Source organism: Notamacropus eugenii, chromosome 4, assembly GCF_028372415.1.
Source record: "Notamacropus eugenii isolate mMacEug1 chromosome 4, mMacEug1.pri_v2, whole genome shotgun sequence".
NCBI lineage: Eukaryota > Metazoa > Chordata > Mammalia > Diprotodontia > Macropodidae > Notamacropus > Notamacropus eugenii.
In genome coordinates this window covers 76,628,603-76,698,206 of record NC_092875.1, presented here as the reverse complement: position 1 = coordinate 76,698,206, position 69,604 = coordinate 76,628,603, and the positions used below count along the sequence as shown (strand labels likewise).

Genomic DNA, 69,604 nt, shown 5'->3' with positions numbered 1-69,604 from the left:
TCCGTAGAATTTCAGGTTTGGTAGGGCCCTGGGTGGCAGCAGCTGGCCTGAGTCAGTCCTGAAGAGGAATCCCCACAACAATGTACCTGACAGGTGGTCCTCCAGCCTCTGCCAGAAGCCTCCAGTGAGGGGGGTCCAGCTGCTGGGTAAGCCTGGTCTGTGGTGGGGGAGGGGAGGCACGGATTCCTGCTATCCCCAACATAAAGCCTTTTCCACCCATGTTCCCAGTTCTTTTCTCTGGGACTGGACTGAACGAGTCTAATCCTTTTTCCAGATGACGGCCCTTCAGATGCTTGAAGACAGCTATCATGTGCCCCCTGAGTCTTTTCTTCAGGCTAAACAGTCTTGGTTTCTTCAACTTAATTCTCATATGACAAGGACTCAGAGCCCTTCACTGTCTGCTTGCCCTCTTCTGGACACTCTCCTGCTTATCAATGTCCTTCCAAAATAGTGACCAGAACGAGCATGATGCTCCAGATGTGATCTGACCAGGAGAGAGTGAGAAGAGAGGGGAGGAGAGGAGGAGAAGGGAAAAGGAGGGGACAGAAGGGGAGGGGAGGAGAAGGGAGAGGAGCAGAAGAGAGAAGAAGAAAGGGAAAGGAGGAGACAGGAGGGGAAAGGAGGAGAGGAGAGTGGAGAGGAGAGGAGAGAGGGAAGAGAAAAGAGAGAGGGAGACAGACAGACACACACACAGTCATAGTAGATGAAGAGGAACAAAAATTGTCTTGACTTTATTGTGCTCAAAGAGCTTCTTCTGTCAACTTAAGAGAGTTTACTGATTGGCTCAGTAAGGAAAAAAGACCTAATTTCCCCAGCTCCTAATAATAACATTTCCACCAAAGTCCTTCTCTGATGCCTCAATTTGGCATGCAGGTGACTGACTCCTGAAGGCTTTCCCCAAGTGTGCAGACTCTAATCAGTTCTACAGAAAGGTATACCAGCTTCCAGGACCAGCCCAATGATGCCCTGTAGAACCTGCCCCTCAAGAACCAGCCTAGTGCCATTCTGAGAGCTGTATTGCCAGACTGTCAATAGAGAGATGACTTCTTTGTTCCAAAAACCAAATGGTAGAGGAGCTGGGCTATGTATCGGGGACAAGGGTCCTCTCACTCACTCCATGAAATCACAGGTCCTTGACATACAATTATAAGAATGTTTACGGTGGTTTTTTTTTTTCAAATTTTAAAATATTATTATTTAATGTTTTGAGTTCCAAATTCTATCCCTTCCTCCATTTCCTCCCCTCTCCCTGAGATGGTAAGCAATCTGATATCGCTTATACATGTGCAATTATGTAAAACATTTCCATATTAGTCATTTTGTACAAGAAGATTCTAATAAAAGGAAAAAATAAAATAAAGTGAAAAACAGCATGCTTCAGTCTATATTCAATCAATATTAGTTCTTTCTCTGGAGGTGGATAGTAGGCTTCATCAATAGTCCTTTGGAATTGTCTCGGATCATTGTATTGCTGAGAATAGCTAAGTCATTCACAGTTCTTCATCAAACAATGTTGCTGTTACAGTGTACAATGTTCTCCTAGTTCTGTTCACATTCCTATGCATCAGTTCCCAAAAGTCTTTTCAGGTTTTTCCTGGAATCATCCTGCTTGTCATTTCTTATAGCACAATAATATTCCATTACAATCAGATACCACAGCTTGTTTAGCCATTCCCCAATTGATGGGCATCCCTTTGGTTTTCAGTTCTTACCCACCACAAAACGAGCTGCTATAAATATTTTGTATTTATATTTTGCATAGTTTTATAGCCTTTTGGGCATAGTCCCAAACTGCTCTCTAGAGTGATTGGATCAGTTCACAACTCCACCAATAGTGCATTAGTGTCCCAGTTTTCTCCCATTCCCTCCCACATCCAGCATTTTCCCTTTTTTGTCATATTAGCCAATCTCTACAGTGTTTTTAGGTTTGCAGAGCACCTTTCTTCTGGAAATCTCAAGAGGTAGGTAGCACACATGTTATTAGCCAGAAGAAAGAGAAGCTGAAGAGATGAAGTGATTTACCTAAGGTCACATATCTCTCAGGTTTTGGAGTCAGTACTTAGAATGGCACCAATCAATCAACGAGCATACATTTGTGCTAGACACAGCGCTGCAGGGGATGCAAAGACAGAAATAAAAAGTCCCTACCCTAATAAGAGAAGACAATATGTACATATGGAAATAATACAAATTATATCCAAGATAATTTGGTTGGGGGGCACTAATAGCTGGGGAAATTGGGAAACACTTCAGGAAGATGATAGAGTTTGGGATAAATCTAAAGGGAATAAAGGATTCTAAGAGGTGGAGGTGAAGAGGGAGGGCATGCCAGGCACGGGGGACCACCAGAACAAAGGCACAGAGATGGGAGTTGGAATGTGGTATACCAGGAATAGCAAAAAGGCCATTCTGTCTAAAATATAGAATATGGGGGATTTGAGGGTCTGAGGGAAAGGAGTAGTAATGTAGTAATGTAATAATGCTGGAAAGGTAGCTTGGGGCCAAATGTTAAGGGTTGTGAAAACCAAATGGAGTGGGGTATATCTGAACCCCAAGGACCACAATGCACTGGATAGAGTTCTGAACTTAGAGTCAAAAAGACTTGGATTCAAAGTCCATCTGAGATATTCATTAGCTTTGTGACTGAGAAACGTTTCCTAACCTCTCTGGGCCTCAGTTTCCTCTTACGTAAAATAAGGACATTAGAAATACTTATCTTCCAGGCTTGTTGTGAGAAACAAATGAGGTAATATATGCCAAGTACTCTGCAAACCTTGAAGCTCCATATAATACCAGCTATTATTATTTTTTGCTACTTTTTGACATTAAAAAGGTCCCCATGGTATCTTGGAGTGGGGGAAGGGGAGAGATGGGAAGAAAATTTGGAACCCAAAATCTTGAAAACTAAAAATAAATTAATAAAAGGTCCCACTCTGCCTGTGCTTTGTAAGATTTTTTAACATAAATGAATGTTCTATTTCGTCAAAGGCTTTTCCTGCATCTATTGAGATAATCATGCAGTTGGATGTTTGTTTTTAAAATAATGAATTATACTGATTCTTTTCCTAATATTATTATTACTATCTAGAGTAACCTCCCTCATGGCATGGGACAATGACCTTACATTTCTGTACTTCTACTACCCTATGGCCAAGATGGAGGTGTTCTACTCTCCCTTATTCTTAATCCTTTCTATCTCCCTCCCTAGGTTCCTTATTGCCTTTCCTCTAGCGTGATGTACTAGCTGCCCAAATATGTAATATGATCCTAGGCTGCAGGAATAAAAACCCAGTATCTAGGGCTCGGGAGGAAATGTCCCATTCTACTCTGGCCTGGTCAGACCACATCTGGAGCACTGGGTTTGATCCTGGGTACTGCATTTCAAGACAGCCAAAGACAAGCTGAAGCATGTTCAGAGTAGGGCATCCAGGATGGTGAGGAGACTGTACACAAAACAAATAAAAATTGGATGAAAAATCTAGAAATAGTTAGCTTGGAGAAGAAAAGACTTGATGTGGGAGTTCAAAAGACATGTTTACAAAGCCATCAAATCAAAGACGGGTCAGATTTATACTGCTTGGTCCTGGAGGGCAAGAGCTAGGAACACAGGGAGAGATGTTGGAGATATATTTCAGTTAAATTCAGCAGATATTCATTGGGTGCATACTATGTGTTAAGGCACTGTCCTGGGTGTTGGGGACAGAGACAAAAATGAAACTATCCCTATCCTCTATGAACTTATATTCTACTCAGGGAATCCAATATTAAGCTTTAAGTACAGGGGATCCCCCAAAACTTTAATAGCTTAAAACTTTTAAAATCATTTAGGAAGACCCTGTGTAATTCAAGGAATAGAATGAATAGGACAAAAGAGAGATCAAAACTTATTTAAGAGGACGTAGAGCTGGGCTGATAGGATGATCTGGACTCATCCTGTCTAAGACACTTACTAGTTGTGTAATCCTGGGCAAATCTCATAACCTCTCTGAACCTCAATTTCTTCACCTGTAAAACGGAAATAATAACAGCACCTTCCTTGAACTGTTGTTGTGAGAATCAAATGGAATAATATATGCGAAACTTTTTTTTAACCTTAAATGATACTATACAAATTTAAATTATGATCTAAGAAGATTTGAGGGGGGGAAAGGATACTATCAAATGGATGGAGGATGGGGAAGGCTTCATAGAGTAATTGGCACTTAAGTCAAAACTTGAAGGATAAGTATTCCTAGATCAGAAAAGAGAAAAGAGTTCATTCCAGGCATGGGATACTGCTTGAACAAATACATGGAGGTCGGAGATGAAATGTTGAGTTCCCAAGATACTTGTCATTCTGTTTAACTGGAATGTAAAGTGGAACAATAGGAAATAGGACTGGAGCCAAAGGGAGAAGGGCATTAAATGCCAAACTAAGGAGCTTGTATTTTATTCTATTTTTTAATATTTTATCCTATACTATAGGGGATATTATATACATATATATTTATATGTGGATATATATATATACATACACATATACTATAGGATAAAATATAGAGACCCTAAGGTTATTAAACTGGTAGATCAGGGGAATGTGCTAGATTTACCCAGATTTTAGCCAAAGATCTGACAAAGTCTCTCCCATTGTTCTTGTGGTTCAAAGTAAGAGATGCAGGTTCTACGAGAGTGAAGCAGAACTAGGTAAGGCCTGAGACTGAAGAGTACCTGTTAGTGACTCCATATCAACTTGGAAGAAGGTCTCAAGTGGAGTGCCCCGGGGATCAATCTTTGCTTGGCCTCATGTAAGATAAATGGCACCTTTATCAAAATTAAAGATGACCCAGAGCTGGGAGTGGTGGCCAGAACCATCAATGTCAATTGGAGGATCCTCCAAAACATCTCAACAGGCTAGATAGAGCATTTCAGTTCCATTCTGCAAACATTAATGAAGCTTAAAGTCAGGAGACCTGAGTTCAAATCCAGCCTCAGATCAGACCCTTACTAGCTGTGTGACCCTGGACAAGTCACTTAATCTCTGTTTGCCTTACTACACAGAAGAAGGAAATGACAAGCCCACTTCAGTATCTTTGCCAAGACAACCCCATAGACAGAACGGTTCACAGGGTCATGAAAAACTGGACATGACTTGAAGATTGAATAGCAAGTTCTTAGGGAACTTAAATTGTACTGAGGAGACACATGTACATTAGATAAATAACAGAAAAGCCTGCTTACAGATGAGTAAAATAAGCATATGTAAAATAACTTGTGAGGGAAACACTAACCCCTGAGGAAATCAGTCCACCAATAAGCATTTATTAAACATTTACTATGTGCCAGGAACTGTGCTGGGGATACAAGTGCAAAGAATGTACCAATCGCTAATCTGAAGGAGAAGCACATTTTAATGGGGAAACAAGAAGTAATGTTTAAGTAGGTACAGAAGAAACATTATGAGCATAAATACAAGGCAGTTTGGGAAGGAAGCCATGAGCTGTTAGGAGGAAGAAACAAAGGCTGGTAGGTCCTGAACTAAGATAGTACCTCTTTGAATGAAGAGAAAGGGATGATGAGGATACAGGGTTAACTGGACTTGGTAACTGATTGACTATGGGAGCCTGAAAGGACAGTCAAAGATCAATTAATCAATCAGGAAGTATTTCTCAAGTACAAGTATATACTAGGCACTATGCTAGGCAGGGGGATACCAAGACAAAATGAAACAATCCTTGCTTTTCAGTAGTTTACATTTTATCTAGGGAGATATACAACATAAAATATAAGGTAATTTTGAAGTAGGAGGAATCAAAAAATGTCTTATGTAGGAGATGGTGCTTTAACTAAGATTTGAAGGAAGATAGACATTTGAAGAGGGAGGAGGGGAGAGAGGGAATGTATTGCAAGCCTGAGAGTGGCCTTTGCAAAGACAGGGAGACTGGAGATGCAGTGTCACATGTCAAGAACTGCAGGACAGTTTGGCTGGACCACATGTTTGTCCAGATTCTGTGTGTGTGTGTGTGTGTGTGTGTGTGTGTGTGTGTGTGTGTGTGTAAAGGCATGCTGTAGCCAGGTGTAATGTTAATGGGATTTAAAATCTTCCCTCTGCATTAATAGGCCTCACATGGAGCCCATCAAGGGAAGCTTGCTTAGGCTTTCACACCTTTTGCTTTCTAAGTAGGCACTGAGTCAAGAGGGTTGCGGATGCCTTCTGGCTCTGAGAAGTGTATGTATACTCTGAATTGGTTGAGACTCTGAGGTGATGTATGTTCAGGACCCCTGGCTATTCAGATGTAAAAGCTCTCTCAATCCAGTGGTGTATGTAAAGTATAGAGCAATGTTGCTTTGATTCTGGCAGTAGAACCCTGTATGTTGGTCTTTATTTCTCTGCTTATATTTTCTCTAAAATTCAAGGTGCTAACTTTTCCCCTGAACTAGTGAATGTAATTAAAGAAGACTGTTGACCCCTTAAAAGTTGCTTCCCTTTCAGAAAATCAGATTAAAGAACTTGTGCTAGCAGGCCATCCTGAGTGTGCCAGTGTGGTTGCCTTTACACCAGGTTCAAAAGGACTTTGAATACCAAACCAAAAGGAGTCTGAATAGTATTCTAGAGGTAATAGGGAGCCAGGGCAGCTATAGAGTCCTGAGCCTGGAATCAGGAAGATCTGAGTTCAGATCTGGCCTCAGATACTTACTAGCTGTGTGACCCTGGGCAAGTTGCTTAACCCTGTTTGCCTCATTTTCTTCATCTGTAAAATGAACTGGAGAAGGAAATGGCAAACTGCTCCAGTATCTTTGCCAAGAAAACCCCAAATGGGATCACAAAGAGTCAGACATGACTGAACAATAACAAGCAATAACAGCTGGGAGTCACTGGGGGCTCTTAAGTGGGAGAATTATATAGTCAAACCTGTGCATATCAGATTGGCAGCTGTATAGAGGATGGATCGGAAAGGAGAGAAAGTTGAAGCAGAGAGATCCATGAAGAGGTTCCTAAAATATTCCAAGCAAGAGGTGATGAGGAGCTGAACTAGGGTGGTGGCCATCTGAGTGTAGAAGAAGGAACAGATGGGAGAGATATGGTAGAGGTAGAAGGAACAAGACGTGGCAGAGGAGATGACAAATCTAGGTGATTGGAGGGATGGTGGTATCCTCAATAGAAATGAAGATGCCTGCAGTGAGCTGGTGTGTAAGTGTATGGGGAAAGATAATGTGACACAATGAGTTTGAGGTGTCAATGAGTCATCCAGGTGGAGCTGTCCAGTAAAGAGAAATGGAACTGGAAGGACAGTTAGGTCTGGATTTTGACTCAACAAAAGAAAAACTCGTAACATTTAGAGCTATCTGGAATTAGAATGAGCTGAGGTAATGAGTTCCCCATCAATTCGGATCTTTAAGCAGAAGTTGTATGACCACTTGCTGGTGATGTTTCCAAGGGACTTCCCATTCTGGGTGGTTGGATAGACCAAGAGGCCTGAGAGGCTCCTTTCAACTTTAAGGTTCTGTAATTCTAGACCCTATTTTCCCACTTCGATCTTCATTTCCCTCCCTCTCTCCTCTTTGTCTTTTTGGTTCTTCTTCTTTCTTCTGGCTCCCCCTTTTTCCTTGCTATTTCACCCTTCTCTCTCTCCTGGTCTATATCCCTTCTGCACTAACCATGGAAATGCGTAGAAACTACAGGCAGAAATTGCAATCTCTTTTCTTCTCATGTAGCTCCAAGATAAGACAGAAAAAATCCGATTTTCAGCAATTTGTTTCATTTGTGAGCTCTTCAGCACCTCCATTTCTCCCCCTGACGAGAGCTTTGCAAAATTGCATAGCTGGAGTGTATATTTTTAACCACTTAGCTGTCGAGATAGTTTTATAAAAAGTTCTCACCAAGGAAGCTGTCACTAGTCCTGGCCCCAAACATCCTGTTCCCTCCCCTCTTCCCCAGGAACACAGACACCCTTCCCACTTGTTTGCTCTAGCTCTCTACCTCCTGAGCTTACTGGATCTTGGCTCATTCTCTCCTTATCCACTCGCCCTGTTCCTTCCCCCATCTCAAGGGCCCAGATCACAGAGCCTGAGTAGAACCCAGTCTGGGTACCATGAGGCACCCTCACTTTTCCTGGTGCTGAGTGTCAGCAGTACATTCTGGATGCATCCAACTTTCCTGTTTGTTCCAGTGTGATGTTCCTTCTGGATCTGGGGAAGAGGTCACATTGTTCCTTGCTGAGGTACTGGAAATCAGAGATAATCTCTCTTCCCTAAACACTTCAGCCAAAGCTAGATTCTCCCTGAACTCCAGAGCCAGAGCCTCTTTTAGGACAGGAAAACTTTCGTGACTTGCCCTGCCATGCCCTTGTCCTCCTTTTTTCACCCCTTCTGATGTTCTGCAGCCTTTCCAAAGGAGCTGGTGTTTCCATAAAAAATAGGATCTTTCTCTGCAGCACCAGGCCTCATCCAACAAGACACAAGAAATATTGATGAGCGTCTGCTTTGTACCAAGGGCATGACTATGAGTCTACATCTGCAATTGGCATCATGGTCCCAGAATCAGAAGTTCACAGATTTAGACTTGGAGGGGACCTTAGATGCCTTTTAACCCTAAAATTATAGATTAATAGTTAGAAGCTATCTGATCCAGCCCTTTCATTATACAGATGAGGAATCCAACGTGGGAAATTCAGTGACTCTCTCAAGGTCATACAGTAAGAGTGTAACCTAAATCCTTCACTTCCAAATCCAGCCCTCTGAGTAACTTCAGACAGATCTTTTGTACTTCTAAGCTGCAGTTTCCTCATCTGTAAAATGGGCCTAATATCTATTTCACAAGGTCATTGGGAAACTCAAATGAAAGGAACCATGTAAAGGGAGTATAAGGATAGGGTCTGGACCCTAGGATTTCACCAGTGTAGGGATCTCCTCGTACCAAGGCATAGGAGCACCTTTCTCTGAAACTTATAGCCTTAAAGAATTGCCTAGGGCACTGAAAGGTTAAGTAACTAGCTCATAGTCACACAGTCAGTGTGTGTCAGAGGCAGGACCTGAATCCAGGTTTTCCTGGCCCCTCCACTGGTTCTCTATTATCACAAGGTCCATATAGATGCCTATACGTGGTAGTTGTTCTTGTTACTGAACTGAACTTTCTTTTTCAGGGTTTAGGGTGCTTTTGGGTCTACCCTCAGGGAGCTTACCATCTAGTAGGGGGAAAGCACACAGCAGTAACTATAACACACAATAGGTGGCAGCATGGAACATTGCTGGACTGCAGTCGGAGTCAGAGGACCTGGGTTCCTATACTGATTCTGCCACTTGCCTTCTTTGTGACCTCAGGTAAACCACATGCCCTCTCTCAGCCTGTTACCTCCTCTATAAAATAAGGTTGTTGAGTCGTTTTCAGTTATGTTTGACTCTTCATAACCCCATTTGGGGTTTTCTTGGCAAAGATCCTGGAGTGGTTTGTAATTTCCTTCTCCAGCTCACTTTACAGATGAGGAAACTGAGGCAAACAGGATTAAGTGATTTGCCCAGGGTCACACAGCTAGTAAGTGTCTGAGGCCACATTTGAACTCAGGTCTTCCTGACTTCAGGCCTGGCCACTTTGTTTATCCACTATGCCACCTAACTGCCCCTAAAATAAGGGGGTTGAACTAGATGAGGTCGATCGAAGACCCCTTTCCAGTTCTTAATCTTATGATCCTAATTAGTCATGGAAAAAGTGAAAAGGCTGAATCTCTATCTGCTGGGTTTTTTTTCTTTTAACCCATGTAATGATGTCCTTTCTCATGTTCTGCTCTCCACTTAGTCTTCTCTCTCCTTCTCTCTCCCTCTTCCATATCCTCCATCACTTTTCTTTTGGGGCTAAGAAGCCCCTAAACACTTGTCTCTGTGCTCAATTTCTTTGTCATTCTAGTTGGGCCAGCTCTTGATCTTCTCAGCCTTCCCCTTCCATCTACCCTTTTAATCCTAACCCTTTGCCAGGCGCCACCAAACCAGGGCAAAGCTGGGCTTGTATCCAGGCAGCCAAAGCCCCATTCTCTTCCCCTCCTTTAAATCACGGGTCTTGCCAGCGCTGCTAGTAAGCTCAGGCATCTGGTCTCCTCCATTTGCAACCCCTGGGAAGTAGAGTGAATGGATCCAGTTCTCAGCTTCAGGAATGTCTGCTTTTGAAAGGAATAGAGTGGGGGGGAGGGGAGCTGGAAACCTGAGCTTGCGGGTTTTCCTTTTTCCCCCTCCCCACCTCCCAACCCCCCACAAAAGGTATGTGCCTCCCTAGGAATGTGTTGTGATGGAAAGAGCCTTGGATTTGGAGTCAGAAGACCTGGCCATTTACTAGTCCGTAAGACCCAGCCACTTAGTAGTGGAGTTTTTCTGAGCCTCAGTTACGCAACCTGCAAAATGACAGTGTTGACCACTCATGCTGCCTCCAATGTTAAAACCCCACGAATCCATGACTCTCCAACTGAGAGTCGACCTCGGTCTCCCCAGCGCAGCCCTCCCCTGGTTCAATCAGAGGCATGCGCGTCTGTCTTCCCGGTTTCCTCTTTCCCTTTTTGGTAACTGAATTATTCAATCTCGAAGCTTTCGCCAGCGCTTGGGGGCCGCCTGCCGCGGCGTGGGTGGGGAGGGGGGCGCTGGGTCACAGCTCGCGATATTAAACCATCAATCACCCCGCCTGCGCCGACTTCCCCGCGTCGGGGGACCCGCCGTGGCTGCGCCGCCTCATTATAGCCATTCGGGGTGGAGACGGTGCGGTGCGCACGATCCGGGATCCGGGGGTAGAGCCCGGAAGGGCAGCAGGCTGCTGTGCTTGCTACGGCCCCGCGCCCCTTCGCTACACCCCATACCACACACGTATTCATCCAGAGGCATCTCTGGCCCGAAGCTGAGTAGGGTCCAGTGGTCGGGGGCAGCTCAGCCTTGACTCTCATACCGAACATACCTAGGAAGGTCATTGGGTAGTTTACACAGGACACCCGAAGTCCAGGATTCCCGAACTGTCTCCCTAGTGTAGGATTATGGCGTTGAGAGCTGGAAAGGACCTTAGAGATAACCAGTGGCAAACCCCCTTTTTATAGAAGTTGAGGAAGATGAAGACTGAGACCCAGAGAGGTGACTTCCTCAAGGTTACCCTGGTAGTAGGATGCATGGCAAAGATAACTGAAAGCGATGGTTCTTATCACCCCTCTTCCTAAAGAACCGATTTAGAGTCAGGAGACGGAGGTTCCGATCCTCGCTCTGCTGGTTACCAACTGTGTGACCTCGGATAGGTAAGTCCTTTGACTTCTCTGGGCCTTAATTTCCTTCTTCGTAAGGATAAAGTGGTTGGACCAAAGTTAGAAGATCTCGAAAATCCTTTCTGACTTAATCCCATGATCAGACCAGGGACCTTTTTTCAAACCCTTGACCCCAGTGTGCTGGACAAGAGGGGCCAGTAGAGGGCGGTGCTACCCCAGTGCTGTCAAGGACCTCAATGTCAATTAGATAGAGCTCATGGGATCCTCGCCCTTGAATGGGTAGGGGTTATGGCCTGGAGTTTCAAGGGAGTTAACAAAACACCGAGTAGCCCAAAGGCTAGAGTGCATTGGTGAGATCAGACAGCTGGGGCCTGGCCCTACTGAATTCCATTTCTGACAGTTACACACAGAGGCTCCAACTGATTATTTGTTTGGAATCTTTGTTCCTTATCTTCCTGGGCTGTTCTTGACCCTGCCTCTTACTCCCTGCATGACTTCTGTCAAGTCTTCTGTGAGCCTCAGTTTCCTCATCTGTAGTATGAAAGGATTAGAGGACTCAATGACCTCTAATATTCATTCCAACTCAAAATCCAGGACCTTAGTATAGTACTGTAAGGCCCTGGACTCCTTAGGCTCAGTCTTAAGATCTGACTTTTATAAGATAACCCTCTGTCATTGTCCTCATCCCAGTGTGCAGTCCTAAGAAGATCTGGGGCTTCTTGTGACAGGAAACTATTGGGACGTGGCATGAGTTTTCCCTGTAAATCTGTCTATATCCTCTCCCCAAGTGGCTATATTCTTTTATGTTGCCTAGACTCAGTTTTCTCATCTGTAAAATGAAGGGATTGGACTAAATGATCTCTAAGGTCCCTCGAAGATATTAATCCTATTATCCTAGCCTCTAATCCATTTCCTTCTCTGCCGCATCTCTTCAGTCACCCCTTGGTTTAGCTCACAAAACCCCAATACCTGATCTCTCTGAAGCCAGCATTTCTCTCTCCCCTTTTCCTCCAGCCGTCCAGAGCACTGTCTCTGTCTCGAGCACAGTGGCTATTTTTATTTTTCTTCTTATTAAATTTCCAACTTCTGCAAACACCCCAGCCCCTGACTCCCCCCCCTCTTCCCTCCAAGCGGATTTGATTCACTTGCGTTTTATTAACAGATTAAAAAAAAAATCTGCCGCCACCACACACCCGCTTCTCAGCTCTCCTGGCGATGTTGGGAAAACAAGGGGGAGAGAAGCGGGGGGCCAGTTGTATGGCAGGATTTCTTGTGGATTTTTATTTCTTTTCTTTTCCCTGGTGATAACATCTTGTCCATCTCATCCATCAATTGCCAAGGCCTCACAGCTCTGGGATAGGCCTGGCCCTTGGTGGGGGGGGAGGGGAGAGGAGGGGAGGAAGAATAAGCTAAGCTACTCTGTGTGTGGGGGTTGGGGGTATCTTGCGTCTGTGGGGGAGTGAATAGGGTAGCAGAAGACAGCTATCACCACTACCACCCCCAATTCCCATGGGGTTATTCTGGAAAAGGCTGGAGGAAAAAAGGGGATCATGTTTCCTAAATCTTCACTCTCCATGCTCCCTCCTGTCCCCCCAAGTTCCCTCCCCCAACAACTTTCTGTGGAGGAAAGGGGAAGAGAGCAGAGCCATATGTTCACTCTCAGAAAAGAGGGAATAAAATTAAAACCTCTGTCCCCTTTTCCCTTTCCCCTTTATAGGTTCTGTCTTCAGGAAAATAAGTGGTTAACAGCTGCCCCTGCCCATGCTTGGGGACATCCAGAGGCCTGAGAAAGGGGCAGCTGACCCTGAATAGGGGCACACACCAAGGCTGATGGAAAGCTAGGTCCAGAACAAGGAGAAGTGGCTACTGTCTAGACTTTTCTGTATTTTTCTGAGGCAAGTGGGGTTTGAGATCCACTCTACCTCCCTGGCCTGCCAGACCCCCACTCTGGCATGACAAAAACCCAGAACTGAGAGCTCACTGCTTGGTCTTGACACGCCCCCGGGGTGTCATTCCCCAAAATTCTTTGTGGCAGTTGCCATGGTAACCCAGAGCTAAGCTGCTCTTCAGTTTCCCTGGGATACAGGGAGGGTGGATGCAGAAGGGGCCCAGGTTCACGTGTGGCCCACTGCAGAGTCTCAGGGACCTTCTTCCCCTCTGGCTCCCTGACCTCTACCCCACCATGTTCTCCTTAGGTTGTGGATTCCCGAGTTCAGGCCCAAAGGCTCCCCTCCCCCCAGCTCCCTTGCAGCACAGGTGATGCATAGCCTCTTCTGTCTACTTTAGAGAGACCTAAGGCCCGGGAGGAAGGCTTTGGCGGCCTTTGGGCAAAGGAGGAAATATCCTTGGGATCGAGCATCAGATGAAGGGGCCAAGGATAGTCACCTAGATATCTCTGATGAAGTAGGAAAAACATCTAAGATGGAATCCAAGCATCCATATGGGACCACATCCTTATGCGGCTACATTCCTCCTGGATGACCTTGAGCACGTCTCTGAACTTTTCTGAATCCCCGTTGTCTCTCTGATGAACGTCTTAATTCAGGTCAAATCCCACCCTCTGTAAGAGGCCATTACTGGTTCCTCCTCCCCCCCCCCCCCTCCTGCTTGCTAGCCTCTTGCTAATCTCTCTGATTATCTCCCATTTGCACTGTATATAACCCGTATATGTTTGATGTATATATCCCATGGTGTTTGATGTTGTTTGTGAACTCCTTGAGGACAGGACTATGTTTTCTTTGTGTCTCCAGTACTTAGTACAATACCTGGCACATAGCAGGAACTTAAATGCTTACTGACTGACTGATTTACTTCTGAATCCCATGAACCTATGGGCTATCTATGTGGATGCCAGGCCTGTTCTTTATCCTGGTATATCCACTTCCAAGAGGCAGATCCCCTTCTCTCTATCCACTTTCCTGGTTCCTGGATTTATAAGGCCAGTGTAGGAGTTAGTGTCCCTTCCCCTGCCTAAGAGGACCACAGATTTAAAGCTGTAAGAGACATTAGGGGGTGATCCAGGTCAACCCCTTTATTTTAGACACGAGAAAATGAATCCCAGATGACTGGTCAAAGGGTGTATAGACAGTGGCAGAGTTATGACCTTTACTTTTCTGACTACAAATTCTTTGCTTTTTCTGTCATCTCTTTTTACTGAAAGGGTCTTTAGACATCATCTAATCAAAAAGAGAAAACTGAGACCCAAAGTGGCCAAGAAACTAAGTATTATTTCTTTTCTTTTTCTTTTTTTTGAGTAAGTGACTTGCCTAGGGTCACACAGCTGGTAAGTGTCCGAGGTTAGATTTGAACTCAGGTCCTCTTGACTTCAGAACCTATGCTCTATCCACTGTGCCACCCCTCTGAGTATTAGCTTGATGACATATCCTTTCTTGGTCACAACCCAGGGATCAATAATGGGAAAACCAGTGAGTTTAAAATCAAGTCAGGAGAAAAGCTTTCATGAATCAGACATAGAACCAAGAAGTTTCTAGGTGTGGCAACAAGGCCTGGCCTGGGAAAGTGCCCACACCAGAGTCACTCATGGAGTCACTTGAGGAGAAGCATGAACATTTGAAGATGTTTCCAAGAAGTGATGATTATTTCAGAAAGTCAAAAAAACATCAACATCTGGAAACTTCATGAGTAAATTATGAAAGTAATGAAGGAGTAACTACTTGGAAATTGAGAAGTAACTCTGTGGTAACCAACTTATTGCCCTGAAGTGGAAATAACATTTCACACTTCCTCCTCCCTTCCCCCAGAGCAGCTCGGAAGACCGAGCCAAGCTCACAACAGAGATACACCCACACTATTGTACTCAAGTAAAGACTTGGAGAAAGTGGATCACTAGATTTAAAACTGGAAGTGGCTTTAGAAGTGGACTAATACAACCTTGCCATTTAAAGGGAGGATTTTTGAGGCCCCAGGGGAAGTAATTCACCTAAGGTGATATCCATGGTGATTAGGAGAGCTTAAGTCCAGGTCCTTGGATTCCAAATCCAGGGTTCTTTCCACTCTACTCTATTGATTTCCTCTGGTTGCTTTGCTTTTCTACACAATTTCTTTTCCAGTATTGTACCCAAGAATCAAGGTTTCCGAAAGCTTCTTTAGTCTTGGGTCTACTAAGGATGGAAACCCCACCAGAAGTGTGACCTCCTCCCCAATTCTCCTCCAGTGCCCTCCCCCTTCTCTCTTCCTCTTCTCTTTCTCTCTCCTGTAGTTTCCTCCTCATTCTTCTCATTGTACCTGTCCCCTTTTCGTTCTCTTTGATATGAGTTCTGAGTTATTGTAGTTGAAGTTATGGAGAATGAAACGAGGAATTTTGAGTCCTGAACTGGACGAAGAGCCCTAGAGGAAGGCGGGATGAGGAAAACAGGTATTTGTAGTTAGGCTCGAGGGAAAACCCCACTCGTCTTGTTCTCAGTGCACTGGAATGAAGTGCTGGTCCAAAGAAATTCATCCTCAGAGAAACTATGGCAGCTTATCCCTAAGTAAAGCCTCCTAGACTGAGACTTCTTGACCTTTTGTCATTTTGTGAACTCTGTTGGAGTTTGGATACACACACACACACACACACACACACACACACACACACACACACACAAATACGCAGGATTACCAAGGAAGCCAACCAACTATGTTGAAATTTAATCATCAAAATATTAAAGCAACAACAAATTCAGAGACCTCATGTTAAGAACCGAAGCTCTATCCTTTGGGACTCGGGCCCTCCACACAATGAGGTTAAGATCCTTCTTCTCCCAATACCACAGGCTTGAGGGAGTGGGAAAGGGCAGAAACTGTAGCTTCTCATTTTCCTAGGCTCATAGGTCCAGGGCTAGAAGAGAACTAGAAAACTAAGTATTATTTCTGCTCCAACCCCTTCATTTTAACAGAGAAGGAAACCGAGGCCCCAAGAGGTTAAATCACACAGGTAACTGGATCAGAAGTGGGATTCGATCCCAGCTCCTCTGACCCTAGACCAAAGCAGGCTGGAAAGCAGATCTGGGAGTTCTGAGTCTCAGGCCCATCTGTTAGACAGCCCCTGCCGCCCCATATCCCCTGAAGCCTTTTGTGGCTAAATGGACATGTGGGTGGATCACGATACGGATTGACTTTCTGGGTGAACAAGCCTATCTGTATAACTCTCTCTAGACAGAGAGACCCTTTCTATCTCTCACTATTTTCAGCCTTCTGTAGGATGGCTGTGCATCCTTGGCCCTTTCCCTTGCTAAGCCATTTTTGATGGCCCCCCGGGTACAAACGCACACTACCACATGCCATCCCTTGTCAGCTCTCCTCCCACTGCCCTCCTTTGCTCCCTTCCTGGCCCCAGCCTCGGGCCAAGGCTCCCTTCTCTGCCTCATCCCTCGGCCCCCAGGGTGACCAGAGCCCCTCTCTCTCGGGACAGCTTTCCAGCACTTTCCCCCCTTTTTAAAAGATTGACTGCAATTTCTATAATAACATCACATTAGCTGGAAATTAATGTCCTCATTAAGACAGCAATTAGGCACATTAGAGCAGCAATAAAAGAAGAGCTTATGAAATAATTGCTGGTTCCAAAATGCCTTTAATTTAGTATTTTATATTGCACCATGTTATTAATTTTTTCCCCTCAGCAGAAGATAATAAGAGAAACATTTGAATTGTGGGGTGGGTTCCCCCCCCAAAAAAAGACATTTTGCTATGTATAAATGGACACCTTTCCCATTCTCCCAAACTTCCCGTGGGAGCCCAGGGTCAAAGGATGCTGAACAATGGTAGGAGGGGAGATTGGGGTTTGAGAAGAGGAAAGGGCCAAACATGGGCTCCTTTCTAGATGCCTGCTTCCTCCGGGCTCAGGCTCAGGCTCTTTCCCAGGCTTGCACCTGGAGCCATGGGATGAGGAGACTAGCTCTTGATGTGCTCCACTGGAGAGGAAGTAGGCTGGAGACTCTTACTAGGAAAAAACTCATCTGGGCACTGTTTGCTGCAACAAGTTGGGGAGTGATAGCTTGAAGCAAGAGAGGCCAAGGACTGGTGGGGAGGGAAGAAGAGCTATAAGCCAGGCACACAACCATGGCATCATAGACTCAGAGCTGAAAAGGACCTCTGTGAAGGTCATCGACTTGGCCACCCTCTGATACTGGCTAGTGTCCTGGAGCCAGGAAGATCTGCGTTGGAATCCTCCCATAGCCGGTTCCTGGCTACATGACCTTGGACAAGGCATAGAATGTCTCTCAATCTCTGTTTGCTCATTTGTAAAATGGGAATCATAATATTTACAGAGTAGTTGTAAGGCTAAAATAAGGCAATACGTGTGTTTTACAAACCTTAAATCACTAGAGAAATGTTAGTGATGAAAGGCACATCAGAGTCGAGATTCAAATCTGAATTCTGCATTATCTGTGAGACCTTAGAAAATTACCTAACTTTTCTAGGCCTCAGTTTCCTCATCTCTAACATAGGGGAGTTGAATTAGATAAGCCTCTGTGATCCTGTAGTCCCATTATAGTTGTAACTGCCACCGTTACGGCTGTTGTTCAATGGTTGTTCAGTTGTGTCCAACTCTTCTTGGCAAAGATAATGGAGTGGTTTTTCATTTCCTTCTCCAGCTCATTTTACAGATGTGAAAAAGAGGCAAACAGGGTGAAGTGACTTGTCCATGGTCTCACAGCTAGTAAGTGTCTGAGGCCAGATTTGAACTCAGGAAGATGATTCTTCCTGACTTCAGGCCTGTCACTTTGTCCACTTTGCCAGTTAGCTGGCCCCAATCCCATTATTACAGATGAGAAAACTAGCCTCAGAGTGGGTAAGAGACTTGGCAAGGCCACAGAGGTAGTCATGATTGTCTGATTCTCCATCCAGTGCTTTTTCTGCTGTTCTCTGAATCTAGGCCTGGACACACTCCTAGTCCTTGGATCTGAAACACCATAACAATAACAATAACTTCCATTTCTTGAGCACCTGAAAGTTTTCTTACTATGTCTTATATTCTTTCCCTTGGGACAATCAGGTGGTGCTGCAGGGGATAGAGCACCAGACCTGGTGTCAGGAAGAATCATCTTCCTGAGTTCAAATCTGGCCTCAGATACTTACTAGCTGTGTGATGCTGGGCAAGTCATTTCAACCTATATGCCTCAGTTTCCTCATCTGTAAAATGAGCTGGAGAAGGAAATGGCAAACCACTGCAGGATCTTGGCCAAGAAAATCCCAAATAGGGTCATGAAGAGTCAGACACGATTGAAATGACTGAATGACAACCACAAAATGTTTCCCTTTTTCTTCATTCCTCTGCCAGCAGCCCAGCTCAGGTCCTTATCACCTCTCACCTGAACTACTGTAATAACCCCTTAGCTAGTCTCTCCTGCTTCTAAGAGCTGGGCTCAAATCTGTGAACTTTCATCACATCTTACTCAATCCCAGGGTCCACTACTTCTTGGCTACCTCCAAGCCATGTTGCTTCATTCATATGTTTGCTGACAGACTCTTGGTTTATCTGTTCATATATATATATATATATATATATATATATATATATATATATATGTATATACACATACATGTATAATTTATATTTACAGAAAATTAATATATACAATTTATATTATATTAATACATATTACATTAATATACAATTTATATATGTGTTATATAAACATATATTTATTTGTTTTTATTTATTTATATTTGGGGTCTTCCCCATTAGAATGTGAGTTCCTTGAAAGCCCAGACTGTCCTGCTTTGCTTGTATTAGCATCCCCCCAATTCAGCACACTTCTTGGCATATAGTAGGTAATTAATAAATGCGCTTTCATTTCATTTCTCCTCTTCCCTCAAGCTCCCAGTCTCTTTGCTTCGTCAGTCTATCCTTCCATACAGCCATGATAACATGCAGCTCCGTACATCTCTTGTTTGTACATAGTTGTCTGCATGTTGTCTTTCCTATTGGAATATAAGCTTCTTGAGGGCAGCAATGATTTTTTTAAAAACTTTTCTTTGTATCTCTCAGCTCTTAGCACAGTGCTTGGCACAGTGGGTAGGTACTTAATAAAAGCATGTTGACTTGAAATGACTGAGTTCAAGGCAAATCTTTTCAAAAGGGTAGTGGTTTCCCTTTGCCAGTAAAATAAAACACAGATTCCTCAGTCTGGCACTTAGGGTTCTCCCCTATACAGTGCCAGTCTTGGCTGTCCTTTATCCGCTTCACAAAATGAATGGCTAGTTGTTCCCCAAAGGTGATATCTCCCTCCTCCTTGCATTCAAGCAGGCTCTCCTCATCTGGCAGCAACTCACCTTTTCATCCCGTTTCACACTATTTCTCTTCATGGGCTTCCTGCTTCAGTCTAACTGCGTCGTCGCTAGCTGTTCCCCGGAATTCAAAAGGCTTGTGCCCAGGACACTCCCCCCTTATCTCCACTTGTCAAAATCCTTTTCTTTCTTCAAGGTTCCTCTACACTGGGAAGCCCTCTCTGATTCTTCCAGCTGACAAAGAAATCTCCTTCTGAAAACCTTCCTAAAGCTCAATGGATCTCGCCTTTCCCCCAATTGTACTCACTTTGTATTATACATATTTCTTTGCTGGTAAACGGAAGCACCTGGAGGACAGGGACTGTGATGCTTGTCATTGTTGTGTCCCCAGTGCCTAGCAAGGACATGAAAAATATTTGTTGAATTAAATAGAAGCTCTCATAACAGCCCTGTGAGCTAGGTAGTAGAAGTATCATCGTCCCCATTCTACAGATGAGGAAACATGAATAAGTAGGTAGAATACTGAACTTGGAATAAAGACAACTTGGTTTCAGATCCCACCTCGGACACATACCAAGGTGTGAACCCACATCTATAATGTGACTTAAAGTCTGTTCCAACTCTAAATTTTAACTGACCTTATGAACTAAGGATCTGAGTGTTGACATATCTAGTGTCAGGTAGTGCAAATATTGTCATCCCCACTGTATAGATGAGCAAACTGAGATTCAAAGAGGTAGCTCAGTTGGTAAATGTCAGGTAATATGAAGATTAGTCCCTCATTTTACAGATGAGGAAATTGAGGCTTAGAGAAGTTAAATAACTTGCCCATGGTTTGAAGAGCTTCACTTTCTTATCTTAGTATGTCCCTTAGAATGTGGGGACTGTATTGTTGTAAGGGCTTGGGCAGGGGAGAGGCAGAAAAGTTGTCCTAAACTTAGCTTAGCCCTCAGCAAAGAATTGGAAAGTATTGAATGGGGGACACTGGAAACTGAATCAGAGGGGACTTTTCCACCATATTTATGTCATTGTTCATCCTTTCCCTCTTTCCCCTCTATTTTTCCTGGCCAAGCACCTGAACCAGGCAAGAATTGAGGCAGGCCAACGAGGCTGGATGACCTCTTTTTTGAGATGTTGTAGAGAGAAATTCCTGCCCAGGTATTACCCACTCAGGTATTAAACCCAGAATTGGAGTCCCCTTTCTGCACCATGGGTGATATATGGAAGGTAAAGGTTGACCTGGATGCTCTATGAGATCTGAGTTGAAAAGTGGGAGAACAGAATAGAATGGGGTCTGGGAGGGAGTGAAACAGGGCACTGGCAGAAGGACAAGGAGGTGCTGCCAATTAGACCTGAGGGTCTTGTATCGGTGTGAAATTGGATGGACTCTATATATTGTTCTGGCATAGCTAAGCAGGGCCAGAAGAAAAAGAGGGGATAGATTCCTTGGGTCTTCCCTGGCCTTGGTTTCTTCATCTGCAAAGTGGGGATCAGCAAACATAGGGATATTATGAGGGTCAATGGATATGTACCGGAGTGATCAGGGAAACCTCCTTGCTCGGCTGGATTGGGGGACATTCCACGTCCTCTTCACCCCACTGGCAGGATGTTCTAATTCATTGCAAAAGGATGTGTGCTATCAGTGATTGTCCTTAATTTGTTCTCCATGTATCCCCAGGACCAGGGGTTGTGTCAAGGATGACTGTTGACCGAGTCGGGAAGAGTTGGCTATAAAAGCTGTAGAAAAGGTCTGTCTCCCCTTCTTTTCTGTCCCACCAGGTTTGAGACACCACTCTCCCTTTGATGAGCTGGGAGATTGGGAAGGGGAGGGGGGCGAGTATATGTGAGGATTTCTCTCCTTTCCCCTCAGTAGCCATGGGTGCCTGAAACTGGACTCTAAGGCCATAACTTCCACATGGGCATGGCTAGACAGGTATGAGATTCGACCTCAAGTGCCTGGCTGCCTCTTCTGGTTTTTGTTTCTTTATTCAAACCCAAGGTAATCCAACAGTGATCCTGGGAAATGACTATTTCCAGTCTCACAGATTCAAGGAGTTTTGAGTTTCTTGTGCTGGGTAGCACAAGCACACTATACTTCTCACCCCTTGCCTGGAGTGCTCTACCCAGGGGAAGGTACACTTCCATGGCCAAAAGGTGCCTTTTTTCCTTTGGGTTTACTGGCTAGATTTCTTGCTTGGAGACCAAGCCTTAAGCCCTATTCATTCTGGAGCTCAGGTTGGACAATAGGTCCCTGCCCACCTAGCACAGAGCGCATGTAAAAACTAAATACTGTTTCTCTTTTACCCAGGAATCCTGAAGGTCTTCCCCTCCCAGCTTGATTTTTTTTTAATTAAAGGGGTCATCCCTTGAGTAACTACTTAAAGAAGCCTATTCATTGAATGGGTGTATCTCACTCAAAGTGAGAATGTGATGACCTCACCCTAAAATGGCCAAGGTCTCCCATTGCATCCTGGGCCATCTCCAGTCATCCTGATGAATATCTGGCCACTGGACCCAGAGAAAGTGAGGCTGGTGACCTTGCCCAGCCCTCCCTCACTCAAATCAAAGTCAAGTGCAAGTCATGTCCTCATCTTGATGTTATGGTCCTCTTTGAGAACAAAGAACAAGCACAACTTCTCAGAGGAGAACACCACCACAAGGAGGATTTTGTAGCCTAAGAACTAAAACCAAAGATGGTCAGCAGATGTGAACCATGTGAATAACTTGCATTAGTAGATCAGAGATGAAACTGAAGTATCTAGTCAGCAGTCTTACCAAATGACTTTACTCTTTTGGAGCAGAGAGTAGGTGTGTTAATACACCCTAATGAATCTTTTGTTTCGAGAATTCTGTGGTGAAGGAAATAGGTCTTCTAGACTTAAAATCTACTTTGTACATTTGATTCCACTTTCTAAATGGGACCCTGTTATCTAATGTAGGGGAAACCTTAGTTTCCATTTTGTTGTTGAACCTAGTTGTTCCTTGTACTGGAAGAGGATCAAAATGACATCATTACATTAGAGTCAATTTACAATGTTCCTGAGTGTGACCGATCAGGCTAATATGAGCTCAAAATGCTCTATCACAGGTTGGGTACAAATAGTCCATGTGAACATTTGGGGTGGATTCTCTAAATGTATGCATCTTGAATTTCTTTTGAGCTACTTCAATTCTGCTTTGCTCATAAAGAGCAGAGTAACCTTCTTTGATGAGAGCATGCCATGCTGGGTAGTCCTGTACCAGCCTGTCCCAGGTCATACAACCAATTCCAAAGTACCTAAACTTTATTAAAGAGACTTTCCTGGGAACTGTGGGGTCAACGAGAGAGAGAGAGAGAGAGAGAGAGAGAGAGAGAGAGAGAGAGAGAGAGAAATGTCCATTCCTCCTCACCTTTTAGGGATCTGACCACCACTTACTACCTATATGGTCTTATACAAATCACTTAACTTGCCCAGGCCTCAGCTTAGAAGATATTTCATGGGTCCTTTCCAGCTCAAATACCTTTTCCTTTTGGGGTCTTGTTTCCTCCTCTGTAAAACCAAGAGTTTAGACTAGAAGCTCTCTCAGGTTCCTGGCAGCTCATACAGCCTGTAAATCAGCTTGTGGAGGAGTGATGACGCTGTCCAGGGCTCAAGGAAGATATCGCACAAGATCCTCATAGCTGTCCCAGCACTGAGTCTTAGAGCACTGGGGTGATTGTTTCCCAGCTCTGGATGGATCTATCCACCCTCAGGAGACTGGGACATCCCAGAAGCATCTGTTCAGTTATCAGCCCCCAATACTTTCCTAGGGACGAAAGAACCCTACACTAGTTCGTAGGAGAGGAAGAACATTGGAATATCAGCTTACAGCTCAGTTCTCTTTTTTCTCTTCAGTGCCTTTCTCAAAACTGTGAAGCAGGTGATTTTTACAGGTGAGTGGACTGAGGTGCAGAGAAGGGAAGAAGCAGATCACCTAAAGTCACACTTGTAAATAATGTCAGCGACAGGATTTGAATCTGGGTCTTGGGACTCTCAAGACCAGCACTCTCAGCTCTACCCTTTTGCAGCCTCTGAAGTCCCTGAAACCCAGGGCAAGCCTCAAGGCTGTCATTGTTTGCATCTATCTAAAACTGTTTAGCTAGAACCCCCAAATCCTTGAGAGCAAGCCAGAGGACAAATCCAGGAACAATTAAGTGGGCTTGTTTGCGTGGTGTGCAGGCACACAGCAGGGAGGGCGAGATAAGGGGCTGAAGACACCTCGACAGCCGCTCTTCAAATTCCTTTCTCTGCTTAAAAGCCTTCCCCCTCTTCTCTGGGGTGCTGACAGATCACTCCAGAAAGCTCTTCCTTCCTGCTCCTTCCTTCCTGCCTCACTACTATCTCTCTCCTTCTTGTTGCACCCCACTGTGTTGAGAGATACTTTGTCCTTCTCTCTCTTTGCCTGATCCCCAGCCTCCTCCTCCCCCTCCTCTTTGGTTTTCTATCAACCTGGTTTCTTGCTTGGGTCAGCTCGGTGGGACCTGAGGAGTTACCCAGTAAATAACTCGAGAAGCCCAGTTGTACCCTGACCTTTCCTGGAAAAGGAATCCCATTCCTTCTCTCAGGTCCCAGATTTCCTGGGCCTGGGGCTATAGAACTTGGGATTTACGGGGTTAATTCATCCATGGGTATACTCATAGACTCTCCCAAGTGGAGAGGACCTTAAAGGTCAACTAATTCAACCCCTTCATTTTCCAGATGGAGGACCTGAAGCTGAAGAGGGGGAAGTGACTACTATCAATGTGACAGAAGTCACACAACTAGTTTGTGACCATGTGGGAACTGAGGCCAGAAGCTCTCTCCTCCCAACCAAAGACTCTGTGGGGTGGAGAAGCTTCCTCCCAGCACCTCACAATAACTGTCACTTTTTCAGATCTTTGGTGTTTACAGAGCACTTTCCCCACAATGGCTCATTCGTGTCAGTTGGGTCAAGTATTTCTGTTCCCATTTTACAGATGAGAAAACTGAAGCCCAGAGATGAGAGATAGAGATTTCCTTGGTCTTGGTCATGTAGCTAACCCAGGAAACAGAGCAGAGTCCAAAACCCGGCCCTGATAACACCACGTAGCACAAATTCTGAATGGCTGGGGATTGGGAGTCTCCAGTATTAGGGAGGAAGATGGAAGAGGAAAGGGCCCCACCCCACACCTTGATGAATGCTGTTCTCCTCCTAGAATGCTTTACCCCACCCCACCCCTACCCATTCTCCCTTCCATCCCATCCTGCTACATAGGATTTAGGAAAGGACCTTAGTGGTTACCTAGCTCGACACTCTAATCTTACCAGACCAGCAAAGCAATTAGGTGAGGTGACTTGCCCACTTTGGGTCCCCAGAGCTGGCATGTAGGAGAGTTAGGATATGAACCTCACGGAGGAGTGAAGTAAAAGTCAGAAAGTCTGTCCTTAAATTCCAGCTCAGCTATTTAAGCACCAGGTGACTTTGGGCAAGGTAGCCTCAGTTTCCTCACCCATAAAAGACAGGATAGGACAGAATCCCCAAGGTTTTTTTCCAGCTCTAAATTGCACAGTCCTCTGGCTCCTCAGGAGATGTGCCTTCCCAATACCACTGAAAAAGGGTCCCTTTTCATTCACTAATTCAATAAGCAGCTACTATGTCCCAGGCAATCTACTAGGTACTGGGGATACAGAAACAAAAATGAAATGGCACCCCAAGGAACCTGTATTCTATAAGGGGGAGACAACATGACTTCAGCCTGGCAAATACAACATATATCCGTAATGAATAAGATATAGGGAGGAAACCTCCCAAGTGCCAGGGACTATGCTAAGCACTTTGATCTTCACAAAAATCCTGGGAGGTTGTTGTGGTTCAGTCGTTTTCAGTCCTGTTCGACTCTTCATCATCCCATTTGGGGTTTTCTGGGCAAAGATACTGGAGTGACTTACCATTTCCTTTTCTAGATCATTTTACAGATAAAGATCCTGAAGCAAAAAGGGTTAAGTGATTCAGGATGATGAATGTTTCTGATTCCAAGCCCAGTGCCCTATCACACTGCACCACACTGGGAGGGAGGTGCTGTTATTATTCCCTTTTTACAGTTGAGAAAACTAAGGGAAACAGAGGTTAAGTGACCAGTTCAGGGTCATACCACTAGTACCTGTCTGAAGTCACATTTGAACTCAGGTCTTTCCGACTCCAGGCCCAGCACTCTATCCATTGTCTCATCCAGCTGCCCCCACTAAACTTGTGATTTTATTGGTATAGATGCCTCCCACTAAGTCACTGAGTAAATAAGCATTTTTAAAAATCATAGATAGATAATGTGGATAAACAGTCTCCACCCTCAAAGAGCTTACCTCATGGGGAGTGACAGCATGCAAACTCCTATGTACAGACAAATTGGAGATCACTTCCAAGGGAAGTCACTCAGATTGAAGAGACTTGGAGAAGGCAAAATTTTAACTATGGCTTGAAGGAAGCCAGGAAAACCTAGGAGTGGAAATGAGGCATGGGGGAGAGCCAAGTAAAGTGCTCAGAGTCATGAGATGGGCTGTTCTCATCGTGCGTAAGGAATGGCCGGAGGACGGTGTCACTGGATCACAGAGGACGTGCAGGGAAGTCAGGTAGAAGAAGACTGGAGAGGTAGCAAGGGTTATGAAGGTTATAAAGGACTTGAAAAGCCCAATAGAGAATTTTTCTATTTGAGCCTGGAGGCAGGAGGGAGCCCCTGGAGTTTCTTGAATAGGAGAATGACCTGGTCAGACTGGTGCTTTGAGAAGATGATTCAGACAGCAGAGTGGAGGGTGGAATAAAACCCCTGGAGGAGCTTTCTCTGTCAGTACAGGTCAGCATCCTATTTGCAACGTAGAGTCCAAGAGTTGCCTAGAGATTTGAGAGGTATAAGGACTTGCCTGGAATCACAAAGCCAATGTCAGAGGCAACACTTGAACCTAGTTTTTCCTGGCTAATAAGTAATGAAATGCTGCCACTCATCTTCCTGAGTTCAAATCCAGCCTCAGACAGTAGCTATGTGAGCCTGGGCATGTCACTTAACCCTGTGTACCTCAGTTTCTTCACCTGCAAAAATGAGCAGGAGAAGGAAATGGCAAACCACTCCAGTATCTCTGCCCAGAAAATCCCAAAAGGAATCACAAAGAGCCCAAAATGACTGAATAATTTTAGAGTGGATGATACTAGCAACTGGTATTGGTAGAGGGAAGGAATCAGGAAAGGTTCAGGTGGCACTTGAGCTGAGCCTTGAAGGAAACTAAGAGTATGCTGAGGAAGATGGGAAGATGGAGTACATTTCAGGCAATGAACCTGCGTAAAGAAACTAGGTAGAAACTTGGTTTGGCTGCAACATGCATGTTGTTGTCCATAACTCCATTTGGGGTTTTCTTAACAAAGATACTACAGTGGTTCACCATTTCATTCTCCAGCTCATTTTACAGATAAGAAAACTGAGGCAGAGTTAAGTGACTTGCCCAGAGTCACACAGCTAATAAATGTCTGAGACTGGATTTGAACTCAGGTCTTTCTGACTCCAGGCCTGGCATTCTATCCACTGTACCACTTATCTGCTCAAGAACATACATAGGGGCATTAAACTGTAGAGAGCCTGGGAAGAGAAGTTTAAAGCCAGATTGGATGGTTTTTAAGTGCCAAATATAAAAATGTGTATTTTATCCTAGAAGCAATAGGAAGCTATGGAGGCTTCTTGAGTAGGGGAGGGACTTAGTTGGGTATATGCTTTAGGAATATTAATTCGGAAGCTTTGTGGAAGATAGGTTAGAGAAGGGAGAGGCTAGAGGCAGGGAGACCAGCTGCAGAGTAGCTGTTAAAATAGTCCAGGCAAGAAGTGATCAGGATCTGGACTAGGGAGGTGGCTGTTTGAGTACAGAGGAGATAGAGCAAAAGAAATGATGGGAATGTAGAATTGAGAAGATGTGGCTACCATTTGTTTATGGTGGGGTAGGGGTAAAGGAGAGGGAAGAGTCAAGAAAGACTTTGAGATGGTGAAGTTTGTTGAGGCTGTGACTTGAAGAAGGGGCTGTCCCCAACAGAAAATAGGGAATTTGGGAAGAAGGGAAGAGCACGACTTTTAATGGAGATATATTAAGGTTGACATTCCCCAGGAGGCACAGAAGAGGTAAAGGATGAGGGGAGTGTGTGTGTTCCTCCTTCATTGCCGAAGAAGACCATGCCGTCAGAGAAATAATGACATGACTTGCACTTGACTTTGTTTTGAGGGAGGGCTGTGCAGGTCACCAGGCTCACTTCTCCTCCAGAGCCATCTGATTTCAGTGACCAGATATTCATCAGGATGACTGGAGGTGACCCAGGATGAGGCAGTTGGGGTTAAGTCACTTGCCCAAGGTCATACAGCTAGTGAGTGTCAAGTGTCTGAGGTGATATTTGAACTCAGATTCTCCTGACTCCTGTCCTGGTGCTCTATCCACTGCACCACCTAGCTGCCCCTAGTATTATACAGTAAGAAGATATAGTGCTACTAGGTGGTGAAGTGGATAGACCAGCATGGGAATCAAGAGGATCTCAGTTCAAATTCAACCTCAGATACTTACTACCTGTGTGACCCTGGACAAGTCACTTAACCCTATTTGCCTCAGTTTCCTTATCTGCAGAATGAGTAGGAGAAGGAAATGGCAAAGCACTCCAGTATCTTTGCCAAGAGTCAGTCATGACTGAAAATGACTGAATAACAATAACACTCCGGGCCAACTGAACAGAAAGAGAAGAGAGATGAGTTTGGGAAATAGATCATAAGTCTCCAGTGGAGGAGGGCTGAGACAGTAATGCTGGAAGGCTTCAATTATCCTATCTACCTGCTGGAACTCTGTTTCTGCCCAAAGCAGTCCAGTTGATCCTTTCTTGGACAGAATTAATGATAATATCAGGCTTTAAAAGGCGGGGGCAAAGAATCAAGGGGAACAGGTGTCCTGGACCTGATTCTCATCAACAAGAAGGAATGAATGGAAATCACTCCAATTTAGAATCTGTGAGAGAGAAGAGGCAACTCAGGTATAGTCTGTCATGCACCCTAGATTTGGGGAAAGCACATTTAAAAGACTTTTTTGGAAAGACAATACAGCTTAATAAATACAGAGCTGGCGTGAGAGTTAGGAAGATCTAGGTTCTAGTCCGGATAGCTGGCTGTGTGACCCTGAAGTTAGACTAAACTCTCACTGCCCCAGGCAATCCTTTAAGACTATAAATTGCAAAGGAGGTACTGACTTGCATTTGTGGAGGGAATTCCCTATGGCAACAAAGTTGCAGGTCCATTCCCTATCCCTAATCCTACATTTCAAAGGATTCAAAGAAACGATAGGCTTAAAATTCTACGGGGAAAGTGATCAGTACAGAAGGGATGGATAGCTCTCAAGAATGAAAGTCTGAAGACACAAAGAGAAACAATTACAATGAGGAGGAAGAGGAGTTTTCAAAGGAGATTGATGTGGGTGTATATGGAAACTTATTGACCTACTTAGATTTTTTAAAAGACATACAGAAAATGGCAGCCTAGGTAGGTAATAGTGGATAATAGAAAAGCTTAACATTCTTCTCTAAGGGATTCCTGGAGTGCTAAAACTCCCAACAAAGCCAAATTATTGAGCAACAAAGCCAAATTATTGAGGAAAGATAAGGATAACAAAAGAAGTTTTTATTTAGGGAAAGAGGAGGATGGAAGAAGGAATGGGATTGCTGCTTGGAGTGGGTAGGATATCAACAACTGAGGATAGAGTGAAGGCAAAAATACTCAACTCATATTAATTTGCCTCTGTTTTCTCTGCCAAGGGAAATGGTTCTCGGTCCTTAGTAAGCAAAGGACAGAGAAAAAGACCAGGAGAGTTTGCAACCTCAGAAGAGGAGGGTTAAATAAAGGAAGACAGCCCCTATCTTCTTCCCACATGTTCAAGTCATGAGACAGAAGGACCTTCCAAGATGGTTGAAAGATCTCCTGCTGTGAAGAAAAGGAGATACATGACAGGACTGGACAAAAGCAAATGTTCCCATTTTTACAAAGGGAAGAGGGTAAAATATATGCAAACTACAAGCCAATGGGCTTGACTTTGGGTCTTGGTAAAATTTGAGAGCATTATTACACATATTTATTAAAAAGAAATCTACAAAGGGAGCAGAGATGACAAATGAGCATGACAATCAAAAACAGGCCATGTCATGCTAACCTTATTTTCTTTTTCATTTCTTTTCTTTCTTCCGTTCTTTCTTTCTCTCCTCCTTTTCTTCCTTATTTCCTTTCCTTTCCTTCCTTCCTTCCTTCCTTCCTTCCTTCCTTCCTTCCTTCCTTCCTTCCTTCCTTCTTCGCTTGCTTGCTTGCCTGCCTGGTAGATCAGGGGAAATGTTTTGGACATGTTTAACCTGTATATTAGCAAGGCCTTAGACAAAGTCTCTCATGCTGTTCATAGGGACGCAATGTACACAGGTAAGTTAGATGATGACACAAGCAAGTGGGGTCAAAGCTGGTTGAATGACTGGGCCCAAAGCACAACGATCAATGGTTAAATGTCAGCTTAGAAGGAAGTCTCTAGTAGAAGCTCCCAGGGATCTGAGTGTGATCCTGGAATCATTAGCATTTTTATCAATACTTGGATAAAGGCATGGATGGTAGGTATATTAAAATCTCAGGTGAAATACAGCTAGAAGAGGCAGCTAATAGGTTAGAGGACAGCATTAAGACCCCAAAAAACCCTCAAAGCTTAGCGTGTTGGGCTAAACCAAAGAAGAAATCCCACCAGGCAGAAGATAAGATCTCATACTTGAGTTCAAACAAACTTCACACATATAAAATGGGGGAGTGCCTAGCTAGTAACCCTCTGTGCTTTATGGAGCATTGCTTGAATGAATTTATGATCTCATCAATGTTAGAATTCCCTTCAACAATATAAATTGTAACCCATCCATGCCTGCCAATATTTTGAGGGTAATCCCCAGTTTGAGAGTTCCTGAGTTCAAAAGCTGAGCATCAGTTGCCCACAGAGAGACAGGAAGTTCATAAAATTATAACACATTACAAGGATTTCCTTGTAATAAGTGAAATGGTTTGTGTTTATGAGTTCTTATGTACGCTTTGTACTTTCTGTGGTAGAGGAAATAAAAAACCAACCCATATTCATTCATTGAATACTTTTTTGGGAAAGGGTCCTATTATTCACTTTTGGAAAAGCCCTGCATATAAACCGGGCATAAACTCGGACTTCAAAATCTCCCTGGAGAAATATAGGTGGGGATGTTAATCAGCCAAAGACAATTTGATCCTTTGTGGGGGTGAGGGATATCAAGTTTTTAGGATAGACCTGATCTTTGTGAACCTAGAGTTCCTTGTGAGGAGGAGGGGAGAGGCTGGGTTATGGATAACACTCAGAACTAACATGGTTCAAGATTTATTTCTATGTCACCTCTAGCATGGACCTCCTCCATAGACACTTGGTCTAATTCAGGTGCTTTTCTCATCTCTTTTCTTTCACTACCATTTCCACTCTGGGTACAACCAGGACTGTGAGGTTAGGGTCCTAATACCTTGATTCTCATTATCTTTAGCAGTGAAAAAATTTTGTTATAAAAACCTTTATAGATCTGTTTCCTCTTTGTTCAGAAAGATATCTTCAACAGATCTGAAAAATATCTATTCCACATTTGTTGTTATCCTTCCAGCCTCATCCTGGGATGACTTCATTTAGATGAGTCTTTTACCAAGTTTTCTTTGAGCTGCTTTTCACTCCACTCCATTGTTTTAGGGAATAAAGTTGCTCATAATCTTGTAACACACTTCTCAACAAAGATTTTGCAAATAAAGTTATATTTTAGACTTGTGCTGCCATATAGGATGAGTATTTACCAAGGAAGGGGGTTTTTAGGTTCTTTTGGTCTTCTGGTTGCGGGCAATTGATGTATATCAGTTAAACTTTTGTATGAAATTGTTTTAATCGGTACTAATGTCTTTTCTTCCATTCATTTCCCGTTTTGGGGGGCATCATTAACTTGTTGAAATAGATTAGGCTGGAGTGCTTTTAATTGTATGCTGTGTATTATTCTCATTTTTATTCTTTTAACTTTGTGTTAATTTTGATCTTTGCTAAAGTTTAAAAAAATTAGGCTTAATGTTGGGAAAAACTCTCTAACAGGCAAAGTTGTCCCATAGTAGAATGAATGATGTATCTGAGTTCTCCCTTCCTTAGAAGTCTTTGAGATAATGTTGAATGACCACTTGTGTATTGTAGAAGGGATCCTCCTTCAAGTATGGGTTAGTCTTGGTGAACTCTGTTCTGTTCAACTCCAAGATTCTAAGAAATTTTAGCTGACTTCCAGACTCAGCTCAAGGGCCAACTTCTTCATTCTTAGCAAAAGTGGTCCCTCCTTGCACTTCCTGAAGCACTTAGTACAGACGGTCATGAAGCACTCTCACACACAGCCCTATAGAGAAAGCTATTATGGACCTGTCAACCACACCATAAATTCCCAGAGAAGTGGTCAGACTCAGTGATCTCAAAAGGCTTTTGCAAAACTAAATATATGATCTTATTAATGTTTCATGGGTTCTTTTGGGAGAATAGGGACAAGAGTCATGCAGGATGGATAAATATGGATATGTTTCAATCTGGAGAAAACTAGGTAGCAATAGAGAGTATATTGGATCTGGAGTCAAGTCTTCTTATTTGTTGTTGAATTATTTCAGTCTTGTCCTACTCTTTGTAACTCCATTTGGGATTTTCTTTGCAGAGATTCTGGAGTGGTTTGCCATTTCATTCTCCAGCTCATTTTATAGATGAGGAAACTGTGGCAAACAAGGTTAAGTGACTTGCCCTGGGTCACACAGCTAGTAACTGAGACTGGTTGTGAACTCAGGTCAATCCTGACTAGGTCCAATGCTTTATCCACTGCACCATCTAGCTGCCCTGGTTGGGAGAAGGCGTTCAAGAAATTCTGAGTTCAAATCCAGCCTCAGAAACTTATTAGGTGTGGGACCTTGGACAAGTCACTTAACCTCTGTTTGCCTCAGTTTCCTTAAGTATAAAATGGAGATCATAATAGCACCTACATTGCAGAATTGTTGTGAATATCAAATAAAAAACTATTTGTTAAGTGCTTAGCAGAGTAGCTGGCTCATCGTAGAGACTAGATAAATGCCAGCTATCGTTATTATTATTGGAGAGGACTCCTGAAATAATAAAATCACAAATCCATTTGAGAATTAAGAGTAGACACCATGCCTTATAGCCCCTTGTGTCTCATGGAAAACCTATTAAAGTCACTTACAAATAAGTATTTGTGTAATGAATGAAGCAGCACATGTTCTAGCAATTATGTCAAACCCAAATAGAAAGGGGGTCACTAAACCTTACATAAGGACAGCACATTGTCTTAGAGAACTGCATATAACCATTATCTGTATTCTGTTGTATTTTTATTTTTTTGTAAAATATTTCTCAATTATGTTTTGATCTGGCTTGGGTCCCACTCTGGAGTGTTGGGAGAAGTATGCTAGTCACTTCTGGCCTAAAACATCATCTCAGTCTCTGGGAAAGAAGGGAACTACATCCTGGGGATAGTGTTGTAAAAGCCAGGAAAACCACACTTTGAGCTGGAGCAGAGGGACCCAACAGATAGAATTGTAAACATCAATTTTCTACCCTGTTGCCTGGGTCTAATTGTGCTCAGGTGGACCCTACCAGCCATCACTATTGTTGTCGTTGTTCAGGCTTGCGTGATTCTTCGTGACCCCATTTGGGGTTTTTCTTGGCAGAGATATGGGAGTGGTTTGCCATTTCCTTCTCCAGCTCATTTCACGGATGAGAAAACTGAGTCAGACAGGGTTAAGTGACCTGCCCAGGATCACACAGCTAGTAAGTGTCTGAGGCTGGATTTGAACTCAGGAAGAAGAGTTTTCCAGACTTCAGGCCCCACACTCATTCCCCTGCACCACCTGACTGCCCCTCACTGTTAGACATCTGGAAATCATAGGATGCAGAGCTGGAAAATACCTATAAGATCATCTAACCCAACACCATCATCTTATCTATGGGAAAACTGAGGCCCAGAGATCCCAGGATTTGGAGCAGTCATAGAAACAGCACTGGCCTCGAGGGTCAGGAAGACCTGGATTTGAATCTCACCTCTACCAGTTATTATGTGACTATGAGCAAGTTGATAGACCTCTCTGAGCATCATCTACAAAATGGAAGAAAGGAAACAAACATTTATTAAACGTGTATCATGTGCCTAGCATTGGGTTAAGCACTTTACAAATATTACTTCAAGTGATTTCACAACAACCCTTTGAAGTAGATGCTACTATGATCCTCATTTTACAGATGAGGAAACTGAGGTCCATGGAAGCAAAGTGACTTAGTCAAGGTCAAAGAGGCTAAGGAGCCGAGCTGGGATTTGTAGTTGGACTCTGTGACTAGGTTCAAGGTTATTTCCACTGTAGCCTCCTGACGTGGAGGCCTCCCAATAATTCTTCCCGACTCTGTAGTTCAGAGGTAGCTGGATATAGAGTGTGGGGTTGGAGTCAGGAAGACCTGAGTTCAAATGCGGCCTCACTCACTGGCTGTATGACCTTGATCAAGTCACTCAACCTCTGTTTGTTTTAATCCACTGGAGAGGGAAATGGCAAACCATTTCAACATCTTTGCCAAGAAAATTCCAAGGACAGTATGTTTTATGGGGTCACTAAGAGTCAGACATGACTGAACAACAATAACTTCATGATTCTGCTTGTCACACACATCTTCCTCCTCCAAGGCCTTCATTTCTATTTCTTGGCTTATCAATTTAAAATAGAATTGTAGAACAATATCTGTTCTCAATATTCAGGTCTTCATGGGGGAGGATCAATAGGGCCTGAAAAGCAGAATACTTTCCTCATTTTGGCCTTAATTATAAGCCCACAGGGAAGATTCCTTCCTTGGAGTAGAAAGTAGAGACTGGAAGTGTTGAGGGTCACTTGGATATCCCGTCCAGTGCAGAGATGGCAAAACTGGACATCAGGAGATCTTTATGTTATTATCTTGGTGGTGGGGGAGTGTCTGGGGGTTTCTCCTTCTATATCTAGCTCAGAGATGATAAAGGTCAAGAAGGCCTTATCTGTATTATCAAATGGGAGCTGAGGATTTAAACTGGGTGTGATGAGGATGTGGGAGAGAGCACAGTGCTCCCACGGAGCTGCTAATCACTGGATAAAGGGATTGACTAGTGTGGGCTTCCTGGCTTGGATACTGAAGAAGGGATCAATTGGATAGAGAGAAAACGCAGAACTTAGAGGGGTGTGCACGCCATCAGCAAAGCTGGGGTATAGGGACCAGGACCTCTAGGACCCTCCAGGTCTAGAAATGGAAGCTAGGAGTACTGGTTTAGATTGAATCAATGGCGAATCTCTATTAGTGCCTTCTTCCTTTACTAACATGAGCTCCACAGGAGCAGTCTAAGCTTTGTATCTCCCCACAGAGCTTGGCATGCATAAGGAGTCAAAGAGGAAAGGAGGAAGAGAGGGAGGAAAGGAAGGACACAGGGGTCCAAGTTTCAGAGATCACAACCTTCAGGAGTTGGCTTCAAGACCCAGGTGGGTGTGTCTGCAAAATAGCCCAGGAGGGTTTGTTGGGACAGGCAGTAAAGGTTAGTATTCATGCTTCCTTAAAGAGCTGGGATGAGACCTACAGAGTTCGGCACTTCTGGACCTGGGGGAGATGAAAGGAGGGAGCTCAGGGACTTCTGCATTGTGTGACCTGTGTGACCTTGGACAAATCACTTCTCTGGGCCTCAGTTTCCTCATCTATAAAAATGAGACCTTTAGGCGAGAGGTCCTGTCCTCTAAGATCCCTTTTTGCTCTAATTCTAGGATACCAAGATCTTCTATATATTTCTGGCCCTTCCCCTCTCTGCCTAAGACCATCCATCTCTACCTTCAAAGAAACCTTTCTTGATTTCCCCCAATCTAATGTCCTCTCTCCCTAACTGTTTTGTATTTATTATGTGAGAAATAGATATAGAGAGTTTACCTACATATACATATACATGTATTTTAATGTGTGTCTCTGTGTGTATGTACACATTGCCTCATCATAGAATGTAAGCCCTTGAGAACAGGAATGGTTTCATTTTTGGTATCTGTATCCCTAGTAACTAGGATGGTGCCTGGCACATCATAGGCGCTTTGTAAATGCTTACCGATTAAACGAGTGTCCCCTGTATGCTCAGCTCAGTTGCTGCATGGGCTGTGCACAGCCCTTCAAACTCTGAGTCTTTCCTCTCCCTCCATTTTATTAATCCTTGCCTCAGTCCCCACTCCCAAGCTCCGCACCAGTCGCTCACTGCCCTCACCCACAGCTAAGCAGCTCAGAGCCAGCCGCCCCCCTGGCAAATCCGCTTTCCTCCTCTTAATTGATTCTTAATCTCTAGCCCTTGGGCCTGGCTGCTGAGGATGCAGGTGGAGCTCATTTTCACAAATGCAAGTCAGAGGACCAGAGCATATAGGCCAGCCTATTCTAAGTAATGGTTCATTCTTCAGCAGCCACGACATTGGGTTTGGATTCAAGAGACTTCTGCTGCCTATGTGACCCTTGGCAAAGTTAATCTTTCTGAGTCTCAGTTTCCTGAACCGTACAATGAGGGGGTAGGAATAGAATAGATGACTGTTAAGGTCCTTTCTAGCCCTATGACTCAGCTCATCTTCCTGGTCCTAAATTCTTTCACCTGCAAGAGGAGGTGCTTGGATGAGACAATCTCTAAGGTTGCCTCTAACTCTATAAATCTAATCCTGATGTCTTCGGGATTCTTAGCCCACCCTTCCCTCCCAATTTTCCCAGTTTCTACTGAGTCCTTCTTTGCTCCTCCATCTCCCTCCATGGCTCAGCCTTTGCGAAATGTGATGGCTCATGACCCCCAGAGATGATGGGAAACATGGGGAACCTTGTTTAGAGGCTCTCTCACCCCTTTAGGCTGGGGCAGCTAGGTGGAATGGTGGATAGAGCACTCGACCTGGAGTCAAGAAGACCTGAGTTCAAATCTGGTCTCACCTAGCTGTGTGACCTTGAGTGAGTCACTGAACCCTATTTGCCTTAGTTTCCTCATATGTAAAATGAACTAGAGAAGGCAATGGTAAACCACTTCAGGATCTTTGCCCCACCAAAAACCCCAGCCCCAAATAGGGTCACAAAGAGTTGAACAACACGTACCTTTTGGCTACCTTCCTCTTTGAAGATTGACCCTTGATCCCATATCGAGCTCTGAAAGTGGAAAACAGGAGCCCTTCTCTGATATGCTTCTACACCTTTATTCCAAATCCAGCACTCTGGGTGACCCAAGGCAAGTCTTTTCTCCTTGGAGTCTCCGTTTAATGTAGATGTAGAATCTATGCAGGTGGTTGTGAAGCTTAAATAAAATGGCCTGTGTCGAGTGTATAGAGGGGACAGGTCTAGGGACTGAACTCATGACTTTATTACAATGCAATTCAACACCTCTGTAATATAGTGTCTTTTGTTTTGTTTTTTTTCTTTTGGAGGCAATCAGGGCTAAGTGACTTGGCCAGGGTCACACAGATAATAAGTATCTGAGGCTGAGATTTGCACTCAGGTTCTCCTGATTCCAGGCTCAGTGGTCTCTCCACTGAACCGCCTAGCTACCCCTGCAATATGCAATCTTAGAGAATTACCTAGAGGTCATAGTCAGTAGTATCAGGGACAGGATTTGACTATGTCTTCCTGGCTCCACGGCTAGCTGTCTGATCACCAAGCTGCATTGCCTTTTAATAATTGATAACAATAATAATATTAGCTAACATTTCTATAGGGTTTAAGGTTTGCAAAATGCTTTACGTATAGTATCTCATATGTTTTCCACAACAACCCTGTGAGATAGGTGCTATTATTATCCCATTTTACAGATAAAGAAATTGAGGAATGGAGGTTAACCAATTTGCCCAGGAACACAGCTAGTGAGGGCTCAAAAGACACGCAATAGATCACAGATTAATTGAATGAATCAGGGCTTCCTGGGCTTAGCTGAGCTTACCAAGGAAAGGAAGAAGGCAGTAATATTGGAGATGCCTGGGAAAGGAAGATGCCAGAGGATAAGAGAGGATGGAGACAAAGCGAAAAACTGGAAAGGAGAGAGGAGTAAGAAAGAGGAGAGAAATGGGAGCCCTGGGGAGAATCTATCCAGGGGAAGTGAGGGGAGATGTAATAAACTGAGAGCGGAGAGCTAGCTGGGCTTTGGATGAGGAGGGGGGGAGTGGACCAGCCAGATGTCATATTTGCTCTGGGTAAATAGGTTAGCCCCCAGCACTGAACAGAATAGGGTGGGTGACGGCAGGGGCTCTGCAGCTCCCAGCCCCCACAGCAAATACTAGCAGCTTCCGTGGATCTAGGGCCCCAACCCCTCACCACCGCTGGCTGCCAAATCCTAGCCTAAGACTCTGTAAATGTCACTGGGCTATGGAGCTCAATCCATAGGCAGGATCTGAGAAGCTGAGCCAGGAGGGGCAGGGGCTGGATGAGTCAGCAGCCCCCTGGGCTTCCCTTCAGCACTGGGTCATAGGCATAGAAGGCCTTTGGCACCTTCTAATTCAACCTTCTGTTTTTACATTGCAGGGAAAGGAGTCCTGGAGAAAGGAAAGGATTTGCCCAATGTCACACAGATAAGAAGAGGGCAGAGCTAGGATTCAAAGCCAGGTCTTTTAATTCCAAATAGTGTTCTTTTCTTTTCCAGCCACTTAATTGTCTGAACAAGTTACTTAACTTCTCTATTTCTCAGTTTTCTCACCCATAAAATGGGAATGGAATAATATTATACTTGTACTAGCCACCTCCAAAGGGTTGTTGTGTGGGGAAAGCACTCTGCCACCTGAAAGTACTTAAAGAAGAGGGAGCAATGGTTCTCTCTTAGCTCTACTGTGTGTGCTTTTGTTCAGAAGCTAGGGAATTAGGCTTAAAGAAATCTCCCATAGTAGCCAAGTGGTCTTAAGTTGCTTCACTTCCTGCCTCAGTTTCCTCAAGTGAGAGGGGGAAGTGGAGAGTAATTGACTAAAAGATAGACTTCTAGTCATGAAAACCTGAGTTCAAATACCACCTCTTCCACTGACTAGCTCTGTGACCCTCCCTACACTCCCTGTCCCCACCACCTCATAAGTCATTTAAGGGAAGCATCATCAGCTTTCTCATCCATAAAATGGGAAAAGACCTGGAGTAGTTACCTCACCTGGTTGTTGTGAAGCTAAAATGAGATAATGTCTGTAAAGAGCTGTGTAAATTTTAAATGTCGGTCAGAAGACTGTGTTAAGGAAAGGCCTTTAAACTCTGAAATGCTACAGAAATGTGAGCTTTTTAGAATCTGTTGGCACAGATAGGGGCCTTGGTGTGTTTCCATACCTCCATTCCACTCAAAGGCTGCTCAGGGGGCCAAGCAATCAACAGACATTTACATGTAGAGGAGGTGGATCAGGGGGAGTCCCTGATAAAAACTGGGGAGTTTTCCGAGTGGGAGTTATTGCTAGTCACTCCGAGAGCTGGGAAGAGAGCCACCGACAGAGGAAGAACTCAGCTCTTAAGGAAACTTTCAGCTCTTGAGGACTGACTTGTACCTCTTGAAGAGTATAACAAGGATCTCTTCTTTCTAAATCCCTTCCCCCATCCTCATCTTAGCATGAAGCAGAAGCACATGACCACTGGGGATGTGGGTTGTGATGTGAGCGGCATCCAAGGGCATGGGAGAGAGTGATCCGATCCTCTTCAGGTACAGTTGGGTCAGGTAGGGATAGGATGGAAGGCCCCATACTTCCAGAGAATGATGAGGTGAAGCTGTGGGATGGCAGGCTCCATGGGGAGGACTACCATTTTTTTTGGGTCCACTGTTCTATCCTGTTTCCCCTCATATGAGAAAATTGAGGCTAGCGGTGAAACAGCTTGTCCACGAACACCAGACTAATAACTAATCCTTCCCAATTTCTGCTTCTATACAAAGCAGCCCCACTGCAGCAAAAAGAGGACAATGACTCACTTTTCTCTAGTGCCGGGAAGTGTCAGAGCCCTGAAGCACCGAGTTATTCAAAGCTCGGACTACCAACCAAAGACTCAACTGCGGTGATGAGGATTCTATCGCCACTGACTCACTTTATGCCTTGAAGATTACCAAAGTGCTCTCTGTTCAACAACCTAGTAAGGGAGGGAGCTGAAAAGATTCTTAGCCCCATTTTACAGATGAGGAGACTTGAGGTTCCTTCCAGATAGGCAACCTTTATGTTGGTGATAGTGATGGGGAAGCGATGGCTTCTGACAAGGTGGCTCGAACCTTTCCCTCATTCCTCAGCCCCGGAGAGCTCCCGGTGGCCTGGCAAGCCTTGGTGTCATTACCCAGAGCATGGAAAAATACAAACACTGTAGTCCTCCCAGCTCCCCAGCTGCAAGAGATTGGAACATCCCTCAGTTCTACTCTCCCTTTCCAGGAATTTTTCTGGGGAAAACAAAACGGGCAAAAAACAAAAACAAAAAACCCAAGCCTAGCTTAATTATGTTTCTACAGCAGAAGCTGGCCAGTGGTATCTTAAAAAAAAAAATCTAGGTATTGTGCGATGGTGATGTTTTTTGGGGTTTTTTTGTGGAGAGGCAGTGAGGAGGAAGGGAGGGAAGCTAGCTGGCTAAACAGTATACACACACTCACTCTCACACACAGATATCTCTCTATTTTTTTAATTCCACAGCAATACTTTGATTAGAATGCAGTTCTGTTGTTCTGACCTCAGGGACCTCATTATTTCCCTAACTCAAATAAATACGGCGGGAGGAAAAGGGGGAGGGCCAGAGAGGGTGGGGAAAGCAAAGAAGCAGGAAATCTAATCTATAAAAATAACTCCGGCCCTAATGAGCGTTTTAAACTTGCCAACACCCCAGGCTCATTCTATAAACAGAAGAGCTGCTTCCAGCCTTGAGGCAGAATGGGATGGGGGGTCATTTCAAGGCGGGGGTGGGGGGGGGGCAGTCTGTAACAGGGCTAGAAAGGTTTGGTCATAGGTCCATAGGACCCTAGGCAAAAACCTCAGAGTTCACTGAGTTGTAGAGCTCCAACCTTCACGCCCATTTTGTAGAAAAAAAATTGAGGCCCAGAGGGAAGAAAGGACTTACCCAAGGTCATGCAGGTCAGGGAGCAGCGGAGCCAGAGTTTGAATCCCATCCAGTTCTTACTTAAGATTCAAGGTTCTTCCCAGCTTAACTGGAAGAAGAGGGGGGTTATAATTTGATAGATTAACCTCTTTAAACCATTCCTTGGATTTTGAGCTTCGAACCTTAGAAATCATCTTGTCCCTCATTTTACAGAGAAGGAAACTGAGGCTCAGAGGGGAAAAGAGATTTCCTTAAGGTCCCACAGCTGGTCTCTTGTCTCGGGATCGGAGCCTCTTTGCCAGCTCTCTCTCATTCCTGGCTTGACAATTGCTGGAATTTTTAATAAGATCTTTCATCAAGCCCCTTGGAACCCCAGGGAGGTAAATGTTTATCAATAGAAACCGTGCAGGAGGAGTAACTGGGTAGCTGGGGAGGGGAAGGGAAGAAACTGCCTATAGACTCCTGGCCAGAAAGACTCTTGTAGTTTCCCTCTGGATCCATTTTCCCCTTAGAGTAGGGCTGGGAATCTTTGCAGCTGGCTCTGAGAACGAATGCAGTGGCCCCTAGACCCAGTCTCACTCTTCTGGGAGATCTCCAAGCACTTTTTTCATCTTCAGAGCTAACTCCCTGGCAATAGAAAAGGAAACCTAGGCTGAGGAGGGCTTGCTTCTACTTCTCTGAAGGGGAAATCGAGGCACATTTTCCCAGGGAGCTGAGGCCACACTATGAAGTTCCATTCCATCATGTCAACAAACATTAACTACATAATATGTTCTAGGCACTGGGCTAAGCCCTCGAGATACAAAGAAAGGCTGGCTTGGATTCTGAGCTGTAGGCCCTAAACTGGGCACTTAGGATAAAGTAATGAAATAAGATACAATCCTAGCCCTCAAGAAATATCTAGTTTGGAGGATAAGATGCTTATACAAATAATTGTGATACAAGGCAGGGGTTGAGAAAAAGAGGCATAAATAAGACTTTTTGTTACTATTATTTGAAAGGGAGAGCTGGACCTGAGAGTTCATATGTATAAGGAACTTCCAATATGAAAACTCCTTCCACCAATGGAGATCAGCAACTCATCTGTAATTTATGGTCTTAGAGGGTGGGAGGAGGGAAGGCACATGGTACCTGAGAGGTTAAGGGAAGAAAGGAGAAAGAAATAAGAATGTATTAGTTCCATCTATGTGCACTATGCTATAAGAGTTCAACAAATATCCTATTTGATTCTCACAGCTACCCCGCTGAAGTGCTATTAGTACATTTTACCAATGAGGAATATGAGGCAGTCTGAGATCAAGTATCTGAGGCCAAATTTGAACTCAGGGCTTCCTGACTCCAGTATTAGTATTCTATCCTCTCGGACATTTACCTGCCACTGAGTGTTAAGGCCACAGAGTCTGGATTTGAAGGTAAACCTATATTTCTGTGTCTTTAAAAAGTGAGCCCTCCCTCTATCTCTTCCACCATGTTGTTTCTCTCAGATAAAGTCAAATAAAAATTGGAAGGGGGGAGATCCCTTTCAGCCTCAGGGTCAGATAAAGCTTTCTGGAGGAGGTAGAAGCTGAGCTGGGCCTTTAAAAAGGGAGAGATTTCAAAAGGCAGAGAAGAGGGGCAGGGTATGTGCCTCTGTTATAGACTCAGAGGACAATAGGGGGAAAAGGCAGAGATGCAAGAGAATAGGACTAGTCTAGGGGCCCTGCTAGTTCAGCTTGGCTGGAATTTGGAAATAAAATACAGATGGAAAAATAAATTGGAGCCAGAGTGTGAGGGGCCTTGAATGACAAGATAAGTAGTTTGTACTCTTTGCCCCCAGGTGCCCTGCCTCTGATAGAGGAGTTTGCCCAGAACCAGGTCTCTGTGACACCTCCCAACTGACTTTGGCCATCATTCTCTTCTCACTCCAACCACAAGCTTGGACTCCACCCTTGGTCCCCTAGCCCTGGCCCACAGATTTTTGTCTTATCTTATGTGGAACCGAGCACTCATGGGATTTTACAACCACTTCCACAAAATGCCATCCCCCCTTTCTACTCTTTTCAACAACATTTTTGTGTTACTTTCCCCCATTAAAATGTAATCTCCCTGGGGGCAGAAACTATCTTATTTTTTGTATCTGCATCTCTAGAACTTAGAAGGTAGGTAGTATTTATGAATGTTCTTATCTATCTACCTAGCCATTGATCATCTATCATATATCAATCTATCTACCTACCTATCTCTACTTGGTAGGTAATGGGGAGCCAATGAAGATTTTTGAGTAAGGGAGTAAAAAATGGTTATGGCAACAATGTGAAGGATGAATTGGAGAAGGGAGAAACTCAAAGTGAGAATATCAGGTTGGATTGCTATTATAACAAGAGTTCAGACAGTGAAAGTAGGGACAAGGGTCAAATAAAGAGAGATTTTTAAAAAAATAACAAGTCTCATCAATTAATTGACCAAGGGAAAAAAGGGAGAGAGAGGAGTCCCCCAGATGACCCTTTACTAGACTTTGAGCTTGTGTGTCTGCGAGTTTGATGGTCCCAGCAAGAGGAATGAAAATGCTAGAGAATAGATCCAGAGTGCAGTCTGGGACTTGTTAAGACCTTCACAACACTACCATCAGACCTTTCTGCTAGGATGAAGATGAAATAGGGTATCACTTTTGTCAGCAAGGAGGGCTGTTTCCTCTAATACTGTCTCAACCTCTGGAGAGGATTGTCAACAGGATGTATGTGTTCCTTTAAGGTTAGGGTGGCTTTGACATCAGTCAGTTAAGGAATATCTATTAAATACCTACTATGTTCCAGGCACTGTGCTAAGAGCTGGGAATACAAAAGAATGCTACCTCCACATCTAACCCCAAGCCTAAGCATAGGGTAGAAGGTCCTCTGATCTGGCAGACAGGATCTCCCTATCTGCCAGGAATACTGTCTTCCTGAGCCCAGCCCTGCCCCTAGGAAAGGGGGGTGTTGCCAGGGCAGCCATATGGAGAGAGTCTTCTCTAGGGGCCAGCATGTTCTCCATCTGGTCTGTCACCAGTGATGGATCCTGGGAACTATCAGGAGGAAGAGAAAATAAAAAAGAAGTAGGAAAAAAAATGAGAAAGGGGATATTTGGAAATTGTCAGGTAGGCCCCTCTACCCAAATCCTCCTTTAGCACCTCATCGTGACCCTAGGCTCTTCAAGGTTCTGCCAGAAGAACACCATCTCAGGCAGGTCCTACCAGAACAAAAGGGATTCAAACACAACCCAGAGACTATAAGAACCAGCCTAGTTACTGTGAGTTCAGAAAGGCTCATCAACAGGGAATGAATATTTTTATCCAAAAATAAGTCAGTCTCTTGCTCAAAAAAAAAAAAAAAATCCCTCCAGTAGCTTCCTATTACCTCAAGGAACAAACATAAACTCCTCTGTTTGGCATTTAAAGACATTCACAATCTGGCCATAACCCACCTTTACAGGCTTTTTATACATTACTCCCCTTCAAGCACTTTTCAGTATAGTTTCTTGCTCAAGGAACAGCAAGGAGGTTTAATCTCGAAGCATGTAGGTATGAGAGATGTAAGGTATAAGAAGCCTGGAAAAATGGGGAGTGGGTAGGTTGTAAAGGACTTTAAAAAGGGAAGAGGAGCCATAGGGAGCCATTGGAGTTTATTGAGTAGGGAGGGTGACATACTCAGACTTGCTCTTTAGGAAGATATCTTTGACAGCTAAGAATAGGGTAGACTGGAGTAGGGAGAGACTAATAGCAAGGATTTCCATCAGCAGGCTATTGTAACAGCCCAGGTGTGATATGGTGAGGTCCTGGACCAGAGTGATGGCAGCATCAGAGGAGAGAAGTGGGCTTATATGGGAGATGATGGGAAAGGATACTTGACAGGATTTGGCAATAGATTGGGACAGAGGGCAGGTCCGTGAGAGACAGCAAGGAGTCAAGGATGACACCTTGCTTTTGAGCCTAAGTTGCTGGAAGAATGGCGAAATTTTCTACAGTAACAGGGAAGTCAGGAAGAGGGGAAGGTTTAGTGGGAAAGATGAGCTTGGTTTTAGACTTGTGAGGTTTAAGATGTTTATGGGACATCCAGTTTGAGATGTCCAATATAAGACTGGAGAATACCAGGCTTTGGGTCTAGGAAGGCCTTGAGGAGGCCTTGTGGCTGCTTGAGAGGGCAGCTGGATTGAGGGGAGATCAAGGAGAGGCAGAGAGCTCAGTTACCCTCTGTTCTCCCCCATTGACTATGCTACTGGAGAGACTGAACCAGTAGGAGTCAGTGCATCTAACCAGGAGCAAAGTGAGGAAAGACAAACATGAACATAGATAGATAGATAGATAGATAGATAGATAGATAGATAGATAGATAGATAGATAGATAGACAGACAGACAGATAGATACATAGATACATAGATACATAGATACATAGATAGACAGAGTAGGAAGAAGATTTAAGGAGTTACCCCTTGCACTAGAAAGAACTCTGGTTATGGACTCAAGAATGGATTTTAGAGTAACAAAAAGTTGTAAATTTGTCCTTTGGTTATAGGTATTTTCTCCAGTTAGAATCTACTGTCCCACTGACCTATGTGCACTTGTGGGAGAGTGTGCCCCAGACTTTGGGTAGAACACATTTTATACCACTTGTTCTTACTATATTAATTTGAGTCTGGCTGACTGATATTGATGAGCATACTGGTGGGGGCTCATAAAGGAAGGTACTGGTAACTCCAGTCTCTTGAGGCCTGAGGGGAATAGTATTCTACACTCTGGGGACTGGCTGCTATTGGAAGTGAGAACAGGGGAAGGGAAGCAGGGGTTTTGCTAGTAGTGATTGGATGTTATATGCCCCAAATGTAAACTCCTTGTGTGCAAGACCTGCTGGGGTTTTGGTTTTGCATTTTAAGCACCTAGCATAGTGCCCTGCAGTAGTGAAGTAGGCATTTAATGAATTAAGTGGAATTTTGTGACAACTGCCTGGTTTGCCTAATTGGCTGAATAAATGACAAGTTTAAAGTTTACAACAATTCTATAAGAAAGGTGGTGCAAGGATAATCCTCATTTTAAAATAGGGAAACAGCCCCAGAGAAGTCAAATGACTCACCCAAGGTCACTGTAGGTAAGAGACCAGGGGTTCGAACCCCGTACTCCGAGTCTAAATCCTGCGGCAGCGGTGCCAGCTTCTCACTCCAGACCTTAACAATCCTAGCGGGGTTGTTTTTTCCTTTCTTTCTCCTGCCTCCTGCTCTCTTTCTGTGGGAGGTGGGGGAGATAGGGATTAGGGGGGAAGCCCCGAGTCTCTTTTCTTCCTCGCGGGTTTGGGGGCCGGGGAATTCTCCCCAGCGCCCGGGGAAAGGGGCTGGCAGATTTAAAAGCCTCGCCACGAGGCAGCGAACGGGTCGATAGCAGACAAGCCGGCTCCTTCCCTGGCCTGCCGGGCAGCCCAGCCCCTTCCCGCATACCCTGCCAGGGGGCATGGCCCTTCTTAAGGGGGAGAGTGGGAGACCCTGTAAGGATCGCCGCCTGAGCTCGCTGATGGATGATTCTCTGTACTCACTCCACGTCCTTCCATCTCTTTCCAAGTCTGAAAAGGAGAGGAACGCTGGTGAGCCCCAGACAATTTTGCCACCGCCGACCTCCTGAATGCTGGTCCAATTACTGCCTGGTTTTGAGGCTGGACCGAGCTCTGTCTGGAGGCCCTAGTCAGCCAGGATGGAGTCCTACCTTAGGCGGGGTCAAAAGAAGCCATGATATGGGGCGAGAGCCCCTCCCACCTCTGTCCCGCTTTTAAGGTTCACATAACATTTTGCTAACAAAAGCCCTGCCATAGTATCATATTAATTATCTTCCCGTGTTACAGATGAGGAAACTGAGGGACACTGAGATGAAGGGACCGGGTCCTGGTCACACAGCTAAGCAGGCTGCTGAACAGGGTCCCAGGTCCAATCCAGGTCCTAGACTTCAAACCAAGTATTACAAACTGCCTGTAAAAGTCCAGTCTGAGAGGGCCGGAATGGCTTCTTGTTCCAGTCGGTGGGACTTTGTGCGCACTCGTCCTTCCCTGTATCAGCAGGGAGGGTCTAATGTAGTCCTATGTGGACAGTGTTTTTGATCAAATGAGATAATACAGATAAATTGTTTGTAAAGCAAAATATTATATAAATGTAAGCCATTGTCATTTTGAGGGGTCTCACTCTGTCATTTCTACAGGGCCAGGAAATCCCCCCAACTCAGGCAGTCCCAGTTTGCTTGAGGAGAGCTTCCTGGGAAGCACTCAGCAGTTTAAGATGAAGGCTTGGCCAGAGCCGGTTAGTGTATATCAGGAGCTCAGGTCCTGCTGACTCTCAGGTCAATCCCCTGACTTTTACACCACGCTGGCTCTCTTAAATGATTGTGAGAATACCTATTATTGGGCCAGAGATCACTTTGTCAGGCAACGTCTTCGTAATCGCTTTCTAGGAATCTCCCCCTTTCCACTCACTCCCAGTTTGGATGGGAAGGCTGAGAGAGGCAGCTATAAGGTAGTAAAGAGCCTTAGACCGGGACTCAAATCCCATCGCTGCCTCTGTCTTCTCCTGTGTCCTTGGGCAAGTTGTTTTCTCTTCAGGCCTCAGTTTCCTCATCTGTAGAACGAAGTAGGGCATGAACTAATAATGTTGATAATTCTTTGACTAGGTGATGGTGCCTCAAGTCATGTTCCCTTACTGCTCTTGAGTCCAGGATCCCATAATGCAGTGTAACTCAGGACTCCTATGTGGTCACAGAGAAAAGGGACCAGCTTTCACAACTCATTTTGATAGAACTACAGAACTGTGGGCTCCTCCAACTTGAGTCTCTCTGAGAATCAAGCATCAAGAGGAAGCCCAATGGGTGAGGTGTCCACCCCAAGTCTAACTTCATGGGAAATGCCCATGGGAAACGTCTCGAAGCAAGAGCTCAATCCTATTCCTCCTCTAGGTGATTGGGGGCGGGTGTGTATGTGGAAGGGAGCTATGTGTTACAATATGCCTCCCAACCCTGGCTCTGCCACTTACTAGGTGGCAAAATGGATACAAAGCTGGGTCAGGAGTTGGGAATTTCAAATCCTGAGTTCACCTTTGGTGTCACTTACTAGTTATGGAACCTTGGGCAAGTGACTTAACTTCTATTTGTCTCAGTGTCCTCATCTGTAAAATGTGGATAATAATAGTACCCATCGCCCAGGGTTGTTGTGAAAATCAAATGAGATAATAATGGTAAAGTGCTTGGCACAAAGAAAGTGCTGTGTAAATGTTACTTATCGTCATCAACATCATCACCAACATCGTCATTATCATTATTAATTGGGTGATAGTAGACAAGTGACTTCACTTCTCTGGCCTGAGCATCATCTGTAAATCAGAAAGGTTGGAACAGAGGACTTCTAAAGCCCTTTCAAGCCCCAAGTCTATCATTCTGGGGTCCTATTAAGAACTGCCCTATTCAGCTTCCCCTTACAACAGAAGAGAGTGAAATGGGGCAATGGACAGTGACAAAGTTCTCTAGGAAATTTTGAGGAGGGGAGATCACTTTCACGTGGGCAGATCAGGGGAGATAACAACTGGGAGAATATCAAAGGAAGAGAAAAATGTCAATATACAGACAATACCCTCCCTCCCCCACCCCAGTTTATTTATTTTGTAGAACTGAGGAAACAGGTCTCTATTTCCTTATCTCTGAAATGAGAATAGTAATTCCAGCTCCCATCTATCTCTAGTGTTTTGTGGGGATACAAGAGAGATGATATCCTATGAACTTGTTAAAAAGCACAGTGGGTGTGAGGGGGAGTTCTGAGCCCCAGGGAGAAGGAGTGGGTGGCACAGCAGGGGAAATGTAGAAGAAAGGAAAGAAAGCTGAGTCCCCTATGGGGAGTGAGGAAATCACGCTGCAGTGAGGGCCACTCCCCAGCCCCTTTCCCAAAGCTGTTAACGGCCCAGCCTGTGAATTCCTTTAACGCAAGAACTTGGAGTGAGTACAGGGGCTGGCCATCCTGTTGCCATGGCCCCCTTCCTGCCCAGAAAGGCTTATCTTGGTACATGTCCACCATGGCTGGAGGCTCCATAGAGGCCACAGCATAAATGGGGAACAGAGCTTGAGATGGTTAACTTGTAAGCAAGGGGTGGATGATGAGGGATCAGGGTGGTACAGTGGAAAGAACCCTAGACTTGGCATCAGATGAGCCTGGATTCAACCCCCACCCCCTGGGTGACTCTGGAAGAGTTCCTTTAACTTTCTGGGCCATTTTTTTTCCTTCTTCAAATGAAGAAATCAGGAAAGGCTTCATGGAGGAGGTGGTGTCTGAACTGAGTGCTGAGAGAACTATTGAAGCAGACAGAGCTCATAGACTTGGAGCCCAAGGGGAGTCCGTAGAGATGATGTCCCTTCCAGCTCTCAATCCCATGATTCTTTGACTAAGGTTCAGGAAGATAATAGCAGCAGTATTCCCAAAGTACCTCTCCTCACAGGCATTTTTCCTGCCTTGGTATCAGCCTGCCCTAAAGAGACCCCTGAGGAGAGCAGCCCCAAAGGAGCTTAGAAAGTGACAGCTTCTACAGGGGATGACCTGGCATAGAGGAAAGAGCAAGTTAAAGTGGTTAAACAACCGAATTCCAGACTTGCTCTGATACCACCTGGTTATGTGACTGTGGACAAGTCATTTTACGTTGGTGGGCCTTAGTTTCCTCTCCTGTAAAATGGAGTAATAATTCTTGCCCTCCCTACCCCGCTAGTTCTGATGAACTGGGAAACATGACAAATCCTGCAGGGAAGCCATGGTAGCTATGGGTAGTTTCAGTCTCCTCTTCCTCTTCTTCTTCCTTCTCCTTTTATCTCTCAGGCTGGAAAGTGCAGTGGACACTCATGTACTTGTCTCGCCACTGATCATCCCATGGAAGCTTTGACTGGCTCCATTTTTGACCTGGGCTGCTCCTTAGGTAGCCTGGTGACTGACTCCCTGCTCCTGGAAATTCCATACACTGGGGTCACGCAGTGTAGACATTTGACTGGTTTTAGTGCTTTTGCAGCTCAGAGCTACCAAGCTCAAGTGATCCAGTGCCTCAGCCCTCACCAGTAGCAGGGACTACAGGTGCCACCCTACCTGCCCAGCATCTGTATTCTTGATTTGCTTTAAAATGATAATTTCATGTGACCAAGAAGGAAAAACCAGTTACTGGAGTCTAAATGATGAGAATTCTGGAAAGAAGTAACCACTCCACCTTAGAATTCATGATGGAGATGAAAGCCAGGTGTCCCATATAAAGCTGAGACTCAAGAAGAGCAGATTTCAAAGGTTTTTGAGGAAGGATAAGTAACATTGCATGGTCTGAAGGGTAAGCAAGACCCATAAAAGATGAGAAACCCTCAAGAATGCAATTGTTACATTGCAAACATGAACAATTCCGAAGTGGTGGAAGAACTAACATGGGAAACATTCTAAGTCTGATTTTCACCTACAAAGAGGAACTGGTTACTGGTAATGATGGAAAGAAGTGACCACTCTACCTTAGAATTTAGATAGTGGGGGAGAGGAAACAGGGGTCTGTTCTGCCTTGCCCTCTAAATTTTAGAAGACCAGATTTCAAAGCGTCCAGAATAAAGATAGACTGGATCCCATGGACTGAAATTCTTACAGGGAAAGTCAACCCAGGAGAGATGGGAGATGTTCGACAATACCTTTCTGAAGACACAAAGAAAAATGATTCCCAGGATAAAAAAAGAAAAAAAGATGGAGTTGTCTTATGAGATTAATATCAATATACAGGGAACTCATCAGTCAATTTCAGATTAAGAAAAAATGTGCACAGATGATGGACACAAGGACAGGTAAAAGATAATGAATGGATGAATGAATGAATGAATGAGTGAATGAATGAATGAAAAGTATATGTCAGATGCTGTTGGGTGCTGGGAATAGAAATACAAAAGTGAGACAGTCCCTGCTCTCAAGACTCTTGTATTCTAATTGGAGAAAATTATATATATAAAATCCATATAGGGGAGTAGAGACTAAGAAAGAGAAATTGATCTAGATAAGGTGTGTACTGTAGCGGCAGCGGAAGATGGCATGATAGCCAGAGTGGATGGCAGAATGAGATGTGAAGTATTGTCTGGGACCAACTTGAGATAACTGACTAGATGAGTTTTTCATTCACTTAATCAGACAGCTCAGCCTGAGGGTAGAGTACCAAAGCTGAATGGATCCACTCCTCCAGGGAGGGAAGCCTGGTCTCTGGGATGCTGATCAGGGCAAGAGGATGTTGTTCTAGGTGGAGAAAAAGGGAGTACCTTCAGGGCAGACAGCAAGATTTGAGGGGTGATTGGCTGGATGAGATGTGATGAATACAAAAGCAGGACCTGATCCTCTTAGCAAAGTGTCATCTGCAATAAAGCTGAGAAGGAACTTGAGGCTGGTAAGAAAAACTAAGGAGGAAGGGTTTTGTTGTTTGTCTGTTTGTTTAGCTATGTTGAGGAAAAAAAGAGTATGAAAGAAGGGATAGGACCACTGCTGGAGGTAGATGAGACAATGATAACTGTAGAGAGAAGGCTCAGCTCTTAATTTGCTTGTTTCATTTGCCAAATAGAATAAGCATGAGAATGGAAAACAGAATATCTTTAGGTAATAGGGCACTGATGCTCATGATAAAGAAGGAGGGAGTCAGTTAAGAAGCATTTAGCAAGTGTCTATTATGTCTCAAGCACTGTGCTGAGTAACTTAAAAGTAAAGGGACGCAAAAAATGGCCAAAGACAATCCCTGCTCTCAAAGAGCTGACATTTTTTTTTTAATTTTTTTATTTTTTTAATGTTTAACAATCACTGCCATACAATTGCGATTTTATCCCTCCCCACCCACCCCCCACTACCTCCCTCCCTCCCCACGACTGCATACAATTTTGTATAGATTCTACATATACTTTCCTATTGAGTATATTTTCACTATAGTCATGCTATGTAGTCAGACTAAGATAAATGAAAGAATCCGTATAACAAATCAGAACATGATACACAAACAGATACACATACACAAACATGATCTGCTACATTATGTGAGTGACTTCCATATTTCTCTCTCTGAGTGTGGAAGGCATTTTGCCTTGAGGTCCACCATTGGGATTTTTTTTTTTTTTCAGAAGTTCTTGTGTTATTACAAAAATCTAAGTCTACCAGAAAAAGCTCTCACACACTGTGGTTGTTGCTGTGCATAAAGTTCTCCTGGTTCTGCTCCTTTCACTCAGCATCAGGTCATATAAGTCCTTCCAGGCCTCTCTGAAGTCTTCTTGTTCATCATTTCTTATGGCACAATAGTACTCCATTACATTCATATACCATAATTTATTCAGCCATTCCCCAATTGATGGACATCCCCTTGACTTCCAGTTTTTGGCAACTACATAGAGTGCTGCTATAAATATTTTTGTACATGTGGGACCCTTTCCCATTTTTATGATCTCTTGGGGATATAGTCCTAGTAGCGATATTGCTGGGTCAAAGGGTATGCACATTTTTGTAGCCCTTTGGGCATAGTTCCAAATTGAAAGAGCTGACATTTTAACGGGGGAAGCAACATGCCAATGACTGTACCAACAAGTTATATGCAGGATAAATTGGTGATAGTTAATAGAGAGAAGGTACAGGAATCAAGTAAGATGGATCAAGAAAGATTTCCTATAAATATGAGATATCAGCTGGGACATGAAGGAAACTAGGAGTTGGAGATGAGGAGAGAGAGTATACCATGCATGGGGAACAGCCAGTGAAAACATAGAGAGTTGGGAGATGGTGTTTCTTTTTTTTTTTTAATTATTCTTTTTTTTTTTTATTTTTCGTTTTTAACACAGTTCATATCACATAACACAATTCCAACTTTTGGTCAGGTGATATTTCTTTGAAAGCATTTACAATATAGACCACAAACGGATTTTTTTTTAACATTAACCAACTGAGACACAATAACTATGTATGCTGACTTCATAAGCCCTTGACCTAATTGTCTCCACGCTATTACTAAGAATTAAAGGACCTCAGCTTATTGTTGTTGGTCTAAAGTCCTAATCCTAATAGCTTAATTTTAGACTTGACCTCGGATGTTCCTCTACCAACAATCTATAATTTAATAGATCTGGTATTAAGCTTACAAGCCTTTTGACTATAGGAAATTGCCACTAAGAGTAGGGACATTGCAGGGAAACAATATCTCCCCAACTTCACATCATTCCAGGCAGGAGCAGATTGCCAACTTGCATTCAGTGAGGCTTGGAGTCTGCCAGGTGTCAGTGGAGAAATTGTCAGGAGAATCCTATCTTAGCCCAGGCTGAACAGGAGATGGTGTTTCAATCAGCAGCCAGTATCACTGGATTGCAGTGTACTTGGTGGTTGGTTGGGGGATGGGGTGGAAGTAAGATGTATGTTAGGAAATAAAGTCTTTACTAGGATGGGGCAGTTGGGAATTTAGTCCAGGGCAGCAAAATTTTGAAGACACTGATAGTATTTACCCTCCTTTAGCAGCTGGAGAAACAACTGACCTTACTTAGCACCTAGTTAGCGATAATGGGCAGCTAGGTACCTCAATGGCAAGAGTGCTGGGCCTGAAGTCAGGAAAACTCGTTTTCCAGAGCTTAAATCTGGCCTCAGATACTATGGCCCTGACAAAGTCACTTAACGCTGTTTGCCTCAGTTTCCTCATCTGTAAAAGGAGCTGGAGAAGGAAAATGACAAAACATATCTTTGCCAAGAAAACCCTAAATAGGGTCACAAAGAGTCAGACACTCCTGAGCAACAACAGTCAGTAGGAATAATTAGTTCAAATAGGAGGCTACCAGCTTCTACCCCTTTTCCTCTCCTCACATACCCCAGGTAGGCTCCTCCCCAATCTAGCTCAGCACTCTCTTCCCAGACTCATCAGTCATAGATAGCGTTGAGCTGATCTCAGGGTCTCTCCCCACTCCTGACTTCCAATTGCATGTCTTCAAAAGTTGCTTTTAGGGCATATTTCATGCTCCTGGCAAACCTCTGGTGAAGCTTGCTCCAGCTACCAAAATTGTTCACTGTGATTCATGCAGGGGGATGGTGAGAGAGCACTTAGCAGCTTCTGATGATTTTGAGTTACCAGGCCAAGGTGAACTGAGTTCACAGGGCCCTGGAAAAATCAGGCAGTTAGCTAATGAGCCATTTTCCGGGATCTTTGAAAGGTCGTGAAAAGAATGGAAAGAATTCCTATAAAAATAAAGTCAAATGCTTCATAATTATCAGTGACCAAGTTCAGATCCAGAGAGGACTTGGGAAAATAGACTGCCTCTGAACTTTGAAGGCAGGGTGGGAGGTGGGGGTGAGGGGACAGGAATAAACATTTATCAAGCTCCTGCAATGGCCCAGATCCTGTGGGGAGCACTTTACAAATATGTCTCATTTGCTTTTCACTATTACCCTGGGAGGTAAGTGTTGCTATTTTTCCTATATTACTGTTGATAAAACTAAGGCAGACGAAAGTTAAGTGACTTGCCCAAAGTCACATAACAAGTTGGTGTCTGAGAACTAATTTGAATTCAGATCTTCTCGACCCCAAGCCCAGCCCTTTTTCCGCTACACCATCTAGCTATGGGTATGAAATATTGTATATACTACCAGCATAATAATTACATTAGTAATGTTACATATGTATATTACCTGGATAGTAAAAATGTGAATAATCCTAATTATATCAGTAATATGTTAGCTCATTTTGCTGAACAGCTTTTTCTTCTTTCTTTAAAAATCTTTACAACAAGCTCACTGGGGAGGAGGGGTGAAGGAAGCAGTCTGGAAATGAATGTGATACAAATACAAAAAGTATTTTGTAACAGAAACATTCTTATAAGATCATGGAGTACAGGAACAGCATAGTCAGATGGGAGCAGGGCCAATGTCCCTATTTTCAAAAAAGGGAAGGGACTAGAGTCTGCAAACAATAGGTCGGTGATTTTGACTTCAGCTCCCGACAAAATCCAACTTTTAATATTAAATTAATCGTGAGTGAACTTGTAGAAAAGAAGCAGGAATTGTAGAGTCCCAGAACGACCTCAGCAAGAACTGATCAAAAAACAGTTTGAAGAAGTGGGGGGCTATGGGTAATGGAATGTTGCATATGAATACTTGAGGTCCCTGTGTCACTTGGTTTTGCTTAAAGAAAAAAAACATTTTTCTTTGTCACAAGAGAAGGCTTATCATAAGGGTGAAGGAAGTGGTTAATCCATCAAGAGATGACTTGTGTAAGAAATAAAAGGCATCATAAAAAAGGGCATCTAAATCCAAATTCAATAAACATTATTAGGCACCTACTGTGTGCCAGGTTCTGTGCTAAGTGCTGGAGATACAAGTAATAAGACAGTCCTTGCCCTCAAGGTGCTTACAATTTAATGGGGAGACAGCATACAGAAGGAGACAGGAAAATGGGGGGTGGGGACACCAGGGAGCACCTGGTATGGGGCTATCTTGTTCTGTGATGCTGAAACCAGGCAGAGCAGCAAAGTGGAGTGAGCTGACCGTTCAGTTTCTGTGCTTTATAAAATAAGGCACTGGGAGGAGTTTGGTATCAATTGAGGCTTGAGTAAAATTTAACTAATTTCATGATTCCCTCCACCCCAACTCCCCAAAAGAAAACAGATCGTCACATACCAGACTAATTTTGTTTCCTTTTTTGACGGGATAACCAAACTGGTAGATAAAGGGAATACTATGGGCATATTCTGCCTAACATTCTGTGCCTTCCATACTGTTATGTGAACAAGATGGTTCGATGTAGGTTAGAAGATAGTACAGTTAGGTGAATCCAGAACTGACTGAATGGAGGGATCCAAAGAGTGGCATTTATGATTCTATGTCAACTAGGAAGAAGGTTTCTAGGACAGCCCAGGAATCTGTGCTGCTTTAACATTTTTGTCAATGCCTTGGGTAGAGGTCTAGATTATCAAGTGTGAATGATACAGATCTGAGAAAAAAGTTCTTAGCGTCTCTCACAACTAGTTCCTGTCCTCTGTTCCTCTTGCCATCCCTTTGCCTCTGGCCTGGATTGCTACAAGGGTTCATTTAGTGCTTTCCCTACTTCCACTGTTCTTCTCCACTTCCTTTGCAGTCTTCCTTATTGCTATCAGAATCCTCCTTTTCTCCCCACACAGTTGTGGTCCTGCCTCTCTTCTGTTTTAAAAAACAAAACGTAAATTTCTTCCTATTGCCCTGTGGGTAAAGTTCAAGGTCTTTTCACATTCAAGGCCCTCTGCAACTAGGTGCTGCCTTTTTCACCTTGTCTCATAGTTTTCGACATACTTTCCAGTCCAGCCAAAGGAAAGAGCTCTGCCCTCTGAACACGCCCTGCCCCTCCTCTGTGCTGTGCCTGTATTGTTCCCTATGCCAGCAATGCTCTCCCTCCCCATATCTACTTGCTTACCAGTCTTTCAAAGTCCAATCTCTGATCCTCCTGTTGGTAACCAACCACCTTTCCCTTCAGCCTGCACACAGCCCCATGTGATTCTACATCTCTGGGATGAATTTAGGTAACTTTATGTATTATTACTGTCTGTCTTGGGAGCTTATCTCTATATGAGGATGCAAGTGCAGGGATTCTCTACCCCTTATAATCTTCCCCCAGTGCCTAGCACAGGGCTCTCTGTCCATAGCAGGTGCTTGTAAATGACTGTGGAAGGAAGGATGGAAGGAAGGAAGGAAGGAAGGAAGGAAGGAAGGAAGGAAGGAAGGAAGGAAGGAAGGAAGGAAGGAAGAAGGGAGGGAAGGACAGAAGGAATATACTTTTGGTTCTCCAATCAAACTATAAGATCCATATGTTGTTCAGTCATTTCAATTGTGTCCAACTCTTTGTGACCCCATTTGAGGTTTTCTTGGCAAAGATACTGGACTGGTTTGCCATTTTCTTCTCCAGCTCATTTTAACAGGCAGATCAGGCTAAATGACTTGCCCAGGATCACATGCCTAATAAGTCTCTGAGGCCACATTTGAACTCCGGAAGATGAGTCTTCCTGATTCCCAGCTCAGTGCTCTATCCACCGTGCCACATAGCTGTCCATAAGATCTATCTGTAAGGGTCTTATGTTAGTGATAATATATGTTTTTATGTGTGTGTTACACATATTGTAACATTACACACACATCACATATATATAGCATGTAACACATACATGAATATTACATGTGTGACATAAGACTGTGTCTTATCTAAACTTTATCTCCTTCGTCCTCATTACTGGCCCAGTGTTCCACACGTAGTAGTTGCTGAATTAATGTTGTTTTTGTTATTTGTGACTCATTCTGGGAACCTGACCCTCATGTATAGTGCAAATGACCTTCATAGAATCTCAGAATTGTGGCATTTAATAGATGGAAGAGACTTCAGAAGCCATCTAATCCAACCCAATGAAAGAAATCCTCACTATCATATACCCAACAAGTGGCCTTTGAGCCTCTGCTTTAAAGCCTCCAAGACAGGGGAGCCTGGTGCCTCTGGAGCTGGCCCACTCCCTCTGCTGTCGTGCCCTCCTAGATAAAATGCTTTTCCTGACATCCAGCCTCATTGACCTCTTTGCAACGTTCACCCAATACTCTTGGTTCTGCCTCCAGAGCCAAACAGAACAAGTGAGATCCCTCTTCTGCAAGTTGGCCCTTCAAAAACTAAAAGGCAGCAAAGGTCTCCCTCCTCATTCTCTTCCCCACCCTACCCAATCTGTTCTTCTCTAGGCCATACATGAGCCTTGAATTTTGGGAATCCAGACCCTTGGCAAACTGAGGCCAGGTCAATGTGTCATCATAACATCTGCCCTACTGGCCCAATGAAAACATAACAATAAGAATAATGATGATGATAGCATTAACTGATGTTTCTATGGTGCTTTACAATTTGAAAAGCATGCTGCCTGAGTCTACTATAATATTATGACTACTAAGTATTATTATTATTAATTATTAATGATAATAACCATTTCTTTCTCAAATTCTAGGCCTTCATTTTCAAATTCCATCCTGTCACCCTCAAAGTCTAAGCCATTGTCCTTGCCTTGAGGTGGGGTGGGACAATGGCAAGGGAAGGAATGCCAACCAGGGTGAAATAGAATGGGGCCTCCATGCACCCTGAGATGTGATGGAAGCTGTGAAAACCTAGCAGGAATTCTGACATACTGACAAATTGGGCTCTGGAGATATTACTGATTGGCTCAGCACTCCAGGTAGTATAATACAACTACTCCTGAGAGTCCTGAGAGTAAGGGAGGTCTAGGGTTACCAGTTGGCCCAACCTGGAACCGTCACCATGATGGATTTGACAAAGGCGACAGCAGAGTGAGTGCTGCTCCTTTGTCTAATGGTGGGCCAATGAGGCAGGATACAGGGAATAAATCATAAATGCCCACACTCTACTTATTTTCAATGTTTCAGTATAAACCATTAAGTGCTATGAGTGCACATAAAATAGACTGAAGGCATGAATCCTTCCATGAATGTGCCAATATTGCATCACAACAAAACTAGAACCAGATGTTCCTAGCTATAGACAGGGGCTTCAATAGTCAGTGTTTTTGTTAGGTGTACCTTCTTCTCTAAGTCATACTATATGGTGTTACCAACCATTGAGGGGCAATTGGAAGAAATAACTTCATCCCTAAATCTAGATTAAAGGAAATAAGAGGTAAAATCCAGATACTAAAATCTCAAAAGAGAAATGTTGAAGAAACTGAAGTCATTCAACTCCAGAAACTATAGTTAATATTGAAATAGATGACAAAAACAATACCGATGTCTCAAATGATTATGAAAAGGAGATGGGCACAGTTGCTAAATCCAGTAGGGGGAGGAGTCAAAATGGTGGACTATCAGGAATAAATATAGCTGAGCTCTCCTTCATGACTTCTCCACAAAGACCTAGAAAATGTACAACACTGAGTCCTGATGAGAAAATTCAACAAAAAGTGACAGGGCTTGCTTCTTCCAGTCCAGGTTGGCAAAGGGAGACAAAGAAAGAGGTCTGCAGATTCTAGGGACAGGTTCTAGTCAAGAATGGCCAACTGGAGCAGTGTAGTGGAGGGACTGAAAAAAGACTAAAGCTAAGCATCAGGGCAATGAGAGACCCACAAGGAAGTGAATGACTTTGTGTAGGATAAAGGAACAGGTACCAACTAGCAACTCTAGTGCTCACTATCCAGTTCTGGGACATAGATCTAGAATGAACTGAGGAGAGGATTTGTGTCCAGGGGTGACATTTCATAGTGAGAAGTGATAACAGACCCAAGTTTATGTACTAAGCAAAGAGCAAGTTCAAAAGCAAGAAGCAGTTGTGTGGTTCTGATCCCTCTGAGAGTCTCAGTTCCAGCCTTCAGTTCAGTCTAATGCCTGAAGTGGAAAAACCAGTGCAGGAAACTCAGACCAAAGGGTGGTAAGTTTATGGTTTAGCTGCTATCAACCAGCAGAGCTTTATAGCAGGTTGAGTCCAACAGAAGTCTACTGAAACTCCAACCATGGGTAAGCCCATAAGTATGTTGCTCAGATCCAAACCCAGGGCAGGAACTTGCAGGACTCAGATCACAATGGTGACAAATAGATTTTGCCCTGGATCAGACTACTTTGGGAACACTGAAAACTTTTCAGGTCCTCAGCTTGAACTTTCTCTAAGATCTTGGAATAGCAGAACTTTCTATATTCCAAGAAAGTAGCAGCAGGACACACAAGAGGACAGAAACTCACCCCAGACATGGAAGTAAATAGAACCTGGACCTAACATAAAGTTTGAAGCCAGAAAGTAGGCTAGAAGAAAGAGCAAATAATAGCAATAAGGATACCATCATATAGAGTTATCATGGTTACAGGGATGCTCAAGACACCAATCAGAAAGAAAGAATGACTCTAAAACATCTACAAGCAAAGCCTCAAAGAAAAACACAGCTTAGAGACAAGTTCAACAAGAATTTCTGGAAGAGACCAAGTAAGAGTTTAAAAATATTTGTTGAGCCTTTCTCGTTCTTCTGGCCAAGATGCCAAAAGGGAAGAAGGCCAAGGGGAAGAAGGTGGCTCCGGCCCCTGTTGTCATAAAGAAGCAGGAGGCCAAGAAAGTGGTCAATCCTTTGTTTGAGAAGCGGCCCAAGAACTTTGGCATTGGTCAGGACATCCAGCCCAAAAGGGACCTTACTCAATTTGTCAAACGGCCTTGGTACATCAGACTGCAGCATCAAAGATCTATCCTTATAAGCATTTGAAAGTCTCATTAGCAATTAACCAAATCACCCAGGCTTTGGATTATCAGACAGCTACTCAACTGTTTAAACTGGTGCACAAGTATAGACCAGAGAGAAAGCAAGATAATAAGCAAAGGCTGCTGGCTCAGGCTGAACAAAAGGCTACAGGCAAAGGAGACGTCCCCACTAAGAGACCACCAGTCCTCAGAGCATGTGTTAACACTGTTACTATCCTGGTAGAAAATAAGAAAGTACTGATTGTAGTACTGAAAGTAGTGATTGCACATGATGTGGACCCCATTGAGCTAGTGGTCTTCCTACCTGCCTTGTGCCAGAAAATGGGGGTTCCTTACTGCATTATCAAAGGTAAAGCCAGATTGGGTCGCTTAGTTCACAGAAAGACCAGCACAAGCATTGCCTTCACACAGGTTAACCCTGAAGATAAAGGAGTTCTGGCTAAGCTGGTAGAAGCCATCAAAATCAATTACAATGACAAATATGATGAGATCTGTCATCACTGGGGTGGCAACATTCTGGGTCCAAAATCAGTGGCTTATATTGCCAAGCTGGAAAAGGCAAAAGCTAAGGAACTTGCAACCAAATTGGGTTAAATGTATATTTGATTTTTCCCTACATAAAAATAAAAAATTAAAGAAAAAAAATTCGTTGAAGTAAAATGAGAGTGCTGGTAGAAAAAAATGGAAAAGAAATAAGAGCTATGGAAGAATTTCAAATAAAATTAGTAGCTTGTCACAGAGATACAAAAATTTTATCTAAGCAATAAACTATAAAAATTAAAATGGACCAAATAAAAGACTTCATGAGACAATAAGAAATATAACAACAAAATCAAAAAGATGGAAAAATAGAAGAAAATATAAGTTATCTTACAGTGAAAATGGCTAATTTGGAAAACTGATGGAAACGAGAGATAATTTAAGAAATCACTGAGCTATCTGATAGCTATAAAAACAAAAAAACCTAGATGTCATAATCCAGGAAATCATGAAAGAAAACTTTCCAAGTCTCTTAGAACTAGAGGGCAAAATAAAAAATAGAAAGAACCCACTAGTCACCTTCTAGAAGAAAATGAAACTGAAAACTCCTAAGAACATATAGCCAACCTCCAGAGATTCTAGGTCAAAGGAAAAATACTGCTAAGAGCCAGAAAGAAAGAAGTCAAGTACTGAGAAACCACAGTCAGGGTCACACATTATTTAGTAATCACCACTATAAAGGAGAACTTGGAATACAATATTGCAGAAGGCAAAAAAAAATAAGATTATAACCAAGAATAACTTAACTAAACAAGGATAAACTGTTTACATTCTAATTTGAGGAGATGATACAGAAACTATCTTCATCAGGGGTCATAGAAGAAATATGGTAAGAGAAAAGACCAGGTAGTGTTTTTTTAAAAATTCTCTTAAGAATGGAAAAGGAGGAGAAAGACAGACCTGCTTTAGGTCTCCCCCCATAGACCATAAAATACCTGTAAAAAATGACTCTAAACAAATTCTAGAGGAACAGAAACCACAAAATGACAGAGTGAATCAGATCTCCAGCCCCAGACAATCTGGAAGGCTGACAGGAAAGTTCTGTTGTACCGGACTTGGAGAGGAGTACAACCTAGCCTGGGCCACACAGCACAGACAGGATTGGAGCAGGTTTCAGGGCTCTGAATCATGGGCAGCAGCTCCAGTTGCCAGATTTTTCTCAACCCACAAACGCCAAAGATAGCTTCAGAGGTCGTTAAGAAAGCTCTTTTACCTGAGTGAGAGGGGAGTGTGGTCTGGCCCCAGTCCTGGCCCCAGGGTGGCAGTAGCCACTGCAGTAGCAGCATCCACTTTTGGAGCCCTTCGCCTAATAATCCTGGGGGAATTGAGCAGCTGATCTGGGTCTCAGTCCAGAGTGGCAGCCCTAGGGTGAGGAGGAGCATATGGTGGAGCTGGTGGTGGCTGTGGAGAGAGAATCCTATTCACAGATTCTGGGCAGAAAAGAGTGCTCATGGTTGCCCAGAGACCAGAGCACAGGCCAGGCAAGGGGTAAACTTCTCTCCCTTCATTGTGCCACCTTGGAGGAACTGAGAACTTACAGGTTCATAGAGATATCTCAGAGAACAGCTGCATAAAACCTCTGAAGCCTAGAGTATTATACCCTCCACTTGACAAAAGACTCAAAAGTCAACTAACTGGCTAGGGAAATGCCCAAAAAAGGGGAAAAAATAAGACTATAGAAGGTTACTTTCTTCCATCCTTTCAGATGAGGAAGAACAAAGCATACCATCAGAGGAAGACATTCTCTCCCCATCTCTCCCCACCCCCACCCCAGGAGAGCATGCACCCTGTCCACCCCTTCCTCCAGTCTATCCTCCCTTCTATTACCCACCCTTCTTCCATCTCTCTTCCCCTCTATTTTCCTGTAGGGCAGAATAGATTTCTATACTCCATTGCCTGTATAGTTTAATTTCCAGTTGTATGCTAAAACAATTTTTAAAATTCATTCTTAAAGCTTTGAGTTCCATATTTTCTCCCTCCCTCCCCACCCACCCTCATTGAGAAATCAAGCAGTTCAATATAGGTCATACATATGTAACAATGCAAAGCATTTCCATAATAGTTATGTTGTAAAAAACTAACCACACTTCCCTCTGTCCTATCCTGCCCTTTATTTATACCATTCTCTCCCTTGACCTGCCCTCCCACAATAGTTTGCTTCTGATTATCCTTTCCCCCAATTTGCAGTCCCTTCTATTATCTTCCCTCTCCTATCTCCTTCCCCCTTGCCTTCCTGCAGTATAAAATAGATTTCCATATTCAGCTGAGAGTGTGATATTCCCTCCTTCTACATCCAAAACCTCCAAAATAATATGCAGTAGTCTCAGACCATGGAAGAACTCAAAAACGATTTTGAAAATCAAGTAAGAGAGGTGTAGGAAAAATTGGGAGAAATGAGAGCAACACAAGAAAATCATGAAAAGCAAGTCAACAGCTTGCCAAAGGAGACCTGAAAAATGCTGAAGAAAATAACACCTTTAAAAATAGACTAACCCAAATAGGAAAAGAGGTCCAAAAAGCCAGTGAGGAGAAGAATACTTTAAAAATCAGAATTAGCCAAATGGAAAATGAGGTTCAAAAGCTCACTGAAGAAAATAATTCCTCAAAGATTAGAATGGAGCAGATGGAGAGATAATTTAAAAATTATTGGTCTACCTGAAAACCATGATCAAAAAAGAGCCTAGACATCATCTTCCAAGAAACTATCAAGGAAAACTGCCCTGATATTCTAGAACCAGAGTGTAAAATAGAAATGGAAAGAATTCACCAATCACCTCCTGAGAGAGATCCCAAAAGGAAAACTACTAGGAATTTTGTTGCCAAATTCCAGAGTTCCCAGGTTAAGGAGAAAATATTACAAGCAACCAGAAAGAAATAATTCAAGTATTGTGGAAATACAATCAGGATGACACAGTATTTAGCAGCTTTTACACTAAGGGATCAAAGGGCTTGGAATATAATATTCCAAAGGTCAAAGAAGCTATTATTAAAACCAAGAATTACCTACCCAGAAAAACTGAGTATAATACTTCAGGGGAAAAAAAATGGAACTTCAATGAAATAGAGGACTTCCAAGCATTCTTGTTGAAAAGATAAGAGCTGAATAGAAAATTTGACTTTCAAATACAAGAATCAAGAGAAACATGAAAAGGTAAACAGGAAAGAGAAGCCTTAAGAAACTCATTAAAGTTGAACTGTTTGCATTAAGATGTTATTTGTAACTCATGAGACCTTTTTCAATATTAGGATAGTTAGAGGGAATATATGTATGTGTGTGTATATATATGTATATATATATGTATATATATATATATGTAGGTATGTATGACTCTGTATGTGTGTATATTATATATGTATAGGTATGTATATGTATGTATATGTATGTACATATATATACATAGATAGAAGGCACAGGGAGAGCTGAATATGAAGGGATAATACCTACAAAAAATAAAATTTACTGTTGAATGGAATGTACTAAGAATAAGAGAAAGGAAGAATGTAGCAAATCATCTCACATTCAAGGGGGAAGTAAGAGCATTTACAATGGAGGGGAAGAGGAGGGAGATGTAAGGAAATAATTGAGCCTTACTCTCAAGGGATTTGGCTTAAGTAGGGAATACCACACTCTCAGCTGAATATGGAAATCTATTTTATACTGCAGGAAGGCAAGGGGGAAGGAGATAGGAGAGGGAAGATAATAGAAGGGACTGCAAATTGGGGGAAAGGATAATCAGAAGCAAACTATTGTGGGAGGGCAGGTCAAGGGAGAGAATGGAATAAATGAAGGGCAGGATAGGACAAAGGGAAATGTGGTTAGTCTTTTACAACATAACTATTATGGAAATGCTTTGCATTGTTACACATGTATGACCTATATTGAACTGCTTGATTTCTCAATGAGGGTGGGTGGGGAGGGAGGGAGAAAATATGGAACTCAAAGCTTTAAGAATGAATTTTAAAAATTGTTTTAGCATACAACTGGAAATTAAACTATACAGGCAATGGAGTATAGAAATCTATTCTGCCCTACAGGAAAATAGAGGGGAAGAGAGATGGAAGAAGGGTGGGTAATAGAAGGGAGGATAGACTGGAGGAAGGGGTGGACAGGGTGCATGCTCTCCTGGGGTGGGGGTGGGGAGAGATGGGGAGAAAATTTTGAATTCAAATTCTTGGGGAAGTGAATGTTAAGAACTGAAAAATAAAAATAAAAAAAGAATGGAAAAGGAAGGAAAAAGGAATATTGGTAGAAGAGGGGAAAGGGAGATACTATGGCACATAACATATGCTCAAGAAATGCTTTTTGAGTTGTTGACATAGTATGTGTGGCAACAATTGCCATGGGAGCGCTATCAAGAAATATGTCTACAGACAGTTATCAAATACTACCATAGCAGAAGTCATTTGAGAGAGCTGTAAGATTCATGGAAAGGAATTGGACAATTGCATTAATAAGTAGCTGGGATGTGCAGCAGAAAACAATGCCATATTGCCTACTTAAAGGCAACAAAAAAGAAACATATAGAATTAAATCTTGAAAACAGAAGCATAATCCACATCCAGAAAAAGAACTGGTAGAGTCTGAATGCCGATCGAGGTATACTATTTTCACTTTCTTTATTTTGTTCGTGTTTTTTTTCTGTTAGCAAAATGTAATCCTTTTTTGCAAACTGTTTCTTCTTTTACATGACTAATATAGGTTTTATATGACTGCACATATATAACCCATATCAAATTGTTTACCATCTTAGGGAGAAGGAGGAAAGGGAAGGAGGGAGAAAATTTGAAACTCAAAATTTTACAAAAAATGAATGTCACAAATTGTCTTTATATATAACTGTAAAAAATTATTTAAAAAAAGAAAATAAAAAAGTATATCCAAAATTCTAGATCTTCTCCATCACTAATTAAAGGCAAAATCAAAAGGTTCAAACTGACAAAGCAACACAAATAACAAAATTAACAACACAACATCAATCAAAAACTCCACTACCGAGCCTTGAGAAGCAGAGCAGAGAGAGAACCCTAAAGTAAGGCTATTCAGAAAACTTCTGGTCACGGAGATAGTCACAAGACCTAAAACACAACAAAAACACCAGTTAGATTAACTGAAAAAAAGAAAGCTTGATACTATTAATAAAATAAAAACAGAATTATCCCGTTAAGGGAGAAGACTGAAACTTTAGTTTCTCTACAAAACTTGAATGCACTGGGGCTGCCTGAATCTCCAGTTATTGGCTTCAACTCTTTACAGTGGCAAGTGAATGATTAGCAAAGCTCTTTGCTGGCTTCTAAGATGCAAGCCTGAACTCATCTCTCTTAACAGAAACGTCACTAATCTACTACCAAAAGATGAGAATGCCAGTGACTCCCTCCAAAAAGAGGCCAATTACATGTAAAATATTACCAGCAAAAAGAGTGTGCCTAAGCACCACAGGGGTAGAAAGAGCATCTTAGTATTGATTCAGTCATTATTACCTTCCTTCTGAAAATACCTTCCATCCATCATGTATTTATTTTGTACGTGCCTAATTCTTGACATTGTCTCCTCCATGAGAATGTTATCTTCTTTGAAGGCAGGGACAATTTTTACCTTTCTTTATATCCCCAGTGCATAGCACAGTGTCTGGAACACGGGAAGAGCTTACTAAATGCTTGTTGACTGATTGATTAAAAAAAAAAAGAAAAAATCAACCCCAAAGCATCACAACATTTTTTGCTGTTGTTTGGTTGTTTTTCAGTCATTTTCAACTCTTCATGACTCCATTTGGGGTTTTCTTGGCAAAGATACAGAGATACTGGAGTATTTTGCCATTTCCTTTTTCAGCTCATTTTACAGACGAAACAATTGAGTCAAATAGGGTTAAGTGACTCGCTCAGGGTCATTCAGTAAATGTCTGAGGTGGAATATGAAATCAGGAAGATGAATCTCCCCTGGGGCTCTATCCACTGTACCACCTAGCTGCCCTATTTATTTGTTACTATAAGCCTTTGGACTCAGTTCCACATTCTTGGCCTGTTCATGACCCGTGAATATTTAAAACTACCACCAAAACAACAAAAATAATCAAATACTGGAACAGTTGATGTCCCTGTGGAAAACTGTTGTCTACTTAAAACACATTACCCACAAAATTGTATCCAGAAAAATTCACATAAATCATCTCACTTTTTAAGGAAATAGTTTCAGTCTATTATGGTTCTGCCTTAACTCTACTATTTTCTTTCCTAAACAGAACTAAATATGGCTTCCAAATGAAGGAAGGAGTCAGACCAAAACATTTTATTAATCGTTTAATGAAAATGGATGGCAAGCTTCACTGAAAAACATATTAAACAGATCATCCATTTCATAGGATCTTTCTCCAATATAAAAAGGTCATTTACACGTATTTTTTTTGCTGGAGATTGAGCCTCCTCATCTCACCTAAACTGGAAAGCTTGGGCCCAATCCCACTGCACATTGGCGTGGAAGCTTAGGCCTGCTTCATTTCTGACCTGGGCAAGTTTGCACCTCCTTAGGTGGCCCGAACTCAAGGGCTCACCATATTGGTGCGGGATTTAATGCAGACACCTTCTTGGCTTTGAGCCTACTGCAGCTCAGAAGTTTTGAGCTCAATTGATCCAGAACCCTCAGCTGCCTCCAATAGGAGGGATTACAGGCATGTACCATTATGCTTAGCTTTTTGAGGGTAGGGGAAGGTGGGAATGGCTCAGGGTAATTTTAGACATATGCCAAAGAAAGATAGAGGCTAAAGACTTCAAGCTTGAATCTGGAGATGAAATTGAACTAATGGAAAGAGGGGTACTTACAATACCTGGGTTTCCTCCAAGCAAGGCACACTGAGCACAAAGCTATTCAGGAGAAAGCTATGGCTGTGTATTGTCAAGAGTCTTATGGGCATCCTAAAATAAAAGTTCAATGGGAAGAACCTGTTTAAAGTAATTAACACCTACACCATACTAGTCTTAACATACACTTTCAGAACTCTAAAACAGACTTTGAAAGGATCCTAACAAAAATCCATACGATATTACAAAATGTGGGACTCATCACCCTAAGACAGTTATAGAAAGATTAATTCTTCTCGGAAAGGAGGAAGAGTGTTGATAGAAATGATCAGAGCCCACTATGAATGGGTTAAACGACCACAGAAACACTTGTGAAACAAACAGATATCTCCTAACTAAACAACAGCAAAGCAAATAAGGATATGTCATTAGACCTGTCAACTGTAACAGAAGTTATTTTACCTCCATATAGAGTCTATGAAATGGCTCAGATCCAAGAGTGGAAGCTAAAGGTTCTCCATGAGCAACATTCACATGAACTCAGCCAATACTATATTGACAAAAAAAATTCAAATAAATGGCTGAGTTACATAGATTTGTTTACAGAGGCCATATAATAGCAATTTAGGATTGGTCTATCAGAAATTACAGATGAGTTACCTTTAAAGTGCCTAGACTTATTGATCAATGCAGATTATGTAAAAAAAAAAATGGTAGAAACTGCGTAACATAATACTTTCAGGCTATCAAAATTGAGCAGCTATCAAATACCTAGGCAAGACATGACCTGGGAGCTGGGATTATATGTCAGAAGCTTGAAGTCTTTTACAGATATAAATAGCTTGTCCATTCTATAAACACAGATGTCAAAATATCCTTGAGAATTCAAACAACAAACCAGACTACAATCTGACCATTGTCACAGACTGATCTGTTGTTACAATCAACAGGATGTGACTACTGATAAAAATTTAAGAGAATGTTTAAAAAACAACAACTGCTCTCTCCAAAGTTACCAGGGATCTCTTAATTGTTAACTCTAATGGCCTTTTCTTAATCCTCCGCCTCCTCTACCTTACTTGACCTATGTTGTTGTTCAGTTGTTTTCAGTTATATCCGGCTCTTTGTGACCCCATCTGAAGTTTTCTTGACAAAAACACTGACGTTTTGCCTTTTCCAGTTCATTTTGCAGATGAGGAAATTGAGGCAAAAAGGGATAAATGACTTACCCAGAATCATGCAGCTAGTAAGTGTCCGAGGTCAGATTTGAACTCAGGAAGATGCATCTTCCTGGTTGCAAGCCCAGTGTACTCTCCACTGTTCCACCTAGCTGTTCCCAATAACTGATCACTTTTTCCTGGATTCTTTCTTCATCGGATGTTCATGATACCATCCTCTCTTTGGTTCTCCCCCTACTTGTCCTACTGCTCCTCCTCAGTTTCCTCTGCTGGATCTTAATCCATCTCACAACCCATAACTGTGGATATCTCCTTTAGTCCTGCCCGAGGCTGTCCTCTTTTCTCTCTACATATCTCATTTGGTGATGACTCAGTTATCATCTCCATGATGCTGATGACTGCCATGTCTATAAATCCAGCTTTCATCCCTCTCCTGAGCTGCAGTCCTGCATCACCACTGTCTACTGGACATTTTGAACTGCATGTCCTCCAGACATCTCTAAGTCAACATGTCTAAAGCAGAAGTCATTATTTTCCCTTGCAGACACATCCTTCTTCTAAACTCCTCTATTACTCTGGAGGCCACCACCATCCTCTCCATCATCCAAGTTTGAAACCTGTGTCATCCTCAGTTCCCCTCTCTCACTCACCCCATGCATCCAGTCAATTAAAGTTACTTGTAATTTATACTTTTACAACATCTTTCTTGATATGTTTCTCTCTTTTCACTCACACAGCCACCATCTTGGTTTGGGATTTCACATCTCCCTTGAATGGTTGCAATAACCACCTTGATCTCCTTATCTTAAGTCTCTCCTCACTTCAATCTAGACTCTATTTAGCTGATAAAATGATTTTCCTAAAACTGACCTGCCCATATCACTTCCCTACTCAATGATCTCTAGTGACTTCTAGTTACCTCTAGTATTAGATATAAACTCTTCTGTTTGGCATTTAAAGATCTTTATAAACTGGCTCCATCCTATCTTTCCAGGCTTCTTCCACATTACTATTTCCCAGGCATTCTACAGCTCAGGAATAGTGGTTGACTTGTTCTCCCTCATACAGGACAAGTTAGAGGTGCTGGGTCCTCAGAACCTAGCACAGTAAAGTGGCATATAGTAGGCACTTAATAAAAACTTGTTGATAGATTGATTGATAAAATTCAATCTCCTTTCTCCATGTCTTTGCACTGTGTCTCCCTCATGCCTCTCCTCTGCCCTCAGAGAATCTCTGGCTTCCTTCAAGACTCAGATCAAACACTACCCTCTGCAGGATGCCTTTCCTGATTCCCTCTGACTATTAGTGCCCTGCCTCAGAAATTATATTCTATTTACTCTA

At 43.2% G+C, this 69,604-nt stretch overlaps 3 long non-coding RNA genes and 1 pseudogene across 5 annotated transcripts in view; 3 read left to right on the top strand and 1 right to left on the bottom strand.

Annotated features, from left to right (window-relative positions):
- Nucleotides 1-1,996, top strand: part of LOC140499993 (uncharacterized) — an 11,336-nt gene extending 9,340 nt beyond the window's left edge. Inside the window, exon 3 of the long non-coding RNA XR_011965605.1 lies at nucleotides 1-1,996. This exon is cut by the window's left edge and continues 733 nt beyond it. This is a non-coding gene — a long non-coding RNA (uncharacterized lncRNA).
- Nucleotides 1,997-10,599: 8,603 nt separating this feature from the next.
- LOC140499991 (uncharacterized) lies at nucleotides 10,600-40,361 on the top strand. 2 transcript variants are annotated; one of them, XR_011965601.1, is made up of 5 exons: nucleotides 10,600-11,234; nucleotides 21,109-21,178; nucleotides 23,306-23,343; nucleotides 34,896-35,010; nucleotides 38,036-40,361. It is a non-coding gene; the product is annotated as an uncharacterized lncRNA (long non-coding RNA). The 2 variants fall into 2 exon arrangements; XR_011965602.1 differs by lacking the exons at nucleotides 34,896-35,010; nucleotides 38,036-40,361 and adding an exon at nucleotides 29,226-31,257.
- LOC140499992 (uncharacterized) lies at nucleotides 15,728-46,860 on the bottom strand. 2 transcript variants are annotated; one of them, XR_011965604.1, is made up of 4 exons: nucleotides 46,076-46,860; nucleotides 45,623-45,771; nucleotides 40,562-40,649; nucleotides 15,728-16,049 (listed from the first exon to the last, which is right to left on the bottom strand). It is a non-coding gene; the product is annotated as an uncharacterized lncRNA (long non-coding RNA). The 2 variants fall into 2 exon arrangements; XR_011965603.1 differs by having other exon boundaries at nucleotides 45,623-46,860.
- Nucleotides 46,861-56,255: 9,395 nt separating this feature from the next.
- On the top strand, nucleotides 56,256-62,202 carry LOC140499990 (large ribosomal subunit protein eL8 pseudogene; annotated as a pseudogene).
- Nucleotides 62,203-69,604: the final 7,402 nt, after the last annotated feature.